General features: G+C 52.9%; 4 protein-coding genes, 1 long non-coding RNA gene and 1 other non-coding gene across 11 annotated transcripts; 1 reads left to right on the forward strand and 5 right to left on the reverse strand.

Annotated features, from left to right (window-relative positions):
• Positions 1-2,385: 2,385 nt before the first annotated feature.
• CUNH12orf57 (chromosome unknown C12orf57 homolog) lies at positions 2,386-5,652 on the reverse strand. Of its 4 annotated transcripts, none has more exons than XM_064591635.1 (3): positions 5,514-5,652; positions 3,400-3,576; positions 2,386-2,617 (listed from the first exon to the last, which is right to left on the reverse strand). In XM_064591635.1, the coding sequence occupies exons 2-3, from the start codon at positions 3,521-3,523 to the stop codon at positions 2,466-2,468; spliced, it is 276 nt and encodes a 91-aa protein (XP_064447705.1). In that variant the 5' UTR covers positions 3,524-3,576; positions 5,514-5,652; the 3' UTR covers positions 2,386-2,465. The 4 variants fall into 4 exon arrangements, with proteins under 4 accessions (XP_064447705.1, XP_045729891.1, XP_045729889.1 ...); XM_045873935.2 differs by lacking the exon at positions 5,514-5,652 and adding an exon at positions 4,177-5,009; XM_045873933.2 differs by lacking the exon at positions 5,514-5,652 and adding an exon at positions 3,863-5,009.
• Positions 4,208-4,269, reverse strand: LOC123845119 (U7 small nuclear RNA). The gene has a single exon (XR_006790956.1). It is a non-coding gene; the product is annotated as a U7 small nuclear RNA (small nuclear RNA).
• ATN1 (atrophin 1) lies at positions 5,149-16,876 on the reverse strand. Of its 2 annotated transcripts, none has more exons than XM_045873939.3 (10): positions 16,712-16,876; positions 12,270-12,463; positions 11,974-12,111; positions 11,708-11,821; positions 9,017-10,992; positions 8,559-8,781; positions 7,469-8,165; positions 6,418-6,561; positions 5,891-6,071; positions 5,149-5,714 (listed from the first exon to the last, which is right to left on the reverse strand). In XM_045873939.3, exons 2-10 carry the CDS (start codon positions 12,294-12,296, stop codon positions 5,681-5,683), a joined length of 3,534 nt encoding a protein of 1,177 aa, XP_045729895.1. In that variant the 5' UTR covers positions 12,297-12,463; positions 16,712-16,876; the 3' UTR covers positions 5,149-5,680. The 2 variants fall into 2 exon arrangements, with proteins under 2 accessions (XP_045729895.1, XP_045729894.1); XM_045873938.3 differs by having other exon boundaries at positions 9,017-10,995; positions 16,712-16,875.
• A 1,064-nt stretch (positions 16,877-17,940) lies between these two features.
• LOC123844012 (uncharacterized) lies at positions 17,941-21,119 on the forward strand. Its single transcript, XR_006790686.3, has 3 exons — positions 17,941-18,042; positions 18,648-18,799; positions 20,980-21,119. It is a non-coding gene; the product is annotated as an uncharacterized LOC123844012 (long non-coding RNA).
• Positions 21,068-29,319, reverse strand: ENO2 (enolase 2). 2 transcript variants are annotated; one of them, XM_064591633.1, is made up of 12 exons: positions 29,180-29,319; positions 27,911-28,007; positions 27,307-27,402; positions 27,104-27,162; positions 26,719-26,788; positions 26,112-26,245; positions 25,662-25,884; positions 24,201-24,398; positions 22,931-23,132; positions 22,551-22,659; positions 22,330-22,436; positions 21,068-22,015 (listed from the first exon to the last, which is right to left on the reverse strand). In XM_064591633.1, the coding sequence occupies exons 2-12, from the start codon at positions 27,993-27,995 to the stop codon at positions 21,946-21,948; spliced, it is 1,353 nt and encodes a 450-aa protein (XP_064447703.1). In that variant the 5' UTR covers positions 27,996-28,007; positions 29,180-29,319; the 3' UTR covers positions 21,068-21,945. The 2 variants fall into 2 exon arrangements, with proteins under 2 accessions (XP_064447703.1, XP_045729896.1); XM_045873940.3 differs by having other exon boundaries at positions 22,330-22,388; positions 29,180-29,318.
• An 896-nt stretch (positions 29,320-30,215) lies between these two features.
• LRRC23 (leucine rich repeat containing 23) lies at positions 30,216-36,768 on the reverse strand. The gene is made up of 7 exons (XM_045869819.2): positions 36,468-36,768; positions 35,076-35,219; positions 34,881-34,990; positions 33,965-34,218; positions 33,179-33,309; positions 32,486-32,622; positions 30,216-30,885 (listed from the first exon to the last, which is right to left on the reverse strand). Exons 2-7 carry the CDS (start codon positions 35,196-35,198, stop codon positions 30,612-30,614), a joined length of 1,029 nt encoding a protein of 342 aa, XP_045725775.1. The 5' UTR covers positions 35,199-35,219; positions 36,468-36,768; the 3' UTR covers positions 30,216-30,611.
• Positions 36,769-50,551: the final 13,783 nt, after the last annotated feature.

Consider the following 50,551-nt stretch of genomic DNA (forward strand, 5'->3'; position numbering starts at 1 on the left):
GTCTTCTTTTCCCTATCCCTTTTTGGATGTTGTAGCATGGGTATGTATTACCTTTATAAAAATAAATAAATTGCTTGGGAGATGGCAATTTGTAGGAAACACCAACTGGGGTGCTGGGAATGTTCTACATCTTAATCTGGATGGTGTATACATTGGTGTATGTAATTAGGCCATATGCTTAAGATTCATGGTAAGCACTCATGGTAAGCATTCATGCACATTATGTATGCTATTACCTCAATAAAAAATAAGGAAAAATAATAACCAAGTGTTAAAGCTCAACTAAAGTCTGTTTCCTGTGATGACTACTTTATCACTTTTTCAAATATCAAACATCAATTCTCCCCCCCAAAAATGGGCTCTCCCCGTCCCCCTTCTCTCTGGTACCTGGAAAACTCGGTCTGTTTATTGTATGACCTAACGCTGACTACCCTTTCAGTCTTGGACTTTGAGCCCCACTGAAAGACCACAAATTCCCTCCCAGAGCTAGGGGCAGAAAGAGCGTCTGCATAGCCGGCTCCACCGTGGGGGGTCCACAGCCCATCGGGCCCACCTTCAGGAGTTCAAAGGCTAACACAACGCCTCACGCAGAGTACATGTCCAATAAACAAGCTCATCAATAACCATGCACAGGCATGATCACCTCCTGGTCCCTGCACTGACATGTTCAGCTTCCAGCCCTACACATACACACCCTGCTTGTCATATACAGATGAGCACACACATGCACACACAGACCCACTACACGCGCCTCATCGTCCACGTCCATCTACACACATCTCTGGCCCAGTGCAGATACCCACACATGGACACAGCATCCTGACCACATGTGACATTGTGGGTCCCGGCCTCCCTCTCCGCTGCTTTACTCTGTGCACCCTGTCCCTTGGTTCCTGTGTGCCCACAGCAGGGCCTCTGCCCAGGGGCACTCGACTCTTGGTCACCACATGGCTGGCTCTTCCTCAACAGCCCGCTCTCAGCACACGTCACCTCCTCAGGAAAGCCCTCCTGGACCCCTCCAGGTAGCAATGCCATTGGCACTCCCAGTCACGTGCTAGCTAGCACCTGACACTGTTTTCGTTTCTGCATAACACTTCTGAGAATCTAAAATTAGTCCTATTTATTGGATTCTCTGTGTCCTCTGTTGCCTCCCACTGGAATGAAGCTCCATGAGAGTAAGAACCGTGTCTGTCTTCTTCGCTACATTATTGCCAGCACCTTACAAAGTACCTGGCCCAAAGGGGACGCTCGCCATGCATCTGCTGCATGAATGATGCATGGGAGGGGGAAGTGAAGAGACACAGAGTGGAATGAACGCCAGATGTTGGGATGTTCCGTGCGAAGGGGGAGCTTTCCCAGGTTTGCCTTTCAAACATGTTATGTTTCTGAATGGGGGCTACCCAGGGGTTCGGGTAAGCAGGCGGCAGAAGCAGGGGACCAGAGAGTGAAGGGAGACAAGCAATGGAGAAAAGAAAGACACAGCTGTCACGGGGAAAGTGCTAGAGAAAAGGAGGAGGGGGCTGAGGAGTATAAATGAGACTGGAGTTCCTCACATCTTGAGGGAGGGACAGGAAGCAAACCCGGGGGCGGGGGGCAGTAGATGGCGCTCATGGTCGCACACCTGCAGCGCTGAGCATACACCCTGCCCCTCTCTCCCAAACTATCAGGAGCCTGTGGCACCCAGGTGGAGCCGGGGACTTACCCACGGGACAGCATCTCCCCAGAGGGACGGGGGGGTCACAGGCACAGGACCACAAGGAGTGCAGCTGTGCACAGCAGCCTGAACAGGTGAGGAGGAACGCTGGGAGCTCAGCGACTTCCTCCTTGGTGCAGCCCGCCAGGCCACTGGCACCACGGCAGCGAGGCCCTGGTCTAATGATCCCTGGAGAAGGGACAGGTGGGAGGGGCTGGCCTCAGGCTGCCATGGCCACCAGCCTCTCCCGCCAGCCCCACTGGGTAGTCCAGGGCCCGCCTGTCCTCGGCTCCTTCCCTTGGGAGGGGAGGAGCCACCTGGAGCTCCACCTGGAGCTGACAGAGCCGCTGGAGGGAGGGGGCGGGGTGGGGGCAAAGACCAGGAAGTAATCCTGGCCGAGGGAGCACCAGCCAATGGGGGACCTCCCAGCACACAGAAGCGAAGGGGCCTCTGAAAAAGCCCAGGAAGCCCCACTCCTCGGAGGAAGTGCCACCTGTGCAGGCCCGCCACCTCCTCTCCCCCCAGGGTATTGAGGGGCAAATCCATCCTACCACCCTGCCCCAGAGCAGGGTTGTAACCAGCAGGAACATAGGAAGGGTCTAGACGGCGAGCTGAAGTGGCCTGGAATGGCGGAAGGAATCTGGGGCCAGGAGGTGGGGGTTGTCAGGGTCATAAAAGACTGACGCTGAGGCTAAGACACAGGCACGTTTATTATCCTCCGGAACATTAAGGTCTTCTCTTCCTGGGCAGTGTCGCCCGGGAGGGCCGACCCTCAGGAGGCAGCCACACTGCCGCCAGAAGCAGGCCCGTGGGGAGGCAATGTCATGGGCGGCAGGAACAGCGCCTTCAGCTTCCCCGACAAGCTGGCAATCTCGGGATCCTGGGCTTCATAAGACTTGACCAAGCGGGCAAACTTCAGGACACCTGCAAGGGGAAGTGGAGCATCAAGCCACACCAGGGGACAGGTGTGCCCCAGACATCAGGAGGGGGCAGCTTGGGCATGAGTCACTGGCTGTTCCCCCTCTGGTCAGGTAGCTGCCTACAAAACAAGGCACAAGCAGGCCTCTGCCCTGTGTGGTTTGGATCAACCATTTCCTGGTCTATGCCAGGCACAACTTGGATGGGATGCAGTGAATGAAATATCCCAAAGCAGTGTGCTTCTCGTGATCAGGTGAACCATTTTGGCTATTTGCCATCATGGCAAAGTATGAACATACACAAGGTCCCAAGTCTATAACCAGAACACAGGAGAGCCATGGGCCAGCTGGGCTGATGGATTTGCACCCTTGGGGAACGCCATGATCTCATCAAGGAAACTGACCAGCCTGCCCTCCAACAGAGATTAGCTAAAACCCCCTGGAGGGGCGGCAGAAGCATACTGTCATGCAGACATCCCACTAGAAGCTATCAGAAGAGGGTTCGGTTCCAGCTCTGCTGTGACCTCAGGCACTCAGTTTACTGCTAGAGTCTGTTTCCTCATCTTAAAGTGGGGTAACAGTATAATTACTGGTAACTACAAAAAGCACTTAGGACTTCACCTGGCACAAGTTCAGAATAGACTCTTGGCTCTGACTGCCAATGCTGTTCGTCAGATTGTGGCTGCCTCCATGTGGCGAGACAAGGGAGGACGGCTTAGGGACCCAATGGGTCCAGCGCCCTCTCCCGGACCCGCGCCACCCCCGACCCCCGACCCCCGACCGACCCACCTTCTCCGTCGCAGCTGAAGCCATAGGCCTTGATAACCTCCTGCTGAATCTGCGTGGCCACAGGCAGCACGAATTGCAGCATCTTGCCCATGTCGTTGCACGCGTTGTCCCGAGCCTCGTCCATGCGCACGGCGTTCTCCGGGGCCGAGAACGCCTGGATTACCTCGGCCAGGACCACTGTGCGGCACACGCATCCCCGGGTAGGCGTCGGAGTATGGCCGGCGGGCGCAGCCGAGAACGCAGGGAAGAGGGCAGGGAATTAGTGGACTGAAGCCATAGTAACCCGATAAACTCGACCCAGATTCCCTCGCTCTAGGGGGCAAGGACCCCTCCTGGAGGAAAGAGAAAGATGGCACCCTGTGCCCCCATTTCCCGGCGGCGCAACCACACCCCTCGCTCTGTACCCTCCGCCCGCACCCCTCCTGCAGCAGGAAGCCCACCCGGTGGCTAGAATGCTGCTCACCCTTGGCTTGTTCGGCGCTCAGGGCCACCGGTTGGGCCGAGGCGGACGCCATAGGGTAACAAAAGCTGCACTTACAGCGAAGCCCAAGAAATGCTCAGGAAAAACGAGCTGCCTAATCCTAGGGTGCTCTCAAAACTGACGGGGGTGGAAGGGAAGCAGCATCAGCCGCAGCCGGAAGCCGAGAAAACCTCTCAGCGTAGTGCAACGCGGCAGAGCTGCCGAAATATCTCAGGAGGGGGAAAGCCACTCAGACGGACCACCCAACGTTCGAAAAATACTAATACAAAGAGAAACCATCATTATGGCTGACACACCTCTATTGTTAAAAACGAACTGTGGAGGGGGGGGGGTCTTCCGGTAAAAACCGGAAAACCTGCTAGACAAATTCTAAAAGAGCTGTAACACTACAGAAAGTTGCCTGGAGAGAACATGGGGTATCCATGAACGCCACTATTGGTGAGGGTGAGCTCAGACTGGCGTTTTCTAATTCCTATTGATGTATAACCAACGGGGGACACTATAACTTTCAGAAGGAAAAACAGGGGGAAAAGAAACTTATTTATAGCATCCATTTCTAGAGTTTGTGAACATTTGATTCCGAGCCTATGCAAATGACCTCGAGGCTGATTGGCTGAGACGGCCGGCCACGCCCCCTCCGGTTTTTGAGAACGAAGTGATTGGCGGCAATAAACGCCGAGAGCCAAGGCGGCTCTCGTGCTCTCCTAAAATGGCCTTGTGCCGGGTGTGCGCTCCAGCGTAACGCCCTCCAATTTCTCTTCTGTTCTAGATATTTGAAATGGTCGCCCACTCCCTCCTCAAACCATGGAGTACTTAGGACTCCTGAGTTCTAGTCGCTTTAACCCAATGAAACTATGCCCCTGCACCTCCGCTTCATAACCCTTTCTCAATCTATTCGACAGAAAGGATTCTGGACTCTGGGGGCTCCTAGCTGTGGGGCCAGTGGCAGAAAGGCCTCCAAAGCCTGGGTGGCTTCCTAGCCCTGACCCTGTCAGAGGCGTGCCCGTCCTCCCCCCACGCCGGCCTCCAGCGTCTGGACTTCCCCGCCTTGCGACGCAGGGAGGGACTAGCTCCGTAGTACCCCTCCAGCAGAGCCACGGCTCCAGGGCCCTGGGCCCTTCCGAGAGCTCCTCCGCAACTCTCCAGGTCCCTACACCCACTTGTGTCCGGTTCCACAGCTTTCTCTCCAGGCACCGCTGAGTAGTTCCCACCCCCCACCCCCAACTCCGCCCCCAGAGCCCGCAAAGAACCAGTCACAGCCATCTTCCTGGGGAGTCGTGAGGATGTTTTTGTTTGGTTTTGGTTGGGATGTTTTTTAAAGAGCGTCATATAGATATTTATATATATAAATTATTAATGTGGGGGAGGGGCAAGGGGCATACATCGCAGAAGGGGCGCGCGCACAGGGACTGGGGGTGGGGGCGGGGGCAGCACACGATGCTACGCAAAACAGCCACATCTAACAGATGAAATAATCACACCAACGGGGGTGGGGGAGGGGCGGTGGCCACCGGGGGTTGGGCATGGGGGAGGAAGAAAGCAGGGGGACAAGAAAAAGGGACCTGGTCCAAGATACTGTGCGCTTTCTGCCCCCACCCCACCCCACCCCCGCCACCTCCCCACCTCTGCATACCACAGGAGCCTTGGCCTTCCGTCTGTCCCTTCCTCCCTCCCTCTGCCCAGCTGCTGAAACCCTGCAAAGGAGCGGCACCCCTCCCTCCTCAGCTCTGGGTGGAGGGCTGGAAGGGAGGCCTCCGAGGTCCAGATGCGGGGGCCACGGTGCGCTCTTGATGGCAGGTTCTACAGCGGCTTGTCGCTTTCCTTCTTCAGGTGACTGGTGGAGAGGGGATGCAGAGCAGAGACATGAGACTGAGGTCAACCCTGACCTGGCCCCTGTCAGAGGGTGGGGGGGGATAGAGGAGAGGTCCCCCCCACACACACCAGGAGCCCAACGCCCAGCGGTCTCCTGCCCGCACCCCGCCCCCCCTGGCCTCGGGGGCCCTGTGCTACCTGTAGTAGTCCTCCTGGGCAGGCAGCGGCACACTGTGCAGGGGGTGATGCGCGTGCAGCCACTGTTGCTGTTCCAGGGCCAGGCGCTGCAGCTCGGCGGACTGTGCGTGCATGGCCTGCAGCTGGTGAGCTGCTGACATTGGGGCAGACAGGGAGGCTGGCAGGTCCCGGTAAGGAGCAGCTGTGGGCAGGAAGGGCAGGGGGCACATGACTGATGGGAGTGCTGAGTACTTACTCTGGGCCAGGGGACAGCCAGCCACCTCACATTTGGAGGAAACTAAGACTAAAACACTTCGGGAAAAGCCAGTCCTGCAAGTTGCCAGCAGTGGAGAGGATTCAAACCTCCGCCTGGCACTAAACCTGTGCCTCTCTTGTGCAGGGCCTCGGCCCTCCTTCTCCTATTCCCAGCTCCTCTGGGTACTCCTCATCCGCGCCCCCCAAGCCCAAATAGGTCAATCCCACCACCCAAACTCCTCTTTCCTGCCCTTCTCTCATGAGACCCTCCCCACCCCCACCTCTAGCCTTACCAAAGAGCTGGTGACGAAGAACTTCGTTCTCGTGCAGAGGGTGAGGAAGAAGGGGGTTGGGGAGGGTCCCAGCTGGGTAGGGGATCCGGGTAAGGTGAGACCCTGAGGCCAGGGGGTCAATGAGAGGGTGCACCGAGGCAGAGGCTAGAGGGTAGAGAAGAGGAAGGTGTCACCAAAAGGCACGTTTGGAGAAAAACATGCATTTGGGTGAAGGGATCCAAGCCTGGGAAGGGGTGGACAATCAATCTAATGCAGGGAGACCCAGTGAGGAACAAGGAGGCGCAAAGGAAGAACTAGGGGCCTGGTGGGTGGCCAGAACAACAAGACCTTACTGGAGTAGGGACAAATGGATGACAGAGAACAGGAGATTACAGTTTGTCAAAGGGGTCTGAGGGAAAGGAAAGAGAGACATGGGCTGCTTAGAGGAGAAAGAGCAGGCTAGAAAGTTTAGGAAGTAAGCCAGGAAGAGGGAGAGGAGGTTAAGAAAGGGAAAGCACAAGGAAGCCTGGAATGACCATGACTGTTAAGGCTAGATCAGGCAGTGTTCTAGACAATAATATGGCAAAAGGATAGTAAATAAAGCTCATTTGCACCTAAGATACCCCCAGCCAAAGCTATAGGGCTCTTTCTGGAAGGCCACAGATCTAGAGATGGGGAAGAACACGAAACACCTCCAACTGGGAGGAGAGAAGATGGCAAGAAACTGTAACAGAGTTGAATCCAAAGGAGCAAGGAAACAGGTAAGTGAAGGGGGGTGGGGGGCACAGTCTGAGGGCAGAAAGGTAGCGTTCCCTCAAAGGTTTCCTCTAACACGAGTGGACTGCTAGACTCTGAAGAGGGGTGGGGGGTGGGTTATTACAGTCCCTGTGGCAAGGCTGGGGCATGAGGAGATGGGGATGACAGGGAGGCAAAGATCAGGGGAGCAATCCCCAGAGACAGGCTCATGCCAGACTAGAGGAGGAAGTCTTGGCCTGAGGAACAAAAGAGCCCAATCACTTGCCAGGGGTCAAGGTGGCCCCCAGGGACCAAGACAAAGAAGTAGGAGTCTCACCTGCATGGATGGCATCCTGCTGGTGGAGATGCAGGTGGGAGTGGATGTGGGAGTGCTGGTGGTGATGGGGGGTCACATTGAGCATCTGCAGCCGGGCCAGCGGGTCATTGCCCAGGGCTGCCACCCTTTCTGCATGCTGCCTCTCAGCTGCCAGTCGCTCCGCGTAGGACATATCAGGCCGCAGGGCTGGCCCAGCTGCCAGCGCTAGACGTTCTCTCTCCAGGGGCCCCAGACTCGGATGAAAGGGAAAAGGGTGCAGGCCAGGTGGGCCAGGCTGCAGAGCCAGGCCCCCATGTCGCGGGAAGGGATCCAGGCCCGGCCCAGGGACCCCGTGTAGGGGTTCCAGCTCACTGGGCTTCACCTCAAAGCCAGGCTTGAGGCGGTCACGGAGGTCTCGTTCACGGGCTTCCCGCTCCCTCTCCCGGGCTGCTGGGTCACTGCTGTACAAGGCCGGGACATTGTAACCCAGGAGCCCCGGGTCCACTGCCCCTAGGGGCACGTAGAACGGGTGGTTGCGATTGCCAGGAGACATGACGTGGGGCCGGGCATATTCACTGAGCGTGCGCAGGGCCGGAGTGTCAGGACCCAGGTAGGGGGGCACTGTAGCCACAGCGCTGCCCGGCTCAAATGGAGGGCGATGGGGCACCGGGCCAAGAGATGGGCACTCCACCGGCGCCCGGCCCTCCTGAGCCAACTTCTGTGGGATACAGGGAGAAACAGAGTCAAAAGGGCAGGTCTGGAAAAAGACGGCTGGTCCAGAGCTGCTCATTTGTCTCACCAGCTGAAGGCCAAAATGCCTCATCTTACTCGAATTTCCCTAACCCTTTCTCCTGGATGTTGGCTCTCCCTACCATCCATAGGCACTCGGATCTGAATTTGCCTTCCCCCAACCCAAGAATGCAAGGATTTCTCCCGCTGGAATCCTTCCGTCTCGATTTCCCGGGCTGCCGTGCTTCCTCCTCTCCGATAGGGGGCGCAATGACACCCACCCCACCAACCCCCACCCCCACCCCCCCGCCGCCCCGGCCCTCCCTGCGCGGCGCAGAGGGCCAGACAGGCGGGTGGGTGGCGCATGTGGTGACGCACTCACCACGCTGCGTTCCAGCTCGCGCTCCTTCTCGCGTTCCCGCTCCTTCTCGCGTTCCCGCTCGCGCTCGCGCTCCTTCTCTTCGCGCGCGCGCTGCTCGGCCTCGCGCCGCACCTTCTCCACCAGGTCGGCCCGCTTCTTGGCCAACTTGGAGCCCTCCAGCGGCACGAAGTACAGGTCGCTGCGCGCGCACGAGTTAAAGCCGCGGTCCAGGTGTTTGTTGAACCTGCCGGGCGCGAGGGCGGCGCGCGCTTAGCCCCTGCGAGCTGCCGGAGCGCCCCGCGGTGACCCTGCCCCCAGACCCGCCTGCGCAGACTGTGAGGGCGAGGCGAGGTTCTGGAGTACTTCAAAAAGCACCACGAGAACGCAAGGTTCCCTCTTGCGCCTGCACCGGTCTCTCCGTTACCCCCTCCGTCGTTCCCCATTCCAGGCCCAACCGCACCCCGCCCAGGGCGGCTCACCTGGCTGACTGGCTGGCATGGCTGGGCACGTCTACCACCTTGGGAGGGGGCGAGGGGCTACGGGCCGGGGGCACTGGGCTCTCGGGGGTCTCATACTCTTCAGCTGGCTCTTGCTTGATCTGCGTGGCGTTCAGGGGCGGCCCTGAGGCGGGGGCTGCAGGCGGTGGTGGCAGGGATGACAGGCCTGAGGGCCCGGCAGGTGGCAGGGGCCCTGGCCCCACAGTGGGCGAGCCCGGCTTGAAGGTCCCTGGGCCCGCGGGCGGCGAGGCGCCTCGGTAGCCGGGTGGGGTCCCTGTTCGGAAGGAGGGAGGCGACCCCGGCTTGTATCCCGGTGGGGTGGCTGTCTTGTAGGCCCCTGGGGACGGGGCTCTCTTTCCATACGGCGGGGGCCCAGGTGGGGAAGCTGTTTTGTAGCCTGCTGGCGAGGAAGCCACTGTGGCAATGACCGTGGAAAGCGTAGCCGAGGAAGTGGTGACCGGAGGCACCGGTGGGAACGGGTAGGGCGCTCCTTGGGGGCCCTGGGAAGGGGAGGGGTGTGAACATGGGTAGGATCCTTGAGAGGAAGAAGAGGAAGAAGAGTTGGAAGAGGAGGAAGAGGCAGGAGGGCCGCTGGAGCCTGCTTGGCTGTAGGACACCTGGCTGTGAGGTGGGGGCAGGTGTGCTGGCCCTGGCGGGTAGGGCCTCAGAGACCCCAGAGAGGGAGACATGGCGTAAGGATGGGCATGGTGGGAGCTACTGCTCTCCAGGGGGTGGGGATATGCTCCAGGTGGAGGGGGCCCAGAGCTCCCATGATGCTGCTGCTGCTGGTGGTGATGGTGATGTGTCGGCGCTGGTGGGTGGCCTGTGGACTGGCCTCCAGTAGGAGGGAAGGGGCCTGGGTGGGCATTGCTGTTGGCTAAGAGACGGCCATAGGGCGGAGGTGGTGGGGGTCCCTGGCTCCACACAGCCTGGGATGGAAGGGAAGGCTGAGTATACTTGGGCGGTTGATTGGAGACAGACAGGCTTGTCGGGGGAGGGAAGGAGTGGGGATAACTAGGCAGTGCCTGGGAAGCTGGGTACTGGGAGGCAGAGGCAGAGGCAGAAGAACTGGAAGAGGAGGCTGCTGCAGAGCTACCAGCAGAGGACGAATACGGATACCTCATTGGAGGGGCTGGGGCAGAAGAGGAGGAAGCTGGTGGCAGAGGATGGGGTGAGGGAGCAAGAGTGGGGCCCTTCTCTGGGCCAGGAGGAAGTCCACCCATACCCTGCCCCATGGCATGGGGAGACGGCAGATGCCCAGGTAGTGGCTGGGCCCCCAGGCCAGGAGGAGAGGCTGAGGCATTGTTAAGGGGTCTCAGAGCAGGTGGGGGAGGCAGGTTTGGTGTCACATGGGGGAAGGTGGCTGGTGGTGGAGCAGAGGGTAGGTTTCCACCACCCACTGGAGTGTTAGGTGGCTTTGTTGGGGGAGCACCACCAGCCCCAGAGCTTGATATTGAAATGGGGGTGGTGGGTGGGGGATGCTGTTTACCCCCAGTAGGGGCCCCTACTGAAGAGGCAGCCCCTCCCCCCTTGGGACCCATTGGGGGTCCAGACAAAACTCCTCCACCAGTGCCCCCAGGGTAGAGCTGTGGATGAGCGGGAGGGGCCCCAGGAGGAGCCTGGAACATTCGAGATGGGGGGGGCTCCATGGGAGCATGATATCCAGTGGGTGTCACAGAAGGGTGGGGTTCAAAGCCAGGCTCTGGCTGTCGGGGGGTGCTGTCTGGCGGTGGAGGGGAGGGAGGAAAGAGTGGAGGTGGGTGGTAGGGGCGGGCTGGGCCCTGGGACAGGCCGGAAGATGAGTCGGAGTCATTCTCCACGCTTCCAGGGCTGTAGATGCTGGGAGACGTGCTTCGGTTATCCTGGTCAATATCCCTAGGGTCACTGCTGCCATCATCATTGAGGCTCCGCCCATCTAAACTATCCAGATCGGAGGGAGACTGTGGCCGAGGGAGCTCCTGCTGCAGAAAAAGGAGGACCATTTTTTTCTCTTTTCTTTTTCCTTGCTTCCCCTACATTTGGGGCCTCCCTTGCACAAAATCCTTTTCCCCTCCCGCACACCACTGTACCATGTGATGAATACTCTTGCTCAAGCCCACCTCCCTGCCATGTCGGGGTTCCCCCTCTCTCCCCACATTCTCAGCGGCTCCCCAGCAGCCAGTCTTGTTTCCCTCCCTGGAAAACTCCATTCCTTCCTCAAGTGTTCATCTCAAGCACCTTCTCCCCATCCACAGCTAAACCCAAATCCCTGTCTTCCACCAGCTCACATCCACCCCTCCCATCTCCTTTTACCCCATTAACTACATGTGCCAGAAACCCTTGGTTCTTAAAAAGACCACTCCTGCATTCTCCTTATGATTTATTTGTTCCTTCCACTAAGACCTCTCACCTTTAACCTCCTCCCCAGCCCCTTCATGAAAACCAGGATGTGGAAAAGGAGAGGCTTAGAATCCCCCACATTCCCAGTCCCCTCTGGCCCTGTGTGGTCATCTAGTGGTCTGGCTACAGCCCTAAAGATCTGACATATTATAGACAGGACTCCTTTAATAAGCACCAGGATATGACTTTTCACTCATATCCCAGGCGAGATTAAAGTAGGAATTGTGAATGAAAGGAAGTTTTTGGGTAAGAGTGGTCAGAAAATGGGTCAGGACAGCTGCTAGGGTCTCCCACCTCAGTTTTGGTCTTTTTTGGTGCATTGGCCTCCTCACTTTCACTCTCTGAGATCTCCTCACTCCGGCCCTGCTTGCTGACCTTTGGGGTGGAGGCTTCCTCTACGCGGGCCTTCTGTTAGAGAGAAAAGAGAAAATTCCTGTCTTCTACTTCCCAAGCCTCCACTGTTACCCTCCGCCAGACAGGAAGTTCCCCCACAACACACAGACATACACCCTCAGCCCCAGTGCCTGGGCATCCTGTGGGAGGACTTGAGGACAGAATACCTTGGCCGTCTGCCTAGACTTCTCGGCTTTGCCATCACTGCTGGATGTGCTGACCCCTCCAGGGGAGGCCCGGCCCCTCGATCTCAGTTCTTCCCGGGGCCCAGGGGCCTCTTTCTTCCGTCCACTCCTCATTGACATCTGAGGGAGAAGGAAGGAAGCAGGTAGTATAAGGGGTTTTTTTTTCACACAGCACCTAACCTTATGGTGTGCCTTATTTCTGTTCTTCCTCTCCAGGCCCTCACCCCTAGTTTCTCTGCCCCTCATCTTTCATGTTTCTCATCTCAGCTATTACTCACTGAGTCTTTATTCTGTCGTGTCTTCATTCTTCAGGCTGTGGAGACCCCATTCTCCTCTGCCTGGGCAGCTGAATACAGAAACTTCTCTGCTTCACCCCAAGTTCCCCACAGCTGTGGTCTGGGAAGCAGGAAGCAGGATCTCCAAGTTTCCAGTGCAGGCACCTGGAACTTGCAGAATCTGTTTTCAGTGAAGCCTGTTAGGAAAGACCATCAGAGTCTCCAAATGGGGGAATAGCGTCTGAAGGGGATACCACTGTGCTTATCCAGGGGTTAAGTAAGCGGTCCAGCCCTAGGCCTTTGGGCCAAGAAGCACGAGCTGCATAAGACATTGCTGGCTGGCCCCACGGGCTGCCCCCGCTATCTATAGGTGAAGGAGCCTCTGCTTGCAACATCATCTCTTTCATCTCTGGAGAAGGCAGAAAATTCAGATGTACCTATGAGCTCACATTATTTACCCTTCACAATACCTAGGAAATACCTGTGTGTCCACGAGTTCCACCAGAGCCTTACCAGGGAGCATAAAGAAATGTAGCTGAGGTATTAAGTAATTTATTGAGTGTGGTCTTAGGTCAAGCCCTTACATCCAATTTCATTGAATACTTACAACCAACCCTGCAGAGTAGGTATGTATTCTTATTTCCATTATATAGGTGGGGAAACTGAGGCTCAAAGATTGAGATTGTGACTTGCCCAACTTCGTGTGATGAATACACAGTGACCACACCAGAATCAAACCCACGTCTCCCTGACTTCAAAGCCCATGCTATTTCTTCTAGACTTTGCTACAGTCTCATCAGAAGCTGGTGGGGAGAATTCTCAGAAGGCCTAGATCAGTCCGAGATAGGAAAAGAATCTTTTCACATCAGAGTAGGTGGGAGAAGAACGTCCCATGCTGTAACACAAATGCACACAATCCTACCAATCCCAAGCCCAAACCTGGGTAGCCCCCAAGTGCAGAACTTCATTTTTGAGAGCCCCATAGAGGCCCCCTCTCCAGTGCCTGGGTTCCCTAAGGCTAGAAAGTCAGGACTTTCACTTTGAAAGTCAGGACTTTCACTTTACCAACCAAATCAGTGAGTATCAGTGAGCACATAACACAAAGTTACACATTTCTGAGCCCTCACTTGGCTTAGACAGAGACACGCACCTCAGGGCCTGTCTATATCTGTATCTATATCCATAGTCAGCTATTTTCATTTGCACTGGTTTGTATTTCTTGCTAAGTGTCACGTCTCTCCAGATTACTGACCATGAGATCTTCTGCAAGCAAAAACGGTATCTTCCCACTGTTTTCTTCCTTTCTGTATCTCCCACTGATGTCACGTATATATGCGTGCTCTGTTCTGTCCTTGTCATTGACCTGTAAGCCCACTCACTTCAGTAGGTCTTTTTGAATAAAATGCTGCTGGCTTTGGTGGGAACAGGGTAAACTTAGCCACCTATTCTGAGGTAGGAGGCCTGGCTACGTAAATGGCATTTCCACAGTCGACAGCATGTTTTTCCCAAAGAATACAGAGTAATTATTTCTCACTCATCTCCACTGAACCCTACTGAGACAGGTGGTGAAGAGTGAACCTGACCTTTCCAGGAAACTTAAATAATAATTTACTTAGAGTCACAAAGAGCTGAGACACAGCTCCAGGTCTTCTGAACTTAGAACCAATGCTCTGCAGCAAATCAGCCATTTTTCTTCAACCTCAACTATTACATTTTGGAATTGTTGTGTAGATGGGTTTTAAAACATTGTCAACCCTCCCCAACTCCAAAGAACAAAATCCAATATAACAGAAGGGGAAAACAATCTCAACGAAAGCACAGCAAAGATGACTATTTGTGACTGGCGTGTCTTTGCCAGCCCCTGTAGAGAAGAGTGCCCATGTCTCATCCCAATCTCAGAATCCGTCCACCAAGTCAGTTAGAGTGAGGAGATCCAAAAGGTCAGAGAAATGCATGAATGGAACTGAAAAACACAGCAATCAGTATGCCCCTCTCCCTCCCCCTCCCGCAACTGTTTTAAACAGCTGAAATCTGATAAAATTATCAGTGAGTAGCTTTGAAGGAGAAAAGCAGTCATAAAAGCATAGGTAATCCTGGGAGAAAGGAGTGGCAAGGGGGAGAGGAGTTAGGGTTGGGCTGTACATACGTTTCTGAACTCGGAGCATGTTTTAGCATCAACAAGGTGAGCTATGCTCCATCTTGCCCTAATAGCCAGTCATTGCAACTAATACTGCTAGAGCACCTACTGTGTATCTGGCAACACACTAAGCACATACCCCTTCACAGCCTTACTGCAAAAGAAAAAGGACAAAAGACCAGAATGGGGCGATGCAAAAGTGAAAAACAGGGAAAGAGTCTCTAAGAACAGGAAAAGAAGGGAGAAATATGAGAAGGACGTCAGAGGGAATACACAATCGAGGCACAAGGCTTTCTGGGAAAGGCTTGCAGGGTGAATTTCAGGATCGCGGCCCAGCCCCCATCGTCATTCCAGACCTGCCAGACTAACCAACCAGTCCAAAGTGACTCCTAGATAACAATGCAGCCCAGACCAGCAGATAACAATGCACCAGTCTAAGCCTTCTGAGAATCGCGGGTTGTCAGAGGAGCCTCAGAAATCATCTTATCTATAACCCCTTCATCTTACAATGAAGCCGAGACTCAAAGAGAAGTGACTGGCCCAAGGCCACAATTAGAGGTACAGCCAGGACTAGACCCAGGTATCCTGGCTTCTGTTCCAGAGTATTTCCACAGCCTTCTCCCCTGGGCCGCCCTCACGAGGAATGGGCTTGTTGGAGAGCCCAGCTACTCCCACAAGGTCAGGGAAATAGAAGGTCGAAGGTTAGCTGAGGGAAGGGGTCACTGTCGCTATAGTCTGGGAAAGAGGGAAAGGGAGACTCAGGAAGGGAGACTCAAGCTTAAGAAAATGGAAGAATATCAGTGCAAAGAAGCAAAAGGACTACCATATACAAAAAGTTCCTAATAATAAGGGAGGTAGAGGCCAGAAAGAACTGCCAAAAGATGGTGTGACCTGAACAGGAACATTTCCATGCTCTCTCAGGCCTAGGGGGAGAAACTTGGAGCAACATCTATGACCTGCAAATAACATGTCTACCTGTTCCAACAGACTGCTGGATGGAAGGCGGGTGGAACCCCTGGGGAACCTCCTATCCGCCAGCAGCACCAGAAACACCTTTCAGAACCCAGCCAAGAGTCCCAAGGACATAGCCAAAGGCTGAGGTCCAATCAAGATTCTGAACCCCCACCTATAGGACATCCCACTGGATCATTGCTATGGCAACAAAATGGTAGAACCTGCCCCTCAAGAGTCTATCCCAGGAGTCCATCTGCCAGCCACTCCCCCTCCAGTTGCCAAAGCAACTCCTACCCTCCTCCAGCACTCTCAGGGAAGGGAGCTTGAGAGTACCTACCCCCGTGGAAATAAGCCCATGCACAAAGGGAAATCTTTGAGCCCAAAACAGAAATGAAGATATAACACCCCCTCCACAGAAACCGCAGCTAGAGGGGCAGCAGGGTGCTCTAGGGATTTGAGGGAGGAGGTCACAACTTGCCTGGAGTGCCTATACGATCTTCCAATTCTCTCCTCCTCTTCCACCCTCCCAGAAGCCCTTTCTCCCTAACTCTCCCTTCAATGTTCCCATCTTCCTCCTCAGTAGTTTTAGGGAGACCACACTCTTCGGCCCCAGTGTGCCCCTCTCCAAGAAGTAACTATGGCTGGGATTGAAAAAACAAGGTCAGAGGTGGCCTGAAGTAGGCGAAAGACAATCCAGTCACAAAGGCAGCCACTTCCCACTTCCACCCTGTAACACCTCTGGTTCTTCTTCTCAAAGGTGGATCTCTCCTTGGCCTTTTAGAGCCTCCCTTTCCCCAGGTTCCATTCTCACTCATCAGCCTACAATCCCTCTCCTTCCACCTACCACACCCCTTCCCCATTTCCCACTTCCCTTCGAAACCTCGCACCCCCGACCCCGAGTTCTGAAACCCGGGCTCTGGGCCTTTTCCTGGAGCCCTAATGCCCCACCTCGCTGCCATATCTCCATTCCTTTTTTGCCTTCGCCCGAAGCCCCCTCGCGAGCAGCCCCCCTTTTCTTCTGCCAGCCCTCCACCTCGGGGCTCCGCTTTTGGTCCCGGGGTCCTGGCTACCCTCTTGCCCCATCAGCCCTCCTTCTGAGACCCTCCCACCTCCCTCCACCTTCCCGATCCTCCGGGTGCCCTGGCCCCCATCCCTCCTCCGGGGCCGGCCCCACCCCCGGAACCCCCCACCCCCAGCCTCAGGCCGGGGCAGAGCCCGCAGTGGGGGTACCGGATCGGGAAAATAACAAATGGAGGCGGCGGCGGCGGGAGGGGGAACTGGGAGGGGTGGGGGTGGGGAGCCGCGGGGCCAGAACCCGGGCGGGCCCGAGGCCCCGGGCGGCAGCAGATCTTACCTGGTCCTAGCTCGGGACGGCTGGCTGGCTCCGAGCGGGATTCGGGGCTCCGGAGCCTCCGGGGGGCGGCGGCGGCCGCTCCCCCGCCCCCCTCTCCTCTTCCCGGCTTCAGTCGCCGCCGCGACGGCGGCGGCGGCGGCCCCGACCCCCCCGGAGGGCGGCCCCCATCCCCCCTCTTTTCCCCCCAACCTGGCCCCGATCGCCCGCCTGCCCCCGGAGCAGATCCCGATCCCCGCTCGCGTTCAGCCCCTCCCCAGGCCCGCCACCTCCCCCCGGCCGCCGGGAATGCCCGGGCCGCGCCGCCCGCCCCCGCCGCGCCGCTCGCCCCCGCGGCCCGGCCGGCCCTCCGCGCGGCTCTGACCCGCCGGCTCCCGCCCGCCGCCCGCCGCCCGCGCCCGCCCCGCGCAGCCCGCACTCGCGCGATCCCCGGCCCCCTAGGCGGCCTCCGCCCGCGGCCCCCGCCCCTTCCCGGGCGGTCGTCCCCCCTCGCCCCCTCCTAGCCCTCTTGGAGGCCAGCGGTTCCCCCCTAAATGGGTCCCGGCCCGAGGCCCCGGCCCGACGCCGGGCTGCGGGCGGGCTGGGCGGCGCGTCCGGCGACTCGCACAGGAAAGCGGACGGCGAAGGGAGGGAGCTTGGGAGAGGGGGATGGGAGAAGGGAGGAAGAGGGAGAAGGAGGGAGCGCGGAGGAACGGAGGAGAGAGGGGCCAGGAGGGAGACGCGAGGGAGGGAGCGCGAGGCAAGCTGCGAGGGGGGAGAGAGGGGGATCCGGAGAGGGGGAGGCGCTGTGCGAGTTGGCCGAGGCCGGCCGAGGGGGCTGGGGCGCGGGGAGGGGTTCGCCGAGGCGGAATGTGGGGAACCGGAGAGGGCTAGGTAGGAGGGGCTGCCGGTTGTAAGGGCAGAGAAGGGGGAGACTGGAGAAGTTTGGGGGCAGGGGGGTCTGAGGCAGAGAGGAAGTGGGAGTTTGTGAGTGTGTGGCAGAGACTGGTCTAATGGGGGTACATTGCGAAAATGGAGCTACGTGGGGGCTTTGGGGGCAGTGAGGTATGTGACAGGGAGGGGTGACTAAAGCTTAGGGTGACAGCGTCTGTGGCAGACACGTAGCGGGAGAGGTGGGGGCGATGATGAGGGAGAATGGGATGGAAGCGTGGGGTCATGGGGAGGGGAAGAAACTGAAAAGATGTAGACATATATATGTGGATGGGGTTTCTGGATGAGAGTAGTTTGGAGGTGATTGGTGTTGGGAAAAGAATAGGGAACATAAGAATTGGGGGGGGGGGATGATGGAAACCTGGAGAGAGTCCAGAGATGTCAGCATGGAGAAAAGGGGAAAGGTGAGGAACCTTAAAAAGGGATTAAGGAGGTGGGGCCAGAGGCATATTCTAGGAGACCTGGGGTGCTGGGTGGGAAAGGAGTGAGGAGACACTGGATGGCTGGATTCTGGAGGTGGGGGGCTTCCAAGAGAACTGAGGAGGGTTTAGACAAAGGTGGATAGAATGGGGTGGGGGCGGCAGGCGAAGTGGGTAAATAAGATTGGAAGGAAATGTAAGATAAACAAGGCCTTTGGTGGCAGTATGGAGGAGGGACGTCAGAGATGGGAAAGACAAGAGTGGAGATGGGAAGGGAAAGCAGTAGAAGGAAATGATGGAAGTGGGAGAGGGCAAACCCCCGTGTAGGGAAGGGATTAATTTATAGGAGTGGGACACCATCTTCAGGCCCTTCTGTCTGGTGGTGTCTCCATTTTCCTTCTCAAACCTGTTTGAAGTCATCACAGACAGTACTCTGGGCCACAGGGAAGGGGTCCGGTGGGGATTAGGCTCAAGGTAGAGCCAAATCCCTAGGTGCCCTAGTTCCCCAATCCCAATCCTTCTACTATGGAGTCAATCCCCACCCTACCCCCAGACCACAGGTTCTTCCTTCAACCCTCCCCGCTCTCCAGGAAGCCAGATTGTCAGCCAGCCAGCCATTTCCAGTCTTCAGCCTGAAGCCAGCACCCCCACCAGTCCACCACCATTGTCTTCTTCTGGGCTGTCTCCCTGGCCCCACACCAAGCAGCAACATCTCCCAGGACAAAGGACACCAAGACACTGGGTGATTTTTGGCAGCTGAGATTGGGAAGGCCAGAGAATGGGAGGGAGGCAGGCTGGGAAACTGGAAGAGCTGGAGCTGGAGCCTGGATTGGGAGCCCTTACTTAGCTCTCCAGATTGAGGGTGGGAGTAGGGCATGTTGGGGCCAAGCCAGCTAGAGGCCAAGGATGGTCCCTGAATGGCAGGATCCCACCCAGGCTTCTGGGAAAGAAGGAGGTTGGATTTGTGGCAACTAAGTGGGTTTTGCTTCATTATTTTCTTGGGCCAGGCTCAACCAAGTTCTGGGACTACCCAAAAGCTCTAACAGATTCTAAAGCACTGGAGAACCTGAGCAAGAAGGCTTCCTTGGCCTAGCAATGAATCACCACTCTTTGTAGCCTCTGAATTGGTTGGCCACACACTTTTCTACCCCATGCCCACCTTTTTTATCCCTAGGGGCCCTCCAGAGACCTGGCCAGCTCCCTGTCCCCCTCTCCCTGGTGATCCCTGCCCTCCCTTCCTCAGTGCCCTAGAATGGCCCCTGCTCCTCCTCCCCACCCCCCCACTCCCCCAGCCCTGCAACTTTGTTCCAAGACTCCTCCTCCTCACTCCCCATTGCATTTCCTCTCCTTCTGCACTTCTCAGTTTAGTCTCCCACTGGGGCCCCGGGCCCAGGCCCTTCCCAGCTCCCTTCTAGGCTGAGCTGCTCTCTCTGTTTTTTAACCACTGAGGGATGGGCTAGGATGGTGACATGCCTGAACCTAAAAGAAAAATTTAACCATAGGTAGGAACAGAAGATAAGGAGAGTCAGAGAAGCCAGGGCCTACCCCCTCCAGTTCCTCCCCGACCTGAGGACCAGGCTCACCATTCGGCTTTGGGGTGCATCACACACACACACCCCACCATCCCACACCCCAGCTCCCTTTATGGCCCAGCCCCCCGCAACCCACTGGTCTCCAGGCAACGGCACAAAGAGAAAGTGGAGAGAGGGGCCTGGGAGGCCCAGACAGAGCTAGCTGTAACCCAATCCCCCCCAGTACCTGGGGGGCAGGGGGGTGCGGGTGGGCATGGCTGCCAGAGAAGGCCACCGAGCAAGGAGGGAGGAAAGGGCAGAGGGTAGGAAATGTGGCTCCAACCAAAACAGTCTTGGTCAGTCCAGGAGTTGGGAGAAGAAAGATGGCTATCGTGGACCCCAGGGAAAAGTACAGTGTGCCCCAAGGGGAATGGAAAGGGGTGCCAGGAGACAGGAGACAAGGAAGGGAAAGATGAGATGCCCACACTGAAATTAAGAGGCATAGAGGAGCGGGGGCAAGCAGCTCTTTGAACTGAAAATGGCTGAAGTGTCAGTGACACAGGAAGAGCAGAGAAAGGAGTCCTGCCCATACAGGATGCAAATCCTCTTCTAGTCCTGGAGCTGGGCACGGTGGCAGAGAGCCCAGGACCAGAACTCAGAGTAGAAACGGTTGAGGAGGCCCACAGAGGGGACAACCTTGAAATTCCTCCCATCCTGCCCCTAGCTCGGGGTGAGTCTGGTGTCCCGCGGAACCTTGCTTCCCTCTAGTGGCCACAGCTCCCCATGTGTAGCCCCTACCTGCTGGGCTCTGCTCTGTATCCCAGCCCTATGAGAGAGGGTCCCCCCCCCCCGTGGGGGCTGGTTCTTGGGCCCCCACGTCAAAGTCAGTCGGGGCTCCACTGGAGCTGAAGAGTGATGGTGGGTCTCCAGCCCCACACGGGGGCCCTACTTGCAGGCCAACCCAGCACTTGTGGTTCCGACTCTCCAGTTTTCCTGGAAGACTCTGTTTCCTCAGACCCTAATCTATGTGCCCTGGTTCCACGCTTTGCTCCCTGGTTCCCCATCTCGCAGGAGGGGATGCCCACGCAGTGCTGCTACAGCCCAGAACGGCCAAGACAGTGTTGGGGAGAGGCCTAGATGGGGGCTGCTCCAGTTCACAGCTTTATCCCCTCTTTGCTCGAGGCCCTACGGGAATCTGAGAACGCTTTGAACCCCTCTTCCTAAAAATGCACACACACAAAATCTTTGACTCTTCTAGGAATTCTCAGACTCCAGGCTGAGGTCCCGGGGCCAGGCTTGCTGCTGAGAAGGCAGGGGCAACAGGGTCCCCCACCTGGCCAGGGAGGGGTAGGCAATGCCATCGTCTTAGCCATACTTGCTCAGCTTCTTCCTCTTTTTGTGTTCTCCCCAGCTCTGCTGTCCAGGTTCACCAACTTCCTGGTGCTCCATCTTCTCTCCCCTCACACGGACTACAGTAAGACTCTTCAGACACAACAACGCACTGTGATTCAGACTTTAATGGTGGTGCTCATTTCCACGCCACAGAGGGGGTGGCAACTGTGGAACCCGGCACAGGGGAGTGAGCCATTGCTCTGGTGCAGCTGGAGGAGGAACAGGGGAGCCGGGGGCTGAGGAGAGAGTTAGGGGGAAGCGTCCCCAGGGAACACAGCCCCGCCTCTGGACCGAGCGGCTTCGGTTAAGGGCTGGTAGACGCAAGGGGGCCGATGGGCAAGGCCCTTTTCTGTCACCCTTCCCGTTCCAGCAAGAGCTCCCAGCCCCAGGCCATCTCCGATCTCCGGCCACGTCACACACACACACACACACACACACACACACACACACACTCACTCACTCACTTCCGGTCAGGCCAGGTTTACACTCCGGAGTTATGGAGATATGATGAATTAATTAAGAGGAATGAACAATAAATAACTGAATAAATAACCCACTAAAGGCCCAGGCCTGGCACGCGCACGCAGCCGGCACGCCCTCCACCTCGGGGCGCCGCTCATGGGCAACACGGAAAACAGGAAAACAGACGCACGGCCCCCCGGACACGCCTCGCCAACCAACCCTGATGCACCTGTCCCAGACCCTGACTGTTCTTCCATGGACTCCCTTGTAATCCTCAGTCCCATGGCCGGTGTTTGAGGAGACAGAATAGAAAGGACAGAGAAGTGGAGAGTGTGGAACCCAGAGAGGGGAGAGCACACAGCAGGGGCTGGACAAGCCAAGGAACAGCGCAGCAGGTCAGCTGGGGGGGGGGCAGGGGGGCAGGGGGGCGGCTGGCAGGGTGAGATGTCACAGAGCAGGACAGGAAGAAAGAGGTTCCAGGAGGATGGGAGAGGGGTTCCAAGTCTCCGGGTAAGGAGAGGGATCACAGCACGCTGGGATTGCGGAAATTATGTCCGGCGAAGCGGGCTTCGTCCCCCAGCTCTTCTTCAATTCTGAGAAAGAGGAGCCAGAGAGGAAAGAGTCAGGGAAGCGGGGAGGATCCTGCTTCTCTTTCCGGGAGGCCCCTATCCTCCAAACCCGTCACACCAGCTGCTTCGATGTCCTGGCCCAAGCGTGGGCATGCCCTGGCGTTCCCACGTGACCTATGGGAGCCCTGGATCAGGCCATCGGTAAAGCCGTCGTTCAAAAACAAGTATTTTCTGGATAGCTACTGTTTTCCAGGCCCTGGGTATCGGAGATGGGATGGTGGGCCAACAGAGCTTTTAACCCTCTGGGCCCTGGGCTCCTATCCCCCAGGTGTCCTCACCTCATGAGCTGGTTGTACTTAGCCAGACGCTCCGAACGGCACGGGGCTCCAGTCTTGATCTGAAACATGCCCAAAGATAAGCAGCTCAGTGGCTGCCCCTTCATCTCCTAAAAGAAAACTTACATTCCTTTGACATTCTCCTGACACCCGCAAACACCCGGAAAGAGAGACCCACCCACCTGACCAGAACCCAATTACACAAAGATCTCCCTTGCACTCACCTGGCCTGTGCACAGCCCCACCACCAGGTCGGCGATGAATGTGTCCTCGGTCTCTCCTGAGCGATGACTCACCATGACCCCCCAGCCATTCTCCTGGGCCAGTTTGCACCTGCAGCCACACACCAGCACTGACCCCCAGCCCCTCACACCAGGCACTCCCTTCCCAGCCCCCACACTGGTCTATGTTGAGAAACACCCGGCACGAAGCTCCCTGGGAGGAGCAAAGGGCATGGGGTGAAGGGGGACAGAGCCAAAAGAGCCGGGAAAGTGATGCAGGTTCCCCGCTCTCTTCAGCATCTGTGCCAGGAGGAGGTTGGGAGCACTTGCCGGAGGTGTCCTGTAGAAACAGGCTGGGTCGGGGACAGCCAGGGGATACTCACGCTTGGATAGCTTCAGTGACCGAACCGATCTGGTTGACCTTGAGCAGCAGACAGTTGCAGGCCTTTTCCTCCACTGCCCGCTCAATACGCTTTGGGTTGGTCACTGTCAGGTCATCACCCACAATCTGGATCCCTACATTGGCTGTGAACTTCGACCAGGCAGCCCAATCATCCTGGTCAAAGGGGTCCTCAATGGAGACCACTAGAAGGAGAGCAGGAGGGGCTGCTGACCCTCCCTGGGGCTCTGCATCAGGCAGGAACACCTCCTGGGTGGACAGATCCCCTGGCTAACTAAGCCTGCCCATCCTTGCTTCCCTGCCTCCAAGATAAGCCTGCCCCAATTCTTATTTCAGTTCTTTCAGAAAACCTACCGGGGGCGCCTGGGTGGCTCAGTAGGTTGAGTGTCCAACTCTTGGTTTCGGCTCAGGTCATGATCTCGGGGTTGTGGGATCGAGTCCTGCGTCAAGCTCCATACTCAGCATGGAGTCTGCTTGGGATTCTTTCCCCCTCCCTCCCCATCTGTTCCCCGCTGCCCCGCCGCCCCCCCCCCCCCCGTGCTCTCTCCCTCTCAAATAAATAAAATCTTGAAAAGAAAGGGAAAAAAGAAAATCTTCCAAAAACCAAGGGTTCACAGTCTTTCTCAAAACTACTTTTGCATTTTCCCACTTTCACTACTGGGAGGCCTTTCCTCAGTGCTATTCTACATCCTATTTATATGCTATTCTGTATTTATATCTACTTTCTCTTGCTCTGTCTCAGGGAAATGGAAACCAGCTTCCTCCATGCAGGGGTCCCAGCCCTCGGTAAGCTTGGAGAGGGTAATTCGGCTCCTCGTCAGCCTTCCTATTCTACTCCCACAGCGCTTGCAGCTCCACTCAGCATCCACAACTTCATCAGTCAAAAACACTGATATGTACAAGTTCCCTGCTGGGCCCCATCACTCTCTCACCATCGCTGCTTCCTTCAAAAGCCCTCCCCGTGATCCCCGTAGCTTTGGAACACATGACTTTAATTAGGACAGAAGTAGATAAAACAGATTCACTATGGGTACCTGCACATTTAAACTACCTACAAAGCTTGTCTCTGCAGGAGGCTCCTCCCCCTGCCCCGCCACCTCCCCGCTCCCCCCTCTCATCCTGATTCTCAGGCTCTTCTTAGACCTCTACCTGGCACCTGAGTCAGCACCCCATATGGTCCAGAGTTGCCCCACACGCCCCTGCCTGCCCCTTGACCCTCGCACTGCCCTCCCTCCCACACCCCTTGTTCTCACCAGGATAGTCCCTGACAAAGTCCTGGTAGAGGGCCCCTAGCTGGTCCCCAGTGATGTATCGGGAAGGATCAGCAGGAGACTTGAAGTCCAAGTCATATTTGCCGTCACGATGAAACTCCGAGGCAGCGACATCCATGCCAATGACAATCTTTTCTGTGTAGCCAGCCTTGTCGATGGCTTCCTTCACCAGCTCCAAGGCTGGGGATGGAATACAGTGAGATTACCAGCAGAAAGGGTGGGCAAAGAGGAAGGAGAGTAAGAAAGAAATTCAGAGGCCAGGTGGAGGGCAGTTGCTGGGGAGAAGCCTGACTACAGTTGCTGGTGGGGTTTTCCCCAGGGCTGGGAAGAGCAGACCATCTTCTAAGAGGGCAGAGGAATGCAATTCTGTTCATAACAGGTTGTTCATAAATAGCTATCATTTATTGACGCCTAACTATGTCACCTAAGTACAATGATGCTAAGAGGTAGATACTGTTATTATTCCCATTTTACAGATAAGAAGGACAAGCACAGAGAAGTTAAGTAAGAAAGATCACCAGCCAGTAACTCTTCAAGTCAAGGTTCAAATAGAGGCAATTTGGCCCCAGAACCTGAACTCTCAGCCACTTCCTGTTATTGTTTTTTTTCTTTTTTCTTTTTTTAAGATTTTTTTTATTTGACAGAGAGAGTACAAGCAGAGGGAGAGAGAGAGAGAAGCAGGCTCCCTGTTCAGCAAGGAGCCCGATGTGGGACTCGATCCCAAGACCCTGGGATCACGACCTGGGCCGAAGGCAGCCGCTCAACCGACTGAGCCACCCAGGCGTCCCCCTGTTATTGTTTTTATTCATCATACAGCTCCTGCCAAGGCAGAGAAAAATTAGGGATCTTAGAGGCCTGAGAGGTTGGGGTGGAAATGGGATTGACTTAGAATAGAATCCCTAGAGTACGGTATATCTCATCAAACTGAGAGTCCTATCAAGTTCAAGTCCAGGATGGATCCTACAAGTCACGTAGACCACTTCCCCGCATTCCCAGGGGCTCCAGTAAGAACGTATAGTTGCTAACAAGGGGCACCTGGGTGGCTCAGTCAGTTAAATGTCTGCCTTCAGCTCAGGTCATGATCTTGGGGTCCTGGGATCGAGCCCCACATCCTCAGGCTCCCTGATCGGCGGGGGAGTCTGCCTCTCCCTTTTCCTCTGCCCCTCCCACTGCTCATGCATATACTCTCTCTCTCTCAAATAAATAAAATCTTAATATATATATAGTGCTAACAAATCTGGCTGGGCAGGTGAAGACTGTCCTCTTAGGCCTGCATGTGAATGTGGCAGGCCTTCTGGGATCCGGTCCCAGTACTGGTACCTCTTTGAGCTAGCTCAAGGGCCTCCCACCCATACTCCTCAGGACCTGGTGAAGTGTGTGGCCCTTCCTGATGTCCCAGGACAGAGCGAGACTTAAAGCAGGGAGTGAGGTTCCCGGTCTCACCCTCACTGTTCTCCAGGATGTTGGGGGCAAAGCCACCTTCATCTCCCACATTGGTGGCATCCTTGCCGTACTTGTCCTTGATGACCCCCTTGAGTGTGTGGTAGACCTCCGCCCCGAGTCGCATGGCATCCCGAAAGCTCTCAGCGCCCACTGGGAGGATCATAAATTCCTGCATGGCCAGCTTATTCCCAGCATGAGAGCCACCATTGATCACGTTGAAGGCCTGGGGGCCACAGGACAGAAAAGTCACAGAGCACTTCCCCCCTCCACCCCCAGGAGCGTTAACCCAAGAGCCCAAATCTGCCCCAGCTTCCCAGACTCAAAGTCTCCTGTCCCCATCCTTTCTCTGTAGCTGCCTCAATGCACTTTCCCCCCATCATTCCTCACAAGGTTTCATGCTCCCCACCCCCCACCCCTGGGAGAGGCCCAGGCAGGGCAGACAAGGCTCACCGGCACGGGCAGGATGAGGTCGGAGTTTCCGGCCAGCTGAGCAATGTGGCGATATAGAGGCAATTCCCTCTCGGCCGCCCCTGCCTTACACACGGCCAGGGACACACCCAGGATGGCATTGGCCCCAAACTTGGCTGGGAGATGATAGAGGAAGGCACTGAGCAAAAATTTCCCCCATCTGTTCGAGCCCTGGCCTCTACCTGTACTCCCCAAAAGGAGCCAGTAAAGGAGACCCCCTCCTCCCTCTCCACTCCTGCAACACCTCATCAGTGCTCTCCTGAAAATAGCAGGGACACGCATGCACACACGCACGACATGATGGGAAAGGGCAGAGAGCTCCACTTATTTCTAAACATCCTGAGACCATAGACTATCTCTCTTGCCAGATCACCCTCTTCGTGCTGCAAAGTTCTTCCTTCTGTCTATCTAATGTCACTCCCTCCCCTGCAGTTAAATTCATCTTCTCTTATTCTGGCTCTGGGAGGGGAACGGAAGATGGGCTAAGTCCCGACAGTCCTTCCTAAGGAAGCCCCCACGGCACTCCATGCTGTCTGCTCCACGCGTCCTCCCCCTCCCGCCTCCCCACGTTCTCCCAGACCCGGCTTACATTTGTTCTCAGTCCCATCGAGCTCCAGCATCAGGTTGTCCAGCTTCTCCTGCTCCACCACAGAGAGACCCTGTGGGCAGAGCCGCCATCACCACAGGCAGAGGCTGGGCCTCAGGGCAGAGGGCCCCACCCAATTCCCACACAGGGTCCCCTTTGGCCAGGGTTCCTGGGAGAGCAGCCGGTCTGGATGAGGGGACCTGAACCCCATGGGAGCAGGGGGCAGTAAAGGAGTCTTCCCTTGGTAACCATGATTCCCAAGAGGTGGACCTTTCTCCCTTTGCTCCCTCCTCCCCTAATCCAGGATTCCTTCCAGGACCCTGGTCCTGCCCACCAGCACCCCTGCCCACCCGCCCCCTCCCGGCCCCCAGCAAAGAGTGGGCCTCACTGAGCTGATGAGGGCAGGAGCGATGGTGGTGTTGATGTGGTCCACTGCCTTCAGGACACCTGGGGAGAGGCAGGGAGGCCAGACAGGGTGAGGGTGGAAGGCGCCAGAAGTGGGGGGCATGCAAGAAGGGGGCTGAGGACTGGTGTAAGGTATGAGTATAAAGCTGAGGGATGGGAGTGCCTGGAAAAGAGAAAGGGCCTCACCTTTGCCTAAGTAACGCTGTTTGTCCCCATCCCTCAGCTCCAGGGCCTCATAGATACCAGTGGAGGCTCCACTGGGCACCGCAGCCCGGAAAAGACCTGGAAGAGGAACATGAAATAAGGAGGGGCATAGAAGGATACTACAGGGCCAGGGATTCCTTCAGCCTTCCCGCTCCAAACTGCCTGCCACAACCAGTCCCATCCCCACAGTGCTCTCTAACACACACACACACACACACACACACACACACACACACACACACACACAGATGCCCAGGCAGTGGCCTCCTCATGCGCCCAGCTGAGGTCCCACATACACAACGAGGAACCCACACACATGAAGCTACGCAGGCAGCACACACATGCACACATGCACGCAGGTGCACACACAGACGTGCAGAGGCACGGTGTAGCCCATACACTAAAATAGGACACAGAGATTGGCCTATCCTGGCTCCCCTGGACAAAGAGGACCCAACCCCCATAATCCAGGCTTGGAAGCCTGGCCCAGCACCCCATCCCCACTGGGAATGAAGGCAGCTGCCCCTCCCGGGCCAGGGGAAAGCCCGCCCGAGGGCTGTGGGAAGCCCCCTGCCCTGCTCGCTACCTTTGGCAGTGTGGAGATCCACCTCCACCGTGGGATTCCCACGGGAGTCCAGAATCTCCCGGGCCCAGATCTTCTCTATCGACATGATGGCTGAGATCTTGGGTGGAAGGGAAGGAAGGAGAAAGATAAGAGGTTTAGAGAGGCGGAGCCTGATCAGTGGGAGGGGCTAGAGGCTGGGAGCGATGGGAAAGAGGTTACTGCAGTGGGTGGGGGTTGGGGAGGAGGTGGCTGCAGTCCTGGCTTTAGAAGGGATCCCCCCACCCCACGGGGAGAGAAGGTCAATGCAGTGAGGAAGGGGAGGTCACTGCAGTGGGGGGAAGGGGAGGATCAAAAGGTGAGAAGGGAGGACACCGCAGTGAGGAGGGAGGGGCACCGGCAGAGGTTGCGTTGCCCCCCCCCCTCAGTAGCTCCGGCAGCTGACTGGTGGGGTTTCCCCAGATCTCAGAGTATAATGGCTCAGACTTGCATTTCTCCTTGGAGCCAAGAAGAGGATGGGCTGTCTGGGCAGCTGGGGCCTCTCCTCCGGAGCCCCCATCCCACGCCAACTTAACACCCCAACCCCCACTCCAAGGTCCCAGTTCCTCTCCCAAACATACGTCCCTCCTCTTCCCAAGAGATGTACAGTAGAGAAGTCTGGGGCGAGGGTCCTGGGGAAGCCCTCAGTCCCTGGGGGTTGAGCGGGGAGGGAGAAGAGATCTGGGGGGAGAGGGAAGGCTGGGCCCATGCTCCCCGCCCCCCCCGCCCCCCCGCTTCTAGACAAATTCTCCCCTACTCCCATCCCTCCCCCGTGCAGCCGCGGGAGGTAATGTAAAAGGAGAGAGGCAATGTGGGGGAGGAGTGGGAAAGAAGGGAGTCTAGAAGTCTAGGGATGCTGAGGAATGGGAAGAGAAGACATTTCCCCAGATGCAAAGCCAGGGGACGTGCCAGGATAAAAATGCACCGCTGGGGGAGACCCCGAACTTAACATCGACAGAACCCGAGGCGAAGAGGGGCGTGGGGAGAGGGTCAGGCAAGGGTAGAGAAAGGCGCAGTTAGAGAGAAACAGGTGCGGAGAGACCTGGCGCCCCAATGAGGAGGGGGCGACAGCCAGAAACCGAGAGGAGCGGTCCCAGAAGGCCGGGGAGGGAGGGTGCCCGGGGGAGGTGCGGATGACGGAGCAGGTGCGCAGCGCCGGGGGGCGAGGGATGCGCGCAGGCCGGGGGAGAGGGCGGGGGGCGCGGCGGCTAGGGGAGGGGGCCGGAGGGGCGCAGGGGCCGGCCGGGGCTTCACCTCGGGGCTGCAGACTCAGCCTGTGGCGGCGGCGGCAGCGGCGGCGGCGGCGGAGCAGAGAGAGCGGGAGTGGTGGCGGCGGCGGCGGCGGCTGCGGCTCCCTGGCGGCGGGTGGGGGGCGGGGGGCGGGCGGGGGGAGGCGCCGATAGGGCCGGGCGGGCGCATGTGACCCGGAGCCCCCGATGAGTCAGGAGCCTCCGGCGGAGGAGCACGTAGGAGCGCGGGTGGGGGGCCGATGGGGGGGTAGGGGAGTGGGGGGGGCCGGGAGGAGAGCGATGGGGGAGGGGCTGGGGGCGACCCAGGACCTGAGGCCCGGCACCCACGCGCGCTCACACCCACGCCCCGCTCCCCTGGAAAGTAACAGGCACAGCCTCACACCAGTGAAGCCCATGACAGACTTGGACTCTCACAACCCCGATCAGACACAAGAGTATCAAAATGTCTCTTTATTTGAAAACCAAACTGTTCCTAACACACCCAGCCGCCTCCGCAGCTCTTCGGCAGCCAACTCTGCAAGCATCCTCTGGGCCCATCCGGGCCTGATTCCCCTACACCTGCCTGAGGGCGCCCCCCCACCAGCGCGCGCGCGGGCGCGCGCGCGCACACACACACACACACACACACAGGTTCCAGGCAGGGCTCAGGCCCACCCAGACGCTGCCCAGGTGCCCATCACAGAGCCTGGGCGGCAGGCAGGCTGTGATGAATTCCCAGGTCTGGGGCAAGAGAAGGCATGCTCTGACTCAGGATGAGGGATGTGAATGTGGCAGCACCACTACCTGGAAGTCTTCTCAGGTCTTGGGGCCAGTGTCTTTGATCTCCTGGAGGAAGAGGGCAGAAGTAAAGCCCCTGGACATTATTGCATTCCCCTTACTGCCTGTGCCCCCATCCAGAGTGCCCAGCTGCCACACTCCCCTGGGCTGGTCTCCCCAGTCTTCTCTTTCTGCCTTATCCTGCCCTCCTTTCTTCCCCCCACCCGTTTCCCGTTATTTTTAGCTTCAGATTTTTAGTGCAAGATCTTCCTCCCCTGCCTCCTCTTCTAGGCCCTGCTTCCATCCTCAACCACCTCCTCCACCCTCCACCCCCACCTCCCACACCACACCCCAGACCTGTCCTTTCCAGCTGATCTTCACCGCGTTTCGCCCTACGCCAGCATCTCTGCCTGCCACCCCAATTCTCCTCCTTAGTTTTCCTCTCCTAATGTATTCTCCTAAGCCTTTTCTCAGCTCCTCCCAGGCCCTTCTGGTCCTTTCTCCTCACCCTGAGACACCCCCTGACTCCTAAGCCCAGTGTCTCCAAGGGTTCTCCTCGCCGTATCCCTTCCTCAGCCACCTCCTCCTAGAGCAAATTCTCTTGCCCCATCTGACAGACCCTTGGCCTCCTCTTCCTGCTTCTCTGTCAGCTTCCTTACTGTCCCCAGAGGCTTGAAGAGCTACATGGATGGCAGCTCCAGTTCGGAGTCGTGCTCAGCCTCAGCCTCCTGCTCCTGGGTCTCCTTCAACCTCTGACGGATCTCATCAGCCTCGGCCCGCTCTTCCTCCTCGTAGAAATCTTTATCCAGGCGCTCGAGGTGTGCTATCTGCACCAGGGCCTCCTGGCGGTAGTCATTCTCATCTGTGCACGGGTTGTCCAACAGCACCAAGGCTCGCAGCTTGGGCAGGTCCCGAAGCTTGGCTAGCTCCCCAAGGTGGGTCACCATGTTGCCCCTGCCAGGTGTGGTCAGGAGGGATTCACACAGGGGAATAATGGGCTTTGGGGGCCCCACTTCCAGGAAGAAGGCCCCTGGGGGAATCTCCTGCTGGGTTCCAGTTTCACTGCCTCTGTGGATTGGCTTGCTCGGCACAGCCATATAGCCTAGCCGAGCCAGGGCGGTCCAACCCTACTCCAGTCCTGCCTCTGGCCTTCCAGGGCACCGTGAGGGCCACAGTCTGTTCTGTAACATGCTGGTCGTATTTCTCCTTTTGGAGCAACAAAGCTAGGTCACCAACCCTGTCGTGTAGCTGGAGAGAAGGGGGGAATCCCCCTTGCAGGGTCAAACTTCTTATGTGTCAGTCGTACCTAATCAAAGGTTAGAAAGGACCACCCAGGCCAGTGCAGAAGGAACTGGGATCTGAGCTCATGGAGGTGGGTGCTAGGTTGGTGCTCCCCCCAGGAAGGAGCCTAGAGCTAGGGATGGTCTGGGGCCTCCTGGCCTGAAGAACAAGCTTCATCTAATGTGCTTCATTGTATAGTATGTTTCTTTTCAGGTTCTTGCCTCATGCCTTTGAAATCAGGTTTAATTGTTTCCGCCTTAGCCTCAGTGGAGGTGACTAAACCTCACATAGAGTTTCTCACTGAGAGCACTCCATGCACTTTGTGCTGGACTGTCCTGTGCATTTCCCGGGGGTGGGGGGTGGGGGCTTAGCATCTTTGGCCCCAGAGGCATTTCCCAGTCATTGAGAAACTTCTCCCCACCCTTACTTCCAAACAACCCCAGTTAGTAGCCATTGAGGAGCGTCTATTATCTCTGTCTAGACCATTAATAGGAAAAGAGCACCACCACCCCAACCCTACCAGACTAACAAGGAAGAACTAATTAGCAAGAGATTTCTCCAGGAGCCATGGCAGGAATTGGGAGCTCCAAGGTGCAACCATCTCTCCCTACTTGGAGGTTGTCTTTCCATTACCAGCTTTGAGGATTTGGCCATGTTGACTAAGGAGGCAGTTACCTTACATCTTGCTTAAAGAAACAAGCATAAAATCCTCCATCAGACAAGGGTTGCTGAAAGAAAATATCCCCCCCTCCCCCATCAATCCCCACTGCCTTTCAATCTAGAGATTTTCTTTCAAATACTCTTCTCTCCTCAAATATGAGCACATCTTGCATTTTTAAATCAGTAAAGAAGCCATCCCTTACAGGTGGGGCTCAGGAGAAGAGAGGCAGGAAATGGGAAGGGAAATGGGGGTCCAGGAGATGGAGAAGGGCAGAGGAAATTTACATGGAATAGGACCAAGAAAAGAGAATTGGAGCCAGACTGTGAGTCCCTTGAGAACAGGGACCAACTCTGATTCCTCTAGATATTCCCAAAATACAGCACCAAGCCTGGCACCTAGCACATTCTCAATAACTGTGGATTGAGTGAATAAAGATTCAGGGGCCCCAGGCTATATACAGTAAGGAAAGGAGGGGTAAAGATCAGGATGGAGGATGAAGGGAGCGTCTAGGAACAGACTAGGATTGGGGGTTTGGGGCCAGGGAAGAACATGGGGTCAGAAGCTGCTCCTGGTCCAGGGTAGGGACAACGTAGGATGTGGAAGGGTGCATACCTCAGGTTGAGATACTGCAGCGATGTCATTTCCTTGGAGAAGCCACTCAGAGTTTCAATCTGATTGTCTCGAAGATGCAAGGTAGTGAGATTGCTTAGGTGCTCCAAGCCCTCCACCTTCTTCAGCATGTTCTGGGCCTAGCCCCCAGGGTACAGCACATAGATCAGGAGAAGGTAGCAGGGACAGGGAAGAGAAGTCAGAGATGCAGGAAACATAAGAGTGGAGACAGAGGGTGCAGGAGGAGAGTGGAGGTGGGGAGAGATGGGTGTAGACAGTAAAGAAGTCTAGGAGAAGCTACCAGTCCAGAGAAAGGTCAACAGGAACCCCCTGCTGCTCATCCTACCAAAGCCACCGCTGATTCAGGAGGAGATGATTCAACCCACCCGAGGCCCATAAGCCCCCACTGCTCCACTAAGGAGAAATGGCTTCAGCACCATCCTAGAATGAAGAAGCTCAAGAGCCAAAAAGACTTAACATTCAAGTGGCTTCCTTAGCCTGATATCTGTCCCTCATTTACAGCAAATTATGCTACTACCTGTATCAAAGCAAATTCTCTCTATTCCCATGTATTATGTATTATCAGTCCTGCGAGGTAGGAAGGGCTCAATAAATGATACTAAATGCTCATGATGATGATGAGGTTAGTAGCTGCCCTCTTCCCCGCACCAACCACCCTCTAACCCAGTGAGCTACCAGGAAGAGGTTCTTCAGCTTAGGAAGGTTGATTCCCAGGGTGCTGTCCAGCTGGTTCCCCCGAAGCTCCAGTGTGTGCAGGCTGATCAGCTTTTGGGGGTCCAGACCGGTCACCCTGCGGATGCGGTTCCCTGAGGAGCAGGAGGGTGGTAAGAGCTCAAAGGCTACTCCAAATGTTCAACAGTAGAGCCTGAATGTCGGGAGTCTCTGCATCATCCTCTCACTCTAATGCGAGGTGGCGATGAGGGACAGCTAGAGACTTGACACCTCTGGGGCCCTGGGAGTCCAAGGGCCAAATGGACATGTCCGTCCAAGCCTTTGAGGAGTGAATGAAGAGTGCCCAGCATCCAACATGCTTAACTCCTTCTCCTCCCTCAAATCTTTGCTCGGATGTCAGCTTCTCACCGATGCTTGTCCTAACCAACCTGTTTGAAGTTACCACCTGTGCCTCTACCTAGTCCCTTTATCCTAATCTGTTTTCCACAGCACAGATCTCCTCTTCACATCGTACATAAATTTACTTATTTATTATGTCTATTGGTAGCTGTCTGTCTCCCCTGAAGAGAATGTAAGCTACATGAGACTAGGGATTTTGTTTTGTTCAGTGCTACCTCTCCATCCAGCACATAGAAATGTCATAATGAATCATAGGGACTGTCTGAATGAATGACTGAATGAATGAATGAATGGAGATCTCTGTGTGGCACAGCCAAAGACCACACTGCCCATTCTGTTGCTCCAAGCTAAGAAGGAGAGAATCTTGTGTAACCTGACCTAAGGACCCACCTTTGAGATCCAGGCTGCCCAGACGAGGGTGAGAGATGCCCTCAGTGTCAGTGATCTGGTTATAGGCAAAACTGGCAATCTGCAGGTAGGGCAGTTCATTCAGGTGGGCGCTCCGCAGATTGTTGCCATCAGCCTTGAGCCAGAGCAGGTGGGTAAGGTAATTGAGTGGGGACAAGTCTGTCAGGTGGTTCTCAGAAACATCCACATAGCGCAGATGGATGTAGGACCGCAACAAGTAGATGTCTGTCAGATCCCTAGGAGATGGCAGAGGCCAGAGGTAGGGTTAAGAATCCAGCAAGTAGGGGCACCCGGGTGGCTCAGTCAGTTAAGCAGCTGCCTTCGGCTCGGGTCGTGATCCCAGGGTCCTGGGATCGAGCCCCAAGTTGGGCTCCCGGCTCAACAGAGAGCCTGCTTCTCCCTCTCCCTCTCCCTGCCTGCCTCTCTGCCTACTTGTGCTCTATCTCTATCTCTCTGTCAAATAAATTAAAAAAAAAAAGAAAAAAAAGAACCCAGCAAGGACTTTTAGAGATGCTAAAGCAGAGGGCAATGTGGAGATGGCTTGTAATGGAGAGAAGAATGGGTGACTGATGGGAGTGGTGAGGAAGGGGGAGAGAAGGTAGGTGGGTTCTTCACAGGGAGCAGGGACTTCCGTCTGCGGAAGCTGAGAACTGACCCTCTGAAGGACAAGAGGAGGAGTCCAGTAGGAATCCCCCTGACAGACCCTCATAGGCTCCAGTTCCCCAGGCCAGCTCTGATGCAGGGAATCACAGGCCTCCTGAAAAGTAAATTCTATCCTTCCCTCCACTGGCCAAGGTAAGAGAGATCCAAACTCCCCGCGGCAACAGCCAGGCATGAGGGTGAGAGAGGAGATTGGGCCCTACAACCTCAGCCCTCTTCTGGTCCCCCATAAGCGCACCTCTCTTTAACCTCCAGCTTGACATAAGCGTGAGCCAGTCCATTGCCCGTCTTACAGAGCAAAGAAAGTCCTTCCTTCATCATGTCCTCCGTGAGGGGGCTGGGCATCCACTGCAAGAATAAGTGGAGTCAGGCATCCCTTTCCTGCCCAACCCCCTCCCTTAGCCTTAGGACCCCACTGTTTCCATGCTCTCACTTCCTCTGAGTACTCTTCTCCCTCCTTCCTGTAGTTCTCCCACTCCTCTGTCTCCTTCTCATCATCTTCCTTTTCCAGATCATCCTGGTCTGGCTCGAAGTCTTCCAGCTCTTCATCTGACATCTTTCTTCCCTGCTGAAGGCTCTGGAGTGAGAGATCAAGCTCAGTGACCCTCCCAAAAAAGAATGTGTCCTCAGCTCTGGCCAACCCTCAGCTCCCTCGCCTCCATCGACAGGGTACCCTTCCCATCACCCCTGACCTCTTCCCAACCGCGCTTCCCTCCTTAGCCCTGTGAGCATCTCATTTTGACTCCCAGCCTCCACTTCTGACGTCCCACCAAGGACCTCTCTCCCTTCAGGATGCCTTCCCAGGCCTTTCCTGCCCTTCACAGGGGCTCCAACGGTCTTCTAGCAGCTCCGCCTCCCTGCAGGTCTTCCCACCTCCCCCTTCAGCCACGTTCTCCTACCAACCTCCTACACCCCTCCCCTCCCCGCCATCCCTAACCCCTGCTCCACTCATTTCTTCCCCCCTTCCCACCCTGTCTAGTCCCATTTCCCCGTCCCCTCTGGGGCACCAGACTGACGCCGTCTCCAACCCACCCACCCAATCCTTCGCAACGGGGCGCAGACCCTGGTTCTGCTCTACTAAAAATGAGGTTCCGGAGAGGGTCTTGGCCCCGACAGGGAAAGAGTGTTTTGGAAGAGGGGAAAGGCGCAAGGAGGCGTTGTGTACTGCTGTTATGGCAACGAGGGGGCGGGACACTTGGCTGCTTCTGCGGCGCAACCGCTGAGGGGGGCCGCGAGGAGACCGCGACAAACTGACGCGACAATCCGCCTCGGAGAAGCGGACCCCTAGTGTCCCCGTAAGGAGGCCAGCTTCCCAATCCTAGTAAGTAAGTGCGTTAACTGGCCACGGGCCAAAGGCAGTGGGTGGGGCTTGGAACTCCGCAGTGGGGAGGGGAGATGGGTGGGGCTAGGCGGAAGTCACTCAAAACGTTAAAGGGACCGCACATCCTTAAAGCCAAAGTATTGGGACTTCAGAAGAAACATGCTCTGAAGCTGAAGGAGGATGAGGAGCAAGAAATACCAAGGTATGCGGTCTGGTTTCTACCCCCACCCCAGCCTTGCACTTAGCTGACCTCTGGAAGGTGACTTGGTGGAGTGGAAGGAGCCCAGGCCAATGTATCTTAAGACCTGGGTTGGAGGCTTGGCAGATCTGCAGTGTACAAACAAATTACCTGAGACTCTACTTTCTCGTCTGTAAAATAGGCTTAGCTACACCAACTGACGGGTTTCGAGTATGTGTGTAATCTATGCTAATACACTGTAAATTGCTAAACCCAGTTTGGAACATTTCCCTTTTCCTCATATCCTGGACTGGTTTGATGCAAACCTTTTAGGGGCTAGTAAGGGAGAACATCCAACAAGTGCCCACTGAAAATACTCCTCATCCAACGTTGTTATGTAGACAAGAAGACCTGATTGAGCCATACCCAGGCACTCCTGACTTGCAGAAGGAGATGGAAAAGAAGTTAAGATTCAACAAGTATTTCCGGACAGTTTGTGCCAGATACTGTGTGAGATGCCTTCACAAGTGATTTAATGTTCACACCAGTCCTGTGGGGAGATAGATATTTGAAAGAAGAGGAAATTAAGGCTCAGGGCAGTTAATATTTATGACACAATTCCTGCCAGGAGAGAGATAGTACCAAATCTTATGGGATCTAGTATAAATAAAACAGGCAACAAGGTAAGATACCATGATTAATTATGAAATTGTGTGTTACAGACCTTATATAACATGCAAAGTGATCCGATGGAAGATGTGGCGGGCTGGAAATCAGGACCTGTTACCTCCTGCCCTGTCCAGCTTGGATAATACAGTTACTAGGCAAATCTGGTCGCTTGATGTCATGGAACTAGCAGGGGATGCAGAGGCAGAGACACCAGGTTCAAAACCCACTCTACCGTTTAATCGCAATGTGTTCCTCGGCAGGTTATATAATTTTCCTGAGGTTTAATTTTCACATTTGTGAAATGGGGATAAAGACATCCACTTCCATAAGAATTCTTAGAAGGTTAAAAGAGACAATGTGGGTAAATTGCCTCACACTTAGTTGACCTTCAGTCAGGATCTCCCTGCCCCTCCCCACCTCTTGCCTGTTTCCCCGGTTCTGGGATTGCCATGAGGAATAAGAAAGAAAATGTGAAGGTTAGAAATGGGAGGCCAATGAACCGGACTGTATTGTTGGAGTGGGAAAGGAAAATTCCAGGTGGTTTGATGTAACCAGAGGGAAAGGCTGTGATTTTCCTTGGCCCAGAAGAAAGAAGAAGACATATTAGGTGGGAAGAAAAGACATGACAGAAGGATTAGGGAAGTATCATTGAGCCTACTTTTATTAAGGGCTTACTCTGTGCCAGGCTGTAAGTGCTGGGCACTCAAGAACAGTAAAACAGTTCCTATCATCTGGAGCCTCACAATCCACTGACAGGGTTAAGTAAACGAGTAATTCAATATAATGAGACAGATGTTATACTAATGATACCCGACACTTGCCTAGCTTTTACTGAGTGTCAGGGGATAATTTTATAGTACACGTATCTAGATAATATCATATATTCAGGGCAGAGATTCCAGACAGAGGAAGCACCTTTGGTAAGGTCTGGACGAGAGAGAGCCCAATCAGTACCTGTGCAAAGAAAATAGATAGTTCGGGGCACCTGGGTGTCTCAGTGGGTTAAGCAGCTGACTATTGATTTCGACTCAGGTCATGATCTCAGGGTCGTGGGATCGAGCCCTGTTGGGCTCCGCACTCAGTGTGGAGTTTCCTTGTCCCTCTCCCTCTGCTCCTCCCCCTGCTCTCTTTCTCAAATAAATAAATACATAAATAAAATGTTAAAAAGAAAGAAAGTAGGTAGTTCTGCTGGATGGAACAGTAGGTGCACTTAGGGGAATGAGGTGGGAGCCGCAAACAGAGCTGATCACACTAAGGAATCTGGACTTTATCCTAAAAACTGGGAGGAACCACTAGAGGTTTTATTTTGTGTTTCGTTGACAAGGACTGAATCTACCCTGTGTAATGATAGCTAGATACTCCATGTCATCTCTGATGACATCCTTCCCTCTAGAATGGTCTAGATAGAATCTCCTGGAATTATAAAAGTAATATTTAATTAAACTTAAAATGCAATAGAGAAGTGTATATAGAGAAACATACAAGTTCATGAACTCAGCATCACTCTCATTTATGAGTAAAGATACAGATTTTTGGGAGTGTGGGTGGCCCAGTCAATTAAGCATCTGCCTTTGGCTCAGGTCATGATCCCAGGACCCTGGGATCAAGCCCCACATGGGGCTCCTTGCTCAGCGGGGAGCCTGCTTTTCCCTTTCCTGCTCCCCCTGCTTGTGCTCTGTCCCTCACCCTGTCAAATAAATAAAATAAAATAAATTTTAAAAAGATACAGATTTTTATTTTTATTTTTTATATTTTTTATTTTATTTTATTTTTTTAAAGATTTTATCCATTTATTTGACAGAAAGAGAGAGCACAAGCAGGGGGGAGTGGCAGGCGGAGGGACAGGGAAAAGCAGGAAGCCGGATGTGGGACTCCATCCCAGGATCCTGGGACCATGACCTGAGCTGAAGGCAGATGCTTAACGGACTGAGCCACCCAGGCGCCCCAAGGTATAGATTTTTTAAAAACAAAAATGCCGGGGTACTTCTTCCTCTCCCACTCCCCCCTGCCTGTGTTCCCTCTCTCGCAGTGTCTCTGTCAAATAAATAAATAAAAATCTTAAAAAAAACACACAAAAAACCAAAAATGCTATCAATCATACACACTGCTCACCAACTGGATTATTTTCATTTAATAATATGTCTTGGACATCTTTCATATCACTAAACATAGACCTACCTCTTTCTTTTTGATAGTTGTCTAGCCTTCCATTATATGGCTATATGGTAATTTTTAACTGTTCCCTATTGATGGATATTAACCTTAAAAAATTGTCAACAGTGGGGCACCTGGCTGGCTCAGTCAGTAAAGCATGAGACTCTTGATCTCAGGGTTGTGAGTTCGAGCCCCACATTGGGTGTAGAGTTTACTTTGAAAAAATCGTTTCAAATCGTTTTTCATGTTCCTGCAAAGTCATTAATTTTTTAATTGATTTTTAGGAGCTCTTTATTAAAGATTTGGAGATTAACTGTGGCAAAAACTGCTAGTTGCCTACCTGATATTCAGTCTACCCTTCTTCCTTACTAACGGAACTGTTTTTGAATAGTGTTATTTTATTTTTTTAAAAGATTTTATTTACCTCTGCTCCTGGCAACCACTAATTTACTCCCTGTCTCTATAGATTTGCCTATTTGGCATATTTTATATAAGCGAAATCATATAACGCATGATCCTTTATGACTACCTTCTTTCACCTTAGCATCATATTTTCTTTTTTTTAAGATTTTATTTATTTGACAGCGAGAGAGGGAACACAAGCAGAGGGGAGCGGGAGAGGGAGAAGCAGGCTTCCTGCTGAGCAGGGAGCCTGATGTGGGGCTCCATGTGGGGCTCGATCCCAGGACCCCGGGATCATGACCTGAGCTAACAACTGAGCCACCCAGGTGCCCCGCCTTAGCATCATATTTTCAAGGTTCATCTAATTGTAGCATCTATCAGTACTTCGTCCCTTTTGGTTGCTGAGCAATGTTCCATTGTATGGTTTATGCCACATTTTATTTTATTCATCAGTTGATGGATATTTGGGTTGTTTCCATTTTTTGGCTATTATGAGTAATGCTGCTGTGAACATTCATGTACAAATTTTTGTGTGGCCATATGTTTTCATTTCTCTTGCTTACATACCCAATTAATATCAATACAAAAATAATACTCTTAGTATCAAAATACTGAATTCTTGGGGCACCTGGGTGGCTCAGTTGTTAAGCATCTGCCTTTGGCTCAGGTCATGATCCCAGAGTCCTGGGATCGAGCCCCCCATCGTGCTCCCTGCTCCATGGGGAGTCTGCTTCTCCCTCTCCAACTCCCCCTGCTTGTGTTCCCTCTCTTGCTGTCTCTCTCTCTGTCAAATAAATAAATAAAATCTTTAAAAATATATATTGAATTCTGTGCTATAATGAAAGGATTTCAAAGGAGGACATGATCCTTTGCCACATGGAGATTTCATTCTAAAAAATTTACAGTATCAACATATTCATTCATTTAGTCAAGTATATATATTGAGCACTTGCTATGTATTAAGCCTTTTGCTAAGAGCCTAATAAAACAATATATGCAAATTCTCAGAAGGAAACTATTTTCATTTGAAAAATCTATTACAGGGGCACCTGGCTGTCTCAGTCAGTGGAACATGTGACTCTTGATCTTGGGGTTGTGAATTTGAGCCCCACATTGGGTGTAGAGATTACTTAAAAATAAAAAATCTTTAAAAACTGAAAAAATCGATTACAATTACAACCTGACCTCAGACATTTCAATTTAGTTTATTTGCAAATTTTTCCTTACAAGTGAAATTGTAAGGAGTGGAATTGCTGTATCATATGGTAACTTTATATTTAACCTTTTAAGGAACTGCCACACTGTTTTCCAAAGTGGTTGCACTATTTGACATTTCCACCAGCATTGTTTGAGAGTTCTAATTTCGCCACATCCTGGCTAACAGTTGTTATTATCTGTGTTCTTGATTATAGCCATCCCAGCGGATGTGACGTGTTATTTTGTTGTGGTTTTGATTTTCATTTCTCTGATGGCTAAAGATGTTGAGCATTTTTTATGTGTTTATTAGCCATTTGTGTATCCTCTTTGGAGAACTGTCTATTCCAGCTGTTGGAAGGGGCTACAGTTATCTGAATGCTTGACTGAGGCTGGAAACTTTGCCTCCAAGAAGGCTCACTGCTATGACTGCTAGCAGGATAGTTCCTTGCCATATGGGCTTTTCTATAGGGCCACCTGAGTGTCTTCACAATATGGCAGCTGGCTTCCCCGACAGCAAGCAATCCAAGAAAGATACCAAGAGCGAGCCACTGTGCCTTTTGGAACTTAGTCTCCAAAGTCATGTGCCCCTTCCACTTTATTCTATTCTTTAGGAGCTAGATGTTAAATCCGGCGCCCACACTCAGATGGAGGGGAACTAGGTTTCACCTTTTGAATGGAGAATTTGTGGGCATATTTTAAAACTTTACACAGTGTTTTGTCTTTTTTACATGCTGAAAATCTTTTCCTAATTGTCCTTATACTTGGTTTATAGTGCTGCCTTACAGAAATTTGATATTTGTATGTACTCTTTACTGTCCATCTCTTCAGTAAGGCTTCTGAATTGTGTGTCTGGTTTAGGAAACCCTTTCTCACCCCCTAGGTTATGAAAATATTCTCTTGTATATTCTTCTGGCATTTATATTTTTTAAAGATTTTTGTTTAATTATTTGAGAGAGCGAGCTAGCAAGAGAGAGCAGGAGCAGGGGGTGGGGAGAGGGAAAAACAGGGTCCCTGCTGAGCAGGGAGCCCAGTGCAGGGCGGTATTTACATTTTTTGAAGTCTTTAATTCATCTGTAATAATTTTTTTAATGTTTTATTTATTTATTCATGAGAGTCAGAGAGAGAGAGGGAGGCAGAGGCAGAGGGAGAAGCAGGCTCCCTGCCTAGCAGGGAGCCCGATGCGGGACTCGATCCCAGGACCCTGGGATCATGACCTGAGCCGAAGGCAGATGCTTAACCATCTGAGCCACCCAGGCGCCCCATCTGTAATAATTTTTGTGTAGAATGTAAGGTAGGGATATAACATTTTGCCAAAAGGGCAGCCAAATTTCTCAGCATCAGTCATTGATTAATCCCATCTTTCCCTACTGATTTGGAATGCCATCTTTATCATATATCTATGTTATATATGATATATATGTTATATATATTGTTTCTGGACTATACATATTTTCCATTAATATATATCATATGATATATATCTCACTATTTCAGCTCACACTGTCATAACTATTGATTTTTCTCTATATGTCACATATCCTGCTACCTTATGAGTTCTAATAATACAACAGTCTGTCTATTGAACAGAGAGAAGTGGAGGAATTCAGTGAATTTGAAGATAGTAAGTTCTTAAAACAGAAAATACAGATTTTATATATATATATACATATATGTATATATATGAGCTATATGTAGTTTATCATACACCATACACCATATATATATACATACATATGTATACATATACATATATATGTTTCCCATTTTTCAGATTCAAATTACACTCTAGAGACTAAGTAACCCATATAGTTGTGATGTGTGCCTTCCAAATGTTGAACAACAGGCACTCCAGGGAGAACAAAAAGCCCTCATTTTTACCATTTGCTGATTTCTCTGGTATAAATACTCCCGCCATGACTGATTTCAAGAGGTAAATAACTTCAAGAGCACAGATAATAGTAAAATTGTTAGAGGCTGAATCTGCCCCCCTCCCATCCATATTTTGAAGCTTTAACTCCCAGTACCTCAGAATGTGACTGTATTTGGAAATAGGCCCTTTAAAGTGATGATTAAGTTAAAATGAGGCCATTAGGGTGGGCCCAAATCCAGTCTGACTGGTGTCAGTTTGGGAAGAGGAAATTTGGACACAGGAGTGCAGTGCATAGAGAGAAGGACTATGTGGACACAATGAGAAGGCAGTCATCTGCAGGAAAGGCCTCCGAAGAAACCAAACCTACTGACACCTTGCTCTTGGACTTCTTGCCTCCAGAACTGTGAGAAAATGAATTTCTGTTGTTAAAATACCCAGTGTTTTGTTATGGCAGTCCTCAGCAAGCTAATTTAAAAATAGAGTAAAAATAATTAGAAAGTGATGACTTGTATTTTTTATTTTTAAAAATTATAATTTATTTAGGGGTGCCTGGCTGGCTCAGTCGGTAGAGTGTGCGACTCTTGATGTCGGGGTTGTGGATTCGAGCCTTATGTTGGTTGTGGAGATTACTTAAAAAATAAAATCTTAGGGGCGCCTGGGTGGCTCAGTTGGTTAAGCGACTGCCTTCGGCTCAGGTCATGATCCTGGAGTCCCACGTCGGGCTCCCTGCTCAGCAGGGAGTCTGCCTCTCTCTCTGACCCTCCCCCCTCTCATGCTCTCTATCTCATTCTCTCTCTCAAATAAATAAATAAAATCTTAAAAAAAAAAAAAATCTTAGGGGCGCCTGGGTGGCTTAGTCGTTAAGCGTCTGCCTTCAGCTCAGGTCATGATCCCAGGGTCCTGGGATCGAGCCCCGCATCAGGCTCCCTGCTCAGCGGGAAGCCTGCTTCTCCCTCTCCCACTCCCCCTGCTTGTGTTCCCTCTCTCGCTGTCTCTCTGTCAAATAAATAAACAAAATCTTTAAAAAAATAAATAAAATCTTAAAGAAATAAAATAAAATTTATTTAAATTATGTCTAAGCAATTAAAAAAAAATGGCTGCCTTTAACAACTGGCTTACAGAATTCATGAAAAATTATCCGCTCTCACAAGCCCGTGCACCCCAGCTTCAGCATATACCCAGTGCTTGTTCTGCTGAATTCCAAATTTCTATTTTCAACCAAGAACTCTTTCTCAGTGCCAGGCTCATACAGCTAACCTCCTACTTCTCCATTTATGTGACTCACAGACATCTCAAACTTAACATATCCAAAAACAAGTCCTGTATCTTTTCCCCTAACTCTGCTTTTCTTTAGTGCTCCCTGTGTCACCATTCGGATGTTCAAACCAGAAACCATGGGGTCATCCTTGTCATTTTTTTCTCCCTCAATAACACTTTTCCCCACTGGCCTCCTAAGGAGGAGTGTGACCCATCCACTTCTCTCCATCTCTTATGACACCTCTCTTTCACTATTGGCCCCGAGCCACACTTGGACCAGATAGCCCTCTTTTCAAAAGTCTTCCCACCATGAAGCCCCTTCCTTCTTCGGGGGATCTCACTCTTCTGTGTGGAAGCCCTGCTCATCATCCCGGCCTCAGTTAAATGTGACTTCCTCAGAACGGCCTTTCCTGATCTGGAATTTAAATTAGGATCCCCTCTTACAGTTCCCTGCCTTTCTCTGATAGCGGTAAACACAGTCTGTCTTTGTATAAGAATTTGTGGATCCTCGGGTTTGCTCCCTTCTAGATGTCAAGGACTCCTATGTTGGCTTCTTCTAGCTCCGACAGACCTTGAGTCTCACGCCGCTTCCTACAGCCTGGCACAGTGCATGCCACATAGTCAGTGCTTAACAAAAACTGAATGAACTTCAGATGTGCTTTTAAAAAGTAATCGGGGACACTCTCCCCTCGGTTTGGATGTGCCCATCTAGATAGAACGTCCTTCCCTCCTCCCTGCACTTTGAGAATCACTAAGGAGGAAGGAACCGAGGATAAGCCAGGGAGATACCTCATTAGGATTCACTAGAAGGAGTGGAGGCCCTGAAGGAAATAAAGGTGGACAGAAAAACTGGAAAAACTCGAGTCCGTATTTTTAAAAATTAGCAAGGATAAACAAAAGCGTATTAGATTTGGCAAGCAAGACATTTGATGACTAATGTAGGTGAGGTTTGCAGAGCTAAAGGGGTTGTGGTTATTATAATAGGTGTGTGCGCTCCTTTATACTAGTTCCTGACATAACAGGGGTGTCTCCTACTTCCGGCCTCCCTCCTCCAAGGCGAACAAAAAGATTCTCTTCCTGCAGAGGGTCCCTAGACCTCCACCCTGATAGCGGAAGAAAACAGATGGGGAAGCAAGGCAAACTTTTTGAGGCACGGACGAAGGGGACCCTTTACATGTAAAGAAACTGGGGATGTAAGCCTGGATTCGGAAACTGGCAGAAGCACTAGTCCCTTCCACTCCCTTCTAGAGCCCTGGACCAGAACCGCCCCTCGGCAACCGGGTTAAGAGGCCCTCGCCTCCAAGCACGTCTTTCAGCTTCGGACCCTCGCTTCCGCCCTGGGGCCTTTGTTCCGGCGCAGAACGTTCCAGACGCGCCGGAAGGCGGTTGGCGGGGGCGGGAGCTGCCGTGCAGGGGTGGGCCCTAGCTTGAGGGCTCCTGCCTCGGAGGTGGCCCGCGGGTGGGACCGGCTGCGAGCAGCCCCCGGCCACGAATGCGGCCGCTGGGGGGCGCGCGAGGCCCGGCTCAGGCCGCCGGGCTCCCCCGCTACCCCTGCGCGCCCGCTCACGTGACCGGGCACGTGACCGCGGCGCGGCCGCGTGTCCGCGTCCCCGCCCGCCGCGGGCTCTGCCCGGGTGACGAAACGAGCGCCCGGGGCGGCTGCGCGGGGCGGGGCGTGTCGCCCAGGCGGGCCGAGTTTCCGCAGTCGCCATTTCGTCGCCGCCCTTGTGTTTTGCGAGTGGCTTCTCTTTTTTTTTAAAGATTTTATTTATTTGTTTGCTAGAGAAACAGCAAGAGAGGGAACCCAAGCAGGGGGAGTGGGAGAGGGAGAAGCAGGCTTCCTGCCGAGCAGGGAGCCCGATGCGGGGCTCGATCCCAGGACCCTGGGATCATGACCTGAGCCGAAGGCAGTCGCTTAACGACTGAGCCACCCAGGCGCCCCTGGCCTCTCGTTTTTAAGTCCTGATTTTGCCCTTTACCAGCTCTGTAGTCTTGGGCGGCCGCGGTTTATGAATCTGTAAAAATTGGGATATCTTGGTCTGGAGGACTTAATGAGATACAGTGGGAGTTTCGTCGTAGACGCACTTAACGTGAACTTGTTAAATAGGGCAGAAGGTTGCCAGCCACCATTCCGTGCGAGTGTCAGACGGGAGACTAGAGCAGGTCCTCTTTGGCTCCAGTTCTCGGCCTCTCAGTGCCTTGTATCTTACGAGGCTGACTGCGATTCTAACACTGTGTTTTTAAAACTAGGTTCTAGAGTTCCAGATGCCTCTTGTGTAACACGACCCATGTGAAGGCAATCCACCCATTTTATCAAGGGGTGGTATGTCCGCCTCCAACGTGGCATATAAATAGGACCTCAAGAAATCCACAGGTGCAGGGCGCCTGGGTGGCTCAGTCGGCTAAGTGTCTCCCAGGGTCCTGGGATCAGCCCACGGGACTTCCTGCTCAGTGGGGAGCCTGCTTCTCTCTCTCCCTCTGCTGCTTCCCCTGCTTGTGCTCGCTCTGTCGCGCGCGCGCCCTGTCAAATAAATTAAAATCTTGAAAAAAAGAAAATCCACAGGTGCAGTCAAGATTCAAAAAACTTGGGAAGCCGGGTCATCAATTTCTCCGATAACTGCTATAGTGGCAGCAAAGTACATGTCATAAACCTTCAATGAAGACCGAAAGAGCACTAAAACTTACTCCTGGAAGAGAGGGACCAGGTATGTGAGCCTAACAATGGCAGTACATGGCGGAAAAAGAAAAACTCTAGGTCTCAAGTCAGAGTTCGAGCCTCCTGCCAGAGAAGACAGCTTCAGATGGAAGGATTTCAAAACCAGCCAAGGATGGCATAACGTTTAGAAACCACTTCAGCTTTTAAAATGTGCAAACCATTGGTGGGCCTGTATCTGTGGAGAACAGGGAGTTAAACCCACCCAGAGCTACTAAAAACAGTTATCGACCAAATGGCTATTTTCTAGAATATGATGAGGCTGGTATCTTGGGGGGGGGGGGGGGGGGCGGAGAATGCCAAACTGCTTTTATGTTTCCAAACTAGAAATGCAAGGCCCTGGATTGAAAACAATTAATGAGCTTGTGATCACTTCTCCTCTTCCATGGTGGCAGTGTAGCTCTGTATTTAATAAAGCCAGACAAGTTCTACGGGGATACAAATGCCAGTGTCCCAAAAAACAAAAACAAAAAATCTGCTTTTACTGCAGCAATTAAATGCAAAGTGCTAGGTGAATACAGCACTTTCCACGATTGGGATTTATAGTTCTACATTCTAGAAGTCAAGTAGGACCTCACACAGAAAGGCCTTGGCTTTAGTGTGGATCACAGACTGCAATACCATCTGAAGTACCACACTCTTTAGGAATGTGCTCCTAAAGACATCCAAGGCTACCTCTCCCCAACATCACCCCTGTCCTTCACTTTGCTGACCTAAGCAGGATTTGCTGTTTCCAAGCCACATACAGGAGGCTGAGTGAGATTCCTCCCTGACTCCCAGAGCCATGAGTGCTGACCCTAATCTAAATGTGGTAATGAGTTGGAAGAGTCGGACATTGTTCAGTATTGCCAGTTACATCACTTATAGTGAATAGTTATGGCAACAATCAAGCTTAAAACAGTCCATGCATATGGAGAAGAATGTGTTTAGGATTTTAAGGGTTTTCTGTTAACAAAGAAGTGAAACACATTTGTTCAAGTGGCCTAGCAAGTGGATCGTGTTGGCTTTGTGGGAGAAATTGAAGAACTTCTTGAGAGCCACAGAGAAACACTAATAAAAAAGATGAGGAACTGATAAAATCATCCCAGAATACAAAGATGTGAGAAACTGGAAGGGAAGACCAGATCACATCTTCATAAATATGTTAACATTTCTGCAAAAATGCTGAAATACCTGATTTAATTCCTTTTTTTTTTTTTTTAAGTAGGCTCCACACCCAACATGGAGCTGGGGTTGAACTCACAACCCTGAGATCAAGATGTGAGCTGAGGGGCGCCTGGGTTTCAGTTGGTTAAGCGTCTGCCTTCAGCTAAGGTCATGATCTCAGGATCCGGGGATCAAGCCCCACGTTGGGCTCTCTGCTCAGCGGGGAGTTTGCTTCTCCCTCTGTACTCTCCCCTCCCCCCGGCCAATAAATTAAAAAAAAAAAAGACCTGAGCTGAAATCAAGAGTTGGATGCTTAAGTGACCGAGCCACCCAGGCACCCCTGAGTGACTTAATTTGTGAATACAATCTCTCCGTGGAGAGAAACCAGAAAATTAAATGTGGTTCACACTGTATCTTTATAACTCAGCAATTCTCCATATAAGTATGCACCCAACAGAAATGCGTGCCTAGGTCTGCTAAAAGACTTGTATAATACTGTATGTACATAGTAGCTTTCTCTATAACAGCTAACAAACGAAAACAACTCAAATGGCCATCAACAGTAGAATAAATTGTGGTATGTCCATACAATGGAGTAATGTAAAACAATGAAAATAGGGGCACCTGGGTGGCTCAGTTGGTTAAGCGACTGCCTTCGGCTCGGGTCATGATCCTGGAGTCCCGGGATCGAGTCCCGCTTCGGGCTCCCTGCTCTGCAGGAAGTCTGCTCCTCCCTCTGACCCTCCCCCCTCTCATGTGCTCTCTCTCTCTCATTCTCTGTCTCAAATAAAAATAAATAAAATCTTTAAATAAAAAAAAAAAACAATGAAAATAATGAGCTACCATTTCATGCAACAAGATAGATGACTCACAGTCCTAATGCTGAGAAAAATAAGTCAGGCACAAAAGAATATATGCTGTATGGTATCCTATGAAATTGAACAGGCAAAGCTAATCTATACTGACAGAGGTCAAATAGGAGTTCCCGTTAAGGATGTAGTGTCAGGGAAAGGGCAAGAAGGAGCCTCTGGGGATGCTAGAAATGTTCTGGATCTTTTTGGTGACGATCACACAGCATACGTAAATATTCATTGAACAATCTAAGATGAATTTACTGTATAGTGGCTACATCTCAAAAAGTAGTAAGATAAAACTACTTGTAGCATTATGTAACATTTGAGCAAGTATCAACAAATGTTTGAGCAGTTCAAGATTTAGTGGTAACAACTGGTGAATACCATGTTTTAAACAACCAGCAGCTGGGCAGGTGCACTTCTCAATCTTGAACTAGAGTTGGCCATGGCTGAGGCTTGCTCTTTGTCCCCTAAGCCTTCACCCACTCGGTTATCATACAGCTCCTGCACTAATATTCATCATAGGCCACTATCTACAGTCATGATGTCATTTTTGTTGTCACACTGGCAAGAATGTCCAGGTTGGGGGGTGCGTGGGTGGCTCAGTTGTTTAAGCGACTGCCTTCGGCTCAGGTCATGATCCTGGAGTGCCAGGATCGAGTCCCACATCGGGCTCCCTGCTCAGCGGGGAGTCTGCTTCTCCCTCTGCTTCTCCCTCCTCCCGCTCATGCTCTCTCTCTAATAAATAAAAAATAAATTAAAAAAAAAAAAAGAATATCCAGGTTGGGTGGATGACAGGTTTTAAGGCTTACATCTTTCTTTTTGTTATGTTTTCTTCTTTGTCTTCAATTAAAATTATGAAATTTTATTCACCCATCATTGAATGATACTGCTGCATATTGTAATTTACACAAAACATATGCTGTATCTAATAGTGTCAGTAAAGGATTTTCAAGGGTAATTTTGACTATGAGCATGGTTGTCACCTTATCTCTCCCAACTCTCTATTGTCCCAAAATGTAAAGCTCGTAGCATAGTGTCTGCCATACAGAAACTGCCAGTTCAGCCCCTTTAGCCTAGACTCCCACCTCCCACAACCCACATGTGCTCTCCCACCAAAGTTGCCAATGACCAAAAAAATCTTAAGTAGTCAAACTTGTATTTTCTGCTCACTGTGTCCTCCTTAACTTCTTATTCTACACGCTCTCTCTGATTCTCATAGTTCAGCTTCTGACTAAAGAATGTCACACTTCCCAAATTTCTATCTCCAGCCCAGGCCTCTTACTACCCCCGCAGACCTGCAATTTTCATGTGTGTTCTCGATGATTTCATCAGGTTGTTGCTCAGGCACCTCAAAAACATGTCCTAAAGTGAATTCACCATCCCTCCCCCACTCCCCTGCCCCTTTCCAGTGGCTTGTCTTTCTGTCACCTCCATCGTCATTAACATAGCACCTTCCAACAGTGTTCCAGGCTAAACCTCCTTTTCTGTCACCTCAGCCTCTAATCAGTCACCATATCTTGCAGTTTCATCAGCGTTTCTTGAATTTTTTTCTTCCTTATTTCAGGCTCTTGACACTGGTCCCTCGGGCTGCTGTAATAAGTCTCTTTGCTTCTAGTCCTATTCCCCTTGAAACCTCCTTGATGTTGTTGTGCCAGGATGGTATTTCCAATTTTCTTTTTTTTTAAATAATCTCTACACCCAACGTGGATCTCTAACTCATGATTCCCAGATCAAGTGTCGCATGCTCTACCGACTGAGCCAGCCAGGTACCCCCAGGGTGGTTTTTCTGAAATGAGTATCTGACCATGTTTCTCTCCTGTTTCCTTCGTATGTGTCTCCCCATTACTGGCCTGTCCTACAGGAGAATATCTGCATTCCTTAACTTGGCCAACAAGGCCACTGTCATCTAGAACTCACTTCTCTAGGCTTGTCTCTCGTGCTTCCTTTCTAGCTGCAGGAACCCTGAAGTCTTCAAACTTCCCCAAACCCAGCTCCTGCTTCTGCCTTTTTTCATGCTGACTCCACCGTCTGGAATGTTTTCTTCATGTAGCAACCCTACCCCAACCCCCATCCTGCAGAACTACCTCACAGGCCAATTCCTAATCATTCTTTAAGATTCAGCCCAGTGTTACCTCCTCCAGGACA

Source organism: Mirounga angustirostris, unplaced genomic scaffold (assembly GCF_029215605.1).
Source record: "Mirounga angustirostris isolate CCGP_5_RB_7025 unplaced genomic scaffold, mMirAng1.0.hap1 SCAF_5, whole genome shotgun sequence".
Lineage (NCBI taxonomy): Eukaryota > Metazoa > Chordata > Mammalia > Carnivora > Phocidae > Mirounga > Mirounga angustirostris.

What these genes read in the sequence shown, in the direction of transcription:
- CUNH12orf57 (XM_045873933.2), bottom strand. Translation starts at nt 3,914, where the DNA reads ATGGCGTCCGCCTCGGCCCAACCGGTGGCCCTGAGCGCCGAACAAGCC. An exon ending in GAGCGCCGAACAAGCCAAGG is followed by an intron (nt 3,577 to 3,862) that starts GTGAGCAGCATT and finishes TGTGCCGCACAG; the next exon opens with TGGTCCTGGCCGAGGTAATC. An exon ending in CTTCAGCTGCGACGGAGAAG is followed by an intron (nt 2,618 to 3,399) that starts GTGGGTCGGTCG and finishes TTCCCCTTGCAG; the next exon opens with GTGTCCTGAAGTTTGCCCGC.
- ATN1 (XM_045873938.3), bottom strand. Translation starts at nt 12,296, where the DNA reads ATGAAGACACGACAGAATAAAGACTCA. An exon ending in AGTCTAGGCAGACGGCCAAG is followed by an intron (nt 11,822 to 11,973) that starts GTATTCTGTCCT and finishes TCTCTCTAACAG; the next exon opens with AAGGCCCGCGTAGAGGAAGC. An exon ending in TCTTCGTCACCAGCTCTTTG is followed by an intron (nt 6,072 to 6,417) that starts GTAAGGCTAGAG and finishes TCCTGCCCACAG; the next exon opens with CTGCTCCTTACCGGGACCTG.
- LRRC23 (XM_045869819.2), bottom strand. Translation starts at nt 35,198, where the DNA reads ATGTCAGATGAAGAGCTGGAAGACTTCGAGCCAGACCAGGATGATCTG. An exon ending in GAGAAGAGTACTCAGAGGAA is followed by an intron (nt 34,991 to 35,075) that starts GTGAGAGCATGG and finishes TTATTCTTGCAG; the next exon opens with TGGATGCCCAGCCCCCTCAC. An exon ending in GGGCAGCCTGGATCTCAAAG is followed by an intron (nt 33,310 to 33,964) that starts GTGGGTCCTTAG and finishes CCTGCTCCTCAG; the next exon opens with GGAACCGCATCCGCAGGGTG.
- ENO2 (XM_064591633.1), bottom strand. Translation starts at nt 27,995, where the DNA reads ATGTCGATAGAGAAGATCTGGGCCCGGGAGATTCTGGACTCCCGTGGG. An exon ending in CTTTGTCAGGGACTATCCTG is followed by an intron (nt 23,133 to 24,200) that starts GTGAGAACAAGG and finishes CTCTCCTTCTAG; the next exon opens with TGGTCTCCATTGAGGACCCC. An exon ending in GTCACTGAAGCTATCCAAGC is followed by an intron (nt 22,660 to 22,930) that starts GTGAGTATCCCC and finishes GTGTGGCTGCAG; the next exon opens with GTGCAAACTGGCCCAGGAGA.